The sequence below is a fragment of the Catharus ustulatus genome, chromosome 23 (assembly GCF_009819885.2).
Source record: "Catharus ustulatus isolate bCatUst1 chromosome 23, bCatUst1.pri.v2, whole genome shotgun sequence".
Lineage (NCBI taxonomy): Eukaryota > Metazoa > Chordata > Aves > Passeriformes > Turdidae > Catharus > Catharus ustulatus.
Genome location: NC_046243.1, coordinates 6,045,247 through 6,115,285, shown reverse-complemented (window position 1 = coordinate 6,115,285; position 70,039 = coordinate 6,045,247). Strand labels below are relative to the sequence as shown.

At 48.5% G+C, this 70,039-nt stretch overlaps 3 protein-coding genes across 6 annotated transcripts in view; 1 reads left to right on the top strand and 2 right to left on the bottom strand.

Annotated features, from left to right (window-relative positions):
- The first annotated feature begins 28,944 nt into the window (after positions 1-28,944).
- Positions 28,945-44,157, top strand: GOSR2 (golgi SNAP receptor complex member 2). Of its 3 annotated transcripts, none has more exons than XM_033079105.1 (6): positions 28,945-29,015; positions 30,802-30,866; positions 33,007-33,115; positions 34,389-34,521; positions 37,242-37,382; positions 41,261-44,157. In XM_033079105.1, exons 1-6 carry the CDS (start codon positions 28,987-28,989, stop codon positions 41,420-41,422), a joined length of 639 nt encoding a protein of 212 aa, XP_032934996.1. In that variant the 5' UTR covers positions 28,945-28,986; the 3' UTR covers positions 41,423-44,157. The 3 variants fall into 3 exon arrangements, with proteins under 3 accessions (XP_032934996.1, XP_032934998.1, XP_032934997.1); XM_033079106.1 differs by lacking the exon at positions 28,945-29,015 and adding an exon at positions 29,023-29,064; XM_033079107.1 differs by lacking the exon at positions 37,242-37,382.
- Positions 44,158-47,735: 3,578 nt separating this feature from the next.
- Positions 47,736-58,043, bottom strand: LOC117006587 (gametocyte-specific factor 1-like). 2 transcript variants are annotated; one of them, XM_033079117.1, is made up of 7 exons: positions 57,773-58,043; positions 55,097-55,194; positions 53,850-53,976; positions 53,168-53,254; positions 52,453-52,513; positions 51,592-51,672; positions 47,736-47,769 (listed from the first exon to the last, which is right to left on the bottom strand). In XM_033079117.1, exons 1-7 carry the CDS (start codon positions 57,792-57,794, stop codon positions 47,751-47,753), a joined length of 495 nt encoding a protein of 164 aa, XP_032935008.1. In that variant the 5' UTR covers positions 57,795-58,043; the 3' UTR covers positions 47,736-47,750. The 2 variants fall into 2 exon arrangements, with proteins under 2 accessions (XP_032935008.1, XP_032935009.1); XM_033079118.1 differs by lacking the exon at positions 47,736-47,769 and adding an exon at positions 49,072-50,783 and having other exon boundaries at positions 57,773-57,855.
- Positions 58,044-69,892: 11,849 nt separating this feature from the next.
- LOC117006609 (feather keratin 1-like) overlaps positions 69,893-70,039 on the bottom strand; it is a 951-nt gene continuing 804 nt past the window's right edge. Inside the window, exon 2 of the mRNA XM_033079143.1 lies at positions 69,893-70,039. This exon is cut by the window's right edge and continues 422 nt beyond it. The gene's annotated coding sequence lies outside the window, so the exon portion shown is untranslated.

The window sequence follows — 70,039 nt, the reverse complement described above, 5'->3', positions numbered from 1 at the left end:
TCGTCCATTCCCTGTTAGAATAAACAGATCTTGCAAGTCTCTTTCTTCCAGGTCTGCCATTTATCTCCCTCTTTAATCAATTCAGAAAGATATGCTGCTTTTTTCTAGGTATGAAGGATGCTTTCTGTCATTCATTTGATGAAGTGACAGCGTATATTCTGTTTTAAAAATCTAAAGTAAAGAGTGCCCATTATGAATTAATATAAATGAGGCTGATAAAGGAATTGCAAGAGAATTATTCCCCAGTATGGACATTCATGGCAGAGTTTGTCCCTTCTGGTGATGGAACTGGTGTAAATCATTATCAGCTAAAGTTGCAGAAGATCCAATAATCTTGTGCAATTAAAACCAGAAGCTAGTTTTAAAGAAGACTTTGGATTACATCACAACCAAATGATTGAAATATCATGGTTGAGGACCATCCCTGTCATTCCAGCACCCTGCACACCCTTCAATATAAATTTCTTTTCCAGGTCCCCAGCAAGGACCTCTTGAATACAACTCCCCTAATTCTCCATCACCTGTAACAAGCATTAAGGATTGGGTTTTATCCAAGTGCTTGGGCATGTGGAGTGTGGAGGGTGAGTCCATGTCCAGCTGCAGGGCTGCAGTGTTTATCCCCTTCCCAGCTGTGGGTTCAGCACAGCTCAGACACCTCCTGCATGGATCAGGACCCAGTCAGTGATGGCACAGCTGCACCCAGATCCTAAACCTGCACCCAGGAGGGCACTGAGCACTGTCAGGAAAAGGGCCCTGTGCTGGTAAAAATCCCACTAAGGCATTCTGAAAAGAGTGCCTGCCCCCCTTTTCCTGGATCAAAGTGAGAGCACTCAGCAGGCTCTGAAGGAAAGCAGATGCTGGGACTGGGTGCACTTCAGCCCTGTGTGGTCTCCTATCTCTGTTCTACCATTGCCTTTGGGGACTGCTGAGTGTCCTCTGGGTGAGAGGCTCTGCAGCCCATCCACAGTGCCCAGAACTACCTGTGAGCCCCCTCCCAACAAGATGCCATTTCTTAGATCTCTGAGCAATCTGCTCTGCTCAACCTCTTCTTCCCCAATTAATAACATTGCTGTCAGGTTGGATTACAGCCCTCTGCCTTCTTTGTCTCAGCTTAAAATACTTGTGGTTTCATATTCTGTCAGAAGAGATATATAAGAGAAGAGCTTTTCTCAGAGTGCAGATGATGATGGAAAAGGAATGTGTTGCTGCAAATTCCTGCAGGAGCCTTTATTGGATTCCTCAGGACATATTGGAAAGCATAAATATAGGGGGGAGTGAACAGTACAGGGGGAACAGAGAGCTCATAGGAGCTGCATAGTGTGGTATTGTGGGAGAGATAAGACAAGCCTGTGGCTTGAGCAGAGATAACAGTGAAAGAGTTTCTACAGTTATCTAGGCAATTTCTGTCATTCCAGTTAGAGAAAAGAACCCTCACCCAGCACCTAAAACAGAACTGCATGTCCTGCTAAAGTTGCTTTATGGAAATGCAAGTCCCTTGCCTCTCCCTGTCTTTGTGACAGGAAGAAATTTTCAGTGATGGAGTGACTGGACATGGGCACAGAAATCCTGAGTGACTTCTGCTGGAGGAACACATTGGTTTCTGCCCTGACTTCCGAATATCAGCTGCCACTTCAACTCCTGCAGCTCAGAAACTAATTTCTGAAGGATATAAGACCCCAAACTTGTCTCAACTTGGAGCAGAAGCAATTGTAAATCACATATCTGGAGAAGCACCCATGCCACATTTATCTCACAGGTTTTATACCTTCTGGCTTTCCTGTGGGAGACAACAGAGATGTGGCATTTACTTTTTAAAACCTCATTTCCTGATGATTTAAAATATTATTTCTCATTGTCTCAGACATGTTTTCATGTGAAGTGTTGTCTTTCCATCTGGATCTGTGTTCCTTGTAAAGGAGGGATATTTATTGTAACTCCATTTGTGCTTGCTTTGCTAACTGAGACAACAATTGTTCTACTTCTCAGGCTCAGATTTTGATATTGGAATAGACTGAACACCTGGATTTTACAGAGCAAACCCACTCCTGATTTAAGTTGATATCTCTGCATTAATTCTCTTGCAGTCTATATGCACTGGAGATTAATTTCTAACTGGGAATTTGACAAATCGATAATAATTTAAAGAAGTTTCAAAAAATTTAGGAGTGCTACATCTACCAAGGATGAAGTATGAAATGTGGATTTGAGGCTGATAAAAGCATAATAATGGGGCATAAAAGTATCCATCCTTGTCCTTGGCAATGCTGGGATGGATTGAAGCTCTCCTGCCAAAGCAGGACCTACCCAGAGAGAAATGGAGGCAGTCATCAATAGAATTCCATTTCTGGGGATCAGGATAAACTGTGCCAATAAAATCGAGATCCACAGCTAATATCAGACTTGATGATGTAGAATGATTTTTGATGTTCCACCCTCAGAGTGCATTTATTGCAAACAATTTTGTCCCAGTAGATAAACCAAAGTGCAGGGAATCCTTTTGAGCTAAAGCCCAGGGTGACTCAGACAAATGTCAAACCAAGAGAGAGATGGAAGAGATGGAAGAGAAAGTTGAGAGATTCTTGTGTGAACTGCAGGGTTGGAAGAGACAGATAAAGGAGAATAAAATAATGGACAAGCTGCATCACCTGGACAAGCAGTGGGGAGAAAAAGAGCATTCCTGTGCTGGGAGCAGCCTGGGGCTGTGGGCAATGTGCTCATTGGTATCACTCCTTCAATCTTCTCCCAGCTGTGGCTGAGCCCCTGCCCTGGCTGTTCCTCACGCCTTTGTCTGCATTATCCACATCCTGGAGGGAATTATGGAGCTGTGCTGGTTGTTCTACATCAGGCAGGCTCTGGGTGGTCATATCACACTGCCATTCAGCTCTTACCAAAGTGTCCTGCAAGCCATGAAAAGTCAGTACCTTGGGATAAAAACAGAGAGAAAAAATGTGATGTGAGTGGGTGTAGGATTGGATATTTTATTTCCGTATTTAAGCAAAGGATTTTGATGGAATGTGTCAGTGAAGAAGTGGGATTGGGTTAAAATTGATTTGTTGTTGTGATAGACCAATAAAAGTGTTAGATAGAGAAACTGTTTTCCTACAAACACTCTATTCCAAACTAATTTGAAATTACTTTGACCTCTTGTCTTTTAACATGCAGGAAGAAGATCCCTTGGCTTCCATCACTTACAGGTTCAGAAAGGAATTATTTGTTTGAGGAACCTAATGACCAACTCTTTCAAATTCTCATAATATCAGAACATGAGGGATGTTGCTTGAAGATTCATAATGAAGCTTCATAATGCCTCCCTTGTGATACCTTATCAGAGGTAACCTATGCATTTCTACCCTACTTCAGTCACTCAAGTAAGAACAAGATCCACAAATCCCCTTGCTTCCCTCACAGTCACCAGGTAAGAGAGGTAACAAAACCTTCACCCTGGAGCTGAGCAGTTTTGGTGGCATCTCTTCTTGAAAAAAACCACATCAGCTCTATCTTTATGTAATGTGTACATAGCCCCAGGCTGGGAGGCATTGCCAAGACAGAAGCAGTAGTGACACCCTGGGGCTCTCCATGTCCCTGACATTGTGTAATAGCAAAGAGCTGTAATTGAGGAGTAGAGGATGGGATGATGCACGTTTACAAACTCCTTAAAGCCCTTTCTGCTGCCAGTCTGGAGTCTGTCTCTGGAAGGCATCAGGGGAGAAGAAAAGCTGATGAGTACAGGCAGCTACTGAACAGAGCATGTGCAACCATGAAATGCACAAAGGTGGGAAGAGTAGGGGAGGAGAAAGAAGAGAGGAACCACACAAATGTAGAATGTTTGTTACTGTCAGATCCCTTCATTCTGGTGGTGGCTTGTGGTTATAAAGTTAGGCATCCATATGGTGGGATTGAGAGGGTTAATTTATTGTGTTCTCTGGTACAAGGACAGGGCTATAACCCTGAAGAAAGTTTTCTGAACATACTGCTGATAAATATTTTCAATCCATCATGGCTGACCCTTTGTAATTGCTCTGGGTGTTGCTGAATGACAAACAAGGGCCCAGCCATGACCAACCACCCTTTTCACATGGAGGAGGAACAGAGGAGCAGGTGTGACATTGATCTGAGCAGGACTGGAGAGCCCTGAGATTATGGAGTGAATCAGAGGCTGTGCCCTGCACATCCTCAGGGGCTCAGTCACTGCCCTGGGATGGGCTCTCAGCTCGTAGGACGTGTCCTCTGCTGGGTCTGACACCTGCTGGCATCGTCCCCTCCCCATGCCAGGCCTGTCTGCCCGAGGCTGCTTTGGGCAGGACCATTTCCAGGTGTTCATTTCTGCTTCAGCAGCCAATGAATTGATTTGGGTGTTACTGATCTTGGGGCTGCCCCACATCAGTAAATCTCTCACAACAAAGTCCTTGTTCCTCCAGGCTCCTGCACTGGCATTTGGAATGATATTTTCAGCTGGGGAATTTCTTCCTGCCATGTTAGTCCATTCTCATATCACAACTGACGCATGATCCCTACCCAGAGCAGTACTCCCAGATGGACCCTGGATAGAACCTGCACAAAACACATTCTCAGTATTGCTTAACCAGTTGCTTTCTCTTAGAGAAATAATTTCCCCTAGGGAAATTTGTCTTTAACTTATTTAGGATGTAATTTTAAAGCATAAATTATTAAATATTATAAATAATAATTATTTACTATTATAAAACCATTCTTTTCAATTATCTAAGGATGAATTTAAAAAAGGGGAAGCCTTTGCCCTGTTGGTGTCCAGCCCATGGGACATGATCACAGTGGAGTTCTCCAGTTATCTTTAAGCTCCCTCATCTCTTCATTTTCTTTCTACTTTCTTCTTCTACAGCTGGGTTCTCAACTCCTTCTCAACTCCATTTGTCCTAAATGTTACTTTTATTCAATAGGAAGAGAGAAGTTCCCTTATTTCATAACATTTGTTACTTTTGCTGTTCTCTATTGCGTCCTCTGATCTGAATTCCCTTGTTGTCAACCCCTCCTTTTGTCATCTATAATGATGCTTGACCCTGCAGCTTGGGTTTCTCCAGTTTTGGAGAAGTTCCTCTTTGGTGGGGCCATGCCTCTCCTGTTCCTTTTCCCTCCCTGTGTGTATTTCCATTCCAGCACCAAAGCTGAGTGCAGATAGCAGGGGCTGGGCTGTCTGCAGGAGTGTCTGAGGTGTTGTGTCTGCCAGGGCTGCAGTCCTGCTGTGGACAGGAGAGCTGTGCTGGCTCCTTTCAGCACGGGATGGGCAGCACAGGGAGGGCAGGATGCAGGGAAGCTCCGCAGGGGCTGTGCACAGGACACACTGCTCCATCCCTCCCCCATCCCTTGCTCCACCAGACACCTCAGAACAGCCCAACTGAGAGCCAGGGCAGCAGGAACAGGTAGGACGGGTCTGCTGTGCCTGTGGCTTTTCCGTGTGCCTGCACCCAGCAGAGTGAGAGGCACTGCAGGCCCCTCCATGGGGAGCACTAATGATTCCTCCTGCCCGGGGGACACGGCCGGGATCGATGGAGGGTCAGCAGCATTTCCCAGTGCCCAGCACAGCCCAGGGGTCAGCAGCTAATCATCACTGCTATCTCGCTGTGCTGTCCAGCCCAGGGCGACTGGAGGTGCATTAAAGATTAAACAAGAGCTGGGGGGTCTAGGGAGTGTTGGAGTCATTCCAGGGTGGGTGGGCAGTGGTTGGCCCAAGCAAGTGGATTTCTGCTCAGCGGCCCCGACTTTAGATCTTTCAGCCGAACAAACTGGCGGCATCTCTGTTGAGACAAAAAATGCCTCTAGCTAAAATTCCACTATCTGACCTCAGAAGGGCTCCAGCTGCTTCTGCCACCAACGGAGCAGCTCGAAGAAGAGTTTTGCAGAGGTTGGCCATGCTGAAAGAGAAGCCCATTTCTTCAGAGGGCCTGGAAGGACAAAGCCTTCATCTTCTTCACTCCCCGTTCGGCCTAAGTGCTCACACAGAGTGGCAGAGTGTTGGCTGCTGTCCCACCAGCCTGTGTTGCCTGTCACCTGCCAGCACCAGGCCGTGGAGATTTACTGTAGGACCTGGACACTTCTTCCAAAGTGGGAGGATTAAATGGTCCCCTTGCTTGCCATACTCATTCCTAATGTCTCAGACTCTAAAATCAGTACACTGCAACTCTGGTCCCCACTGGAATACAAATATTTTCACAGGGTTAGGAAAACATTTTTCATTTGAGGTGTGCTCAGTGGGACAGGCTCACCCCATGGCTCTGAACACATTGGAGTCAGTGTTGATGCTGGTTCAGGCAGGCAGCTCCCACACCAGCCTCCTCTGCAGGGCTGTCAGTGCTCTGTGTGTTAATGCCCAGTGTTAATGTGCCTGTTCTGACTCCTGTGACCATGGGATCATGTTCATATCTGGCTTTGGGTGCCCACAAATTGTCCCCACCCTCTGAGCCTTCAGAGCCTGGCTGGAGGGCGGCAGGGACATGGTGTGTCTGGCACTTTGGGCACTGCCTGGAGCTGTATGGGCTGAGGAAGCTGTGCTGGCTGACTGACATGTTGCACATCCAGCCCAGCAATTGCCCACATCCACAGCCTTCCAATGAGCCTCAAGCTCACAGCCATTTTTGGGCACTTAGAGAAGTGCAGAGGACAAGATTCATCCAGAGTATGGCGCTAGATCAGAGTTACAGCCATGAAGTAAAGGTGGCACTCTCCATTCCTTCTGGTAACAACTCCAAGGATAATCCATTTCAAGACTCGCCATTTAGTCAGGAAGCTGGCATGAAGCTGTGTCAGGGAGGATCAGGTTGAAGCTCAGGGAAAGGTTCTTCTCTCAGAAGGTGCTGAGCACTGCCCAGGCTCCCCAGGGAATGGTCCCAGCCCTGAGGCTGCCAGAGCTCCAGGAGTGTTTGGACAGCACTGCCAGGGATGCTCAGGGTGGGATTTTTGAGGTATCAGGACAGGGGTTGGACTGGATGATCCCTGTGGGTTCTGTCCAAGTCAGGACATTCTGAGGTTCTGTGATTGGTGAGGGCTCTTTGTCAGAGCTTCCTCAGCTCGTCCAATGGCCCCAGCTGAGCTCTGGGCTCCCTTTCTGGCTGGTGGAAGAATCAGGCCCACAAAGGACAAACACTCTCTAAAAGCCATCTGAGTTGCCCTGAACCTTTTCCCTTCTCTGAGCAGGAGCAGAGCCCAGGGTCACTGGCTGATCCTTGATTTCCCAGCTCCAGAAAGGAGCTGAATCCCATCCACACAGTGTCAGGCCCTGGACACTCACCTGCACCCTCCCCTTGCTACAGAGGGCCATGTTTTGAACAGCAAAAATGACATTAATTGAAACAATTTTTAGCTTTGCTGATCATCTAGGATTGCTTTGGACCATGACACTTCTTACTTCTCCTCTGCATTGATTGTAAAGCTTCTTTTCAACGGGCTCCCACCCGAATCTGCCAGAAAAGCTGCTCAGAACATGTGCTGCCACTGCTATTTTTATCAACTGAGCATTATGTATTTTGTGTGATACAAGGGAAGTGTTATTCATTTACTGGAATTATCCTTTTATCAAGTCAGTTTCCTATTGCATTTCACCCTTCAGTGCACTGGCAGTTCATTCTTTTAACAAGGCTGTTTCTATTCTTGAAAGTATATTTAAGAGGTTTTGTAATTTCACAGTGAGATACAGAGCATTTCCTTTTCTTTTAAGGAATGTGTTCCAAGCATCCTTAAATCCTGGAGAACTTGGAGCAACAGTGAACAAATGTATCACGAAATTAAAAGATAACAACCTCATGAAAACTTTCCCTAAATTATCTTTGAAATGAATCTGCTATTGTATGTTAATTTTAAGCCGTTTTTACTTGTCAGATTTTTTCTGCTTCCTGTTGTAGTCTTTGTTTCCCCCAGTCCTGACTTGTGCTGGAATCTGCTTGTGGGTCTTTTTGTAAACTTCTGGTGAGATTTGTGAGGGGCTCAAGCAGTGGTGACTGAAGTGTGTAATGTGTGATTTGGGGTTTTCAGTCACTCACAATCCCAAATTCAGTATTTTTGAGGAGCTTCCCACCAAGCAGGACATTGTGGGGTGATGGATCAGGCAACAGGCAATGATAGGGAAAAGCAGTGAGGCTGAATTCTGTCTCTCTGGGGTCATGGGCCATGGGGGCAGCACTGAAACCATGAGCAAAGTTAGGACAGGAACCAGAAAGGGGTTGAAAGCTAAGAGTGAAACCAAAACTGTCTTGGCATTTCCTTGTAGGTCACTGTGAATTAGCAGCAGAAGCGCCCCTGCAGTGGGTGTCCATTAATGAGTGAGGAGAAGGGGATGCAGAAAGGACAGAGCTGTGTTCAGGACAACCCTGAGCCCTCAGAAGCTCCCCTGGCTCTGCTGGGACCCCTGAGAGGGCTCACAGTGAAGGTGTGGATGGAAGGGCCACACTTGTGGAGAGATTCCTCCATCACATCTGCACCCAGCTCTTACAGAGGGGACACTTTTAACTCTGGGCTCATCCTGCTCAATCACAAACTGTCATAATTTTTTTTCTCATGTTCAATTAAAAAGATTCCTCCAAGGCTTGATCACTCAGAGGCCTGGGTGGGGGAGGCAGTCGTGTGGGCCAAGGCTTACCATGGGAGGTTTTAGCAATTCCATTTAGGTATATCTTCATGGAGGAATCAAAGCTAAGAGGGTCTTTTTTAACCTAAGATTTTATGATGGATCAACAAGGTGGAGAGCAGCCTATTGGAGATTTTGGGAAGAGAACTTCAGTTCTGGCAGTAAAACCATAATAAATGCTGTGGATCTCAATCTGTGTATGTTTTGCAGTCCTTCTTGGACCACGTCCCCCAGCCTCCTCAAACTCTGCATCACATAAGCAGAAGAAAAAAGCTTGCTTTAGAACATTTGGACCCACAGGTAAAACTTGCTCTTGAAATAAAACCTGGTTTGCCACACACAGGTATGCAGGTCTGGAAAAATTCAGCTAGAACTCAGCTAAGAATTCAATCTGTGGCATTCTTTAACCCAATTAACCTAAGACAATGATTCTGCACAGGATGATGATATACAGACAAATTTTTCTCCCAAGGTCTAAAAGCAACCTGTACATGTGCTTGTCAGAATATGTTTTGTGAGTTAACCAAGCAGACAAGAACTCAACAGTTATCTTGGACTAAAAGGACACCTACAGATCTCAAGGATGAGTATGTGAGCAGGGCAAGCAGGTAGGAGACTTCCACAGGCTGATCTTCCAGTCTTGAGGGGCTCAAGGAGAAAAACATCTCTGGAGTAACTGCAGCCTTGTAATTTAGGAGTAAAATAGATCACAACAATCAGATATGGGCAGGTGGGGTGAAACCACCTGTGAAAGTTGATGTTTAGGACTATTCACTGTGGTGGTCAGGGTGGCTGTGGAGAAGGGCAGAGTGGACATGGTTTGTAGCAAGTTGTTCTGTGCTTGCAGAAGCAGAGCAGGAGTCAGCCCTGGGTCACTGGGCTGTGTCACCAGCCAGGCTTTGGGTGAGATTGAAGGGTTGGATCAGGGTGGGTGACCAGCTTCATTCTTGAGGTAGCAGCTGCCAGAGCAGCTCCTCATCCTGAACCTCCACCACACTGGGGTACCTCGGCTGAAGTGTCCCAGAACAGAGGGACTGTCCTCCCTGGATACAACCACATGAAAATGGGGAGAGGCTCATGGTATGAGCACAGGGACTTCAACCTCAGTGCAGCCATCCAGCTCTCCCTGCTAACTCAGCCAGGACTGTAACCACTCCCCTGGTGGGACAGGGCTGTGCAGAGGGCACTAGGGTGTACCTCACAACCAGGCACTGTGGGGCATGGCTCCCACCACGGGGATTGACAGTTCTTCTACATGGGTGTTTCTGGAGGGACGAGGTCCTGCCACCAGGGACAGCACACCAGGTCTCTGCTGACAGCTGGGGCCCTGCTCTGCACTGCTCCTTTCCCAATTACACACTCACTGCATTCCTGGAGGCACCAAACTCACAGCTCCTCCTGGTTTCAGCTGGGATGGATTTGATTCTCCTCTTAGTGCTGTATTTGGGATTTAGGGTGAGAGTAATGTTGATCACACACTGATGTTTTAGCTGTTCCTAGGCAGTGTTTACCTCAAATCCAAGTATTTTCTCTTTCCCATGCTCTGCCAGCAAGCAGCTGCTCAAGAAACTGGGAAGGAGCAGAGCTGAACTGGCCAAAGGGATATTCCACACCACAGAATGTCATTTCCAGGATATAAACTGGGGGAGCTGCCCAGGAGCTGATGATTGCTGTGGGTAATGTGCTGGGCAGTGAGGAATGGGGGTTGAGTAACTGTGTTGTGTATCACTGGCTTTTCTTGGGTTTTATTCCTTTGTCCCGTTTTCATTACTATTATTATTATTATTATTATTATCATTATTATTATTGATTACATTTATTTTGTTTCAATCTGTTCTTATCTCAACCCATGAGTTTTTAACCTTTTTTCTATTCTCCTCTGTGCTGGGGGTGTGTGGGGGTAAGTGAGAGGCTCTGGGGTGTTTTCTTGCTGTATTGGGTTAAAGTACAACACAAGTAGCTCGTGCTACATAAAAGCCCTGGCACTCCTTTGACTGGCTTCATTCTCTAACCAACTTGCTCCTATCACCTTCCTTGGGGATTTCACCTGGGCAGAGCCAGGGGCACAGCACTGAGCTGAAAGGATCCTGGGCTCGATTGAGATTTGACAATCCTATGTCCTCATGTCTAAACCAGGAGGGCTCTGTACACCCTGTGCATCTCTCAGCTATATTTAGGTGTAATGTACACACTTTGTGCAATTCTGGGAAAAAACAGACAGCTGTCATGCTGCCCAGGATTGAATGAAATAGCTTTTAAAAACATCTAATTTGGGGTGTAGTTCAGCAAACAAAACCAGTGACCAGATGAAATATATTCCACTGTGTCTAAGTGAGGGTGAATGGCTTGGTTAGTTAGGAGTGAGAGTGAAAGAGAAGAGTCCTTCAATTGAATTGTATAAAAAAAAAAGAGTTAAAGAGAAAGTAGGTTCTTAGCAAGACAAATTGAAGCTCCCACATCTACATTTCAAAGCCTTCATTGTCCCAAGGCAAGACAAACAAAGTGGCATTTGCATATTCACAGACATTGGAGCACTGTCCAAAGGCATCAGCAGAATGGAAGAAACTGGGAGGAGGGAGGTGAAATTACCATACAATGATTTCCCTCAAATTGAAAAATGAGATAGAAGGAGTAGGAGGGGAAGCTCCTAAGAGAATCCTTTGATGCTTGTTTTTTCTGAAAGGAAGGCGTACATGGGAGGTTGTGATTTACAACTGCAGTTCAGTGATAGCTAAATCTGACTTGAGGGCTCTCAGTGATCCAGCCTCCCGACTCAGGGAGCTGAGCTGGAATAAACTTCTTGTGCCAGCTCAGGTTTGCTCAAATAGGCCTGATTGGTTAACTTTGTGCCAGCCTGTTTCATGTCAGATGTGCCATCAGCATGCAAAGAGAAGCAGAGTTTTGTTGGACCTTGCTCAGCCTGTCTGGGGGTCTTTCCATCAGCCTTTGGTGCTCTCCTCCCACCCATGGAACCTTCAAGTCGCTGCCTCCACACATCATCACCCCCCAGATGTAGTTCACAGCCTTCTGTCTTTCTTTCCACTTTGCATATTCAGTGTCACGGACTTTCTCTGTCCTTGTCATTGGCCTTCCCTGTCCTTGTCATGGACCTTCCCTGTCCTTGTCATGGACTTTCCCTGTCCTTGTCATGGACCTTCAGGGGGGCCTTGCCTGGCTCGCTGTGCCTACACCACCTCCACTGTCACAACACCACTGATCTTCCCACACCGTGCCCTCCCCAAGCCACAGTGAGTCCCACTGTGAGAGAAACATCCCTCTTTCATCTCCTGCAGACAGGATTTGCTCCCTGATGGCATCCAGGCAGTCTCATATGTGGGTGCTGCTGTGGGGAGAAGTGTAGGACCAAGGTGAAACCTGTGGGAAAAGCCTATAGGAAAGACAAGGATACTGGTGGCCCCTCGCTCCTGTCTGTGCAATAAGGATCTTGGATGAAATTTGTGATAGGGTGGAGATCTTGCATGGAGAGTGTGTGGGAAGCCTTGCAAGAGTGTTAACAAAACTCCTTCCCCTTCATGAAAGAGTGGCAACCTGGGAAAGAATGCACATCCATGGAAAAGCAAATCTCAAAGAAACTGAGCTAAAGGAATCAAAACAGTGCTGGTGGAAAGGGACCCTTGGAAGTTCTCCAGCCCAACCTTCCCTGGAGCAGGATGAGCCCAGGACCAGATCAGAATAACCAGGGTTTTGTACAACTGAACCCTGTAAATACTGGGGGATAAAGACTCTCTTGGCCATGGGCCCAAGGCTGCACCACCCTTCTGGACAGTGAATGTTTCCTAATGCCTAACCTGAACCTCCTAAGCTTCAGTTTGTGCTTGTTGGCCCTTCCTGTACTGTCTGGCATCAGTGACAAGAGTTTGGTTCTGTCATCCTTGTGTATTGGCCCTTCAAAAGGTCACAGGCTGCTCTAAGACATTCTCAGTCTCCTTTCACCCAGCACAAGATGTGATGCCTTCCCTGCACCTCTCTGCCAAACCTGCCTCTCCCTCCACCTCTCCTGGCAGATCAAATGCCCCAGGCTTTGCCCATCTTGGTTGCCTTGCCTGGTCCCTCTCCAGTTTCTCCCCATTGTTTCTGAACTGGCAGCTCAAAACTGAATGCAGTGTTCCAGGGGCACTGAGCACTGACAGGAACTTCCTCCTGCTTTCAGCTGTTCTCCACACAGACTCCAGCAGGCAGCCTGTCTCGTTTGCAGTGAACGACTGCCAGCTCATTTTCACACTGATATCCTCCATCACCACCAGCCTTTGGCAGCAGGATTACATCTCAGCCAGTCTGCTCCAGGTTCAGCTGAGTTTTCTGCTTTTCCTGCCCAGATTTTCCCAGACTGCCACTGATGCTGTTGGGAATGATGATGCAAAAGCCTCTTTATTTGTTCCCAGACAGATGTGCTCTCCTGTTTCATCATTCTGCATGCACTGTCCAGATCCTTGCTGCTCCTAGGGCCTGTGCCAGGCTTGGAGACTGGGCTTCTGTTCCTGTCCAGGCTTTGGTCAGGGCTGTGCCACATCCCACTGCCTCCCACCACAGTGAGCAATTCCAGACTGAGAGCACTGGGAGCTCTGCTGACAGCTTTACCTGTCATCCTTTTCTCAGAAAAGGTCCTCTTTTCCAAAATGTGCACACTGATGTCTATGCACAAATGCAGGCATGGCTTCACACAGACACACACACACACAGACAGACACACAGACACACACACAGACACAGACACACAGACACACAGACACACAGACACACACGCACACACACAGACACAGACACACAGACACACAGACAGACACACACACACAGACACAGACAGACACACACACACACAGACAGACACACACACACAGACACACAGACAGACACAGACACACACACAGACACACACAGACACACACACACAGACAGACAGACACACACACAGACACACACACACACACACACACACACACAGAGACACACACAGACACACACACACACACAGAGACACACACACACAGACACACACACACACACAGACACACACACAGGCACACACACAGACACACACACACACACACACAGACACACAGACACACACACAGACACACAGACACACACACACACACAGACACACACACACACACACACAGACACACAGACACACACACAGACACACACACACACACAGACACACACACACAGACACAGACACACACACAGACACACACATGTCTGTACATGTATTTCCACACGTGCACACCACACACGTGCACATGTGCAGCCACTCACATGCACAGAGGCACAGGCACGTATCACATCACACAATAGTTTGGGTGGGAAGGGACCTTAAAGTTCATCTCACTCCAAACCCCTGCCATGGGGACACCTTCCACGATCCCAGGGTGCTCCAAGGCCTGTCCAACCTGGCCTTGGACACTGCCAGGGATTCAGGGGCAGCCTCAGCTATTCTGGGCACCCTGTGCCAGCGCCTCCCCACCCTCACAATTCCTTCCTAATATCCCATCTAACCCTGCTCCTGTCAGTGGGAAGTCATTCCCCTTTATCCTGCCCCTGTCCTAAGTCCCTCTCCAGCTTTCTTGGAACCTCTTTAGGCACTGAAAGGGGCTCTAAGGTGTCCCTGGAGCCTTCTCTTCTCTGAAAAAACCCAAACCTGCTGTGAAGTGTACAGAAGCAATGCCCACGGGATTCCTGGGACAGAACATATTGTTATCCTGGTCATCTATTCACCATGCTGTAGTTAGTCTGGACTAGGGCCATGGCATCCAGCCCCTGGGGTTCCCTGAGCAGCAGAGGTGTCAGGGCAGTGGGTGTGGTGACATCTGTGTCCCACCAGGGATCCATCCCAGGACAAGCACAGGTCCAAGCCCATCATCCTGCAAGTACAGACTTCCCCTACCTGACCAAGGTTTACTCATTTCAGGGACATCCCAATAGCACCTGCTACCACCCCAGCTGGAAATGGAGCAAAGAATGTCATGATGAGGGACCTGCTGACTACCTGGAGAAAAGATTAGTTTCCCAAACCATGAAGATTCTGGTGACCACTTTCATTCTCTTGCTAAAGATCTGTGATAGCTGTGGCTGGACTCCTGGGGACAGGGATGCACTGTCCCAGAGTGGATGCACATACTGTGTGGAGAACCTGTGATGATTACTCCGTGGGAAGGTGAACCTATACCCCTTCTGGAAAAGGTGAAGCATTTCAGAACACTTTGAATCTGACTCCTGAGCCTGGCCTCTGATATGGGAGATTTCCACAGGACCATCATTTTCTGTCTTCCCAGTGTCTCATGTGCCTCCTACTGCCAGATCTGGCTTGGGCTCAGAAAACAAAGTCAGACAACACAAAGCTCTGTGCTTTCATTGCAGTAGCTCTTGCTGAGTGACCCTCAGGGTCTTTTCTCCCCTCCAGTAAACTTCTGACCATAGCTTTGGTTCTAGCACTGCCATGACAGTAAATACTTCAATTCCCCTGAGAATTGAGATTATTTCTGTGGCTGGGATTTTAGTCATAAGGATTCAGTTGGCAGAACCTGCAGGGCTGATCCAGGGGCCTGCAAGGGAAAATACCACCTGACAATAAGAAACGTAGCAAAATCACAAGTTTATTGTTTCTGTTCGCTCCATGCAAAATGTCAGGTTATGGTAGCATTCATCAGGGCATCTCTATAAATCAGTCATGATGATTTTCCTTCCTTGTTCTCAAACCAGACACTCAACAACAGCTTGTGTAGTTGCTGGGAGTTTTGGGTGAATTCCCTGACCCTAATCCAACCTCTTCTTCTTGCTCCCATAGTGGCACTCAGAAGACTCACAGAGCCTCTCTCCTATTCCCAAGGCAGCAGCATCATGGAAAACTGGCAGTGGGATCATGAACCCACACAATGATCTGTAACCACAGAGAGAGGACTAACCCAGGGTTTGCTTCAAGGGGCTCTTGAGGAACTGGCCCAAGTCCTGAAGCCTTGTTGCTGCTGTTTCATGTTTATTTTAATCCCATTTCCTCCATACTACATCATCATGTGATGTGGTGCCTTCTTTCCCACTCATTTCTAATGAGCCATTCACAACTCCCTTTCTGTGAATTATTTTTCTCTGAAATTCTTCATGGATGACACTGGGCAGAAAGCCCTGGATCACAACTGGAGCCCTCCTTGCCCTGTGGACAGTGCTCAGCAGTGGGGACAAGGACACTCATTTTGCATCAATAGCTTTGCCCCAGATGATCAGAATTATTTTTGCCAAGCTGAAAGTCTCTTGAAAGAGTTTAAATTTTTAAAGAGGAAAAAACTGGAATGTCTGACATGGAAAAGTAGTGAAGAGAGCACCAAAAGAAAGCTACTGTGACTAATGTCTTACCGAGGGGCCCCAGGAGTTTCCAGTTTGACAAAAAAATGCTTGTGGGAATATCTGCAGGGAATACTGTGAATATTTTCAGGGAATGCTGAACACCCTAAAGTGTGACATTCTCAGAGGAATTTGAGCCCAGTGATGTATGCTGAGGACACAAGAAGCAAAATATCTCCATCCATGACCAAGTCAGGATCCAAGACCTCCATACTCACTGCTTTATCGTTGCCAGAGCAGGTGAAGCTACTGACAATGTCCAGGGCTGAAACAAATTTGGATGCTTGAAAAATCAACTAAAAGGAATTTTTGAAGGCATCTGAAGGTAGTCCTGCACCTTCTCCAACTCAGCACGGTGCTCTGGGCTGGTTTGATGGTTGTACAGAGCAAAAACGACCAAAGCCAGGTCTCACCCCGCCGATACCTGTTCAGGGAGCACCTGAGGGGCGGGAGGGCGCGGGGTTCAACAGGTTTGACACTTATTGTTCACTAAAGTGAGCAGCCCAGCCTAATGCGGGTCATTCACTCCCCACTCCTGCCCGGTCAGCTGCAGTATTAGCGCTGGTCAAAGGTCTCCCCAAACATTTACCATCCATTAAAAGCTAACCTTTCCACGGGATGTTTGAGCTGTGAGTAGCTGCAGGCGATGCGCGGGGCTCGCTGCCTCTCCGGGGGTCTCTGGCTGTCCAGCCCAGCTCCGCCCGTGCAGGGAGAGCAGCATTCCAGGACTGGACACTCCCTCTGCTCCCACCACTCCTGCTGCAGCCCCAGAGCCCTGGGCAGCTTGCTGGCAGCTGGACATTCCTTGTGGGCACTGTCAAGTTTGCTGGTCTTCTCCCTTCAAAAATAAACAGCAAAATGTATTTGAGATCAGAGCTTAGTAGGAAATGGTTTTAAAGGGGTTTTCTTTCCTTTGCAGCACAGGTTTTCAAAGATTAGGAATTTTACCCATCATATATTGTGATCAAAGCAGAAATCATGCAGTGTCAGTTTGATTTTTCAGTGAGGTCTATCAGATTTGTCATTTAAATTTAACTTGGTGGATGGTAAGCACATCAGGACGGTGCTTTATGTCTGGCAGCATGAAGGAAAGAAAAGGAAAATGCTTATGAGAAAGATCCTAAAGGATTTGACAAAGCTGCAGAGAGCTCAGGGGAGAGCTTTGCTGCACTCAAGACTGAACAAGAAGCTCAAGATCTGACTCAGTATCAGAGTTAAATGTTTAAGATTAGGCTTATGGCTCCATTAAAGCCTTTTACTGTATGGGATTGGATATGGCAACAAAGCAGAGGCTTCACTTTAGGCCTGAAGATAGGTATAACAACAACAACAATAATAACAACAATTTGTTGCTATGATTGTTATTAATGTTATTGTGATTGTTGCTGTATTTCAGTCGAAATAGAAACATGGTTTAATTAATATACATGCTAATCTGTAACCTGTAAAAACAAAGAAACCTTGTGGACAGTTAGAATTAAGAATTTAACACTGAGCTGGATCCAGTTCCAACATTTTAACTGGAATGATAAGAACTTCTCAAAACCTGGGGAGATGTTGCTCTAAGGACAGTGATTTTATCACAGCTTGTTCCATCTACACTCTCAGACGTGGCTGTCAGTGCTGGGTTCCTCCTTTTCTCCAGCCCCGAAGTTTACAGTGCAGAAGCAGCAGCCCTGGTTCACTCTCTCATGCTCTCAGCTTTGCTTTGTTTTTTAAATCCCATGTGTAAAGGCACTCTACCCCCTTTTGCTTCATAAAAGGCATTTCTTACATTTTCCCCTTCCTTCCCTTTCTCCCCTGTTTTCCAGTTCTCCCTCCTTTAACCACCTCTGTCCTACCTGAAGGTTTGAGAGATGCTCCTGGCAGATACCTGATGAGCCTACTTTGCTGGCAGCCCTGGCCACCTCTGATTTCATGGGTCCTACTTTGGAGACAGTTTGCATTTGTGATTTTGGCTTGAAGTGTTGCCTTAACAAACCAGCATTTTCCTGAAAATAAAGCATAATATATCCTTGGGAGTGTTTACATGGGAGAAAAGGGATTTTGTTTTTCCTGATGCTTAGGGGTGCTCAGATTCTAGCTGTGCCTCTGGAGGAACCAGGGTGCTGTGCATTCCCACTCTCTGATGTGCAGTGTTTTTTTTATTTAGGTACTCAAGCCCTCAGAGCTGGTGGGTTTGGGTCTGAAACTTTGAGCTGATTATTTTCTGGATTTCAAAACATTTGGATTTGAAATGAAGGATTTCCATCTGTGAATAGGTACAGAAAAATGAATTTGGGTTTTAAGCTGCTGAAGGGCTGCTCCTCACACTGCTGCTGCTTTTACCCTCACAAGGAGAGAATTCCAAAATTCAGAATTCCAAATTCTTTGTTACTATTCCTCTGGAGGAAGTGAGCTCTATGGAGTTTAAAAGAGGATGAACATGGGAAATGGAAACTGAAAGGGGCAGAAAACTTTTTCATGTTGAGGAAGTCTCTTCCAGGGGATGAACACCTCCTGGCTAAGGAGGCATCAGCCAGCATGAGCATCTCTCAGAGCTCTGGCCAGGAGAGATCAGCAGAGCTTGACTGCAGGGACAACTGAGACAGCCCCTACATTAAATCAGCCTCACAAAATAAGTAGAAACTGCCTCAGAATGTCCCCATCAAAGCCTAATTATCTGCTGACTTCTTAGACATGAGAGAATTTTCTTTGTCTATTTAATTTCATGCTTATCATCAAACTAGTCATTAAATAGCTGAGTATTAGGGGAAAAATGCAAAGCTTTCTGGTCTGTCTTGTTTAATCCTTCAGCCCCTCCCTTTCCTCCTCCCCGTCCCACTTTCTCTCTGGCACAGTCAGGAAGAGGGGAGAGCAGGCAGGGTGTCCTGCTGGGCACTGTGGCAGTCCCTGGGTCCTGGTCTCCAGGTGGACAGGACCTGGGAGTCCTGGCAAAGGCTGGGATGGAAAATCACCCAGTTCCATACCCAGCTCTGCTTGTTGGCAATTTGGACTTGGCCTTCCATGGGATGTAGCAGAGGTGCAGAAGCCACTAAGGCTGGGATGAGACCCAGAGGTCTGATCATTACAGTGAAAATGAATTGTCTGTGAGTCAGGTGAATAATTTAAAACAGAACTAAAATAATTGACCAGCAAATGGTGCTGGGCTTTTCTGTCTCATAACATATTAGTGGGGGACATTACATGAAATTGGAAAATAAAAAATTGTCCATAACTGGAAGGCTTTTGTATGTTGGATGAATCAAGGATGTGGAATTGCTGCTTTGGGCTATATTTGAAATCAGGACCATAGAAACATTTAAGCAATGATTGGCTACTTAAAATGATGCCAGCCCTGTCCCACTGGGATGAGTTCCTGCTTTAGGTCTCAGCTGCTCTTCAGCTGGGCTGTGTGGAGGAACAGGGCAGGACTGAGCCTGCAGCAGCTTTCTGCAGCCTGCTTGAAAATCCTTGTTCTGGCCATGGCAGGATTTTGGCTCAGCTAACCCAGGACACACCCAGGGAGGCAATTCCCAGCTTCACAAGGATTTGTGGCAATGTCCTGTCTGCTTCTCCAGGGCAGTATCTCTCCTTCTGAGGGCACATCACTGTCCAGTCAGCCTATACAGCAAGGCAATCCCATCCTTGATGAAGTGTTTTGCCTTGATGCCAATTCCTGCTTTCTGCACTTTGGTTTCTAGCGTCCAGGAGGAACCATTCCCTAGCAGCAGCTCCAAGCTGTAAACTTTTGACCTGAGCTAATTACTGAATTCACTTTATAGAAGTAATGAGGTTCTGAGCCTCTGCAATGCCTTGGAGGCTCTAGAGAGTCCGAGCCAAAACCTGAGCTCCCTAATCAGTTCTGACTCTGTTTTTTTATTCATTTACCGAGTGCCCCGAGGCACTGCCGCTCCTTGAGCTCCCTGGGAGGAGCTGCAGTGCTGCTCTCCCCAGTCTGCAACTGGGCAAAACATCCCAGTCAGGGCTGCAGGTACACTCAGCACCTCCGTGATGAGAGGAGGAGACACCAGTGGGGACCAGTGGTCAGAGCAGCAGGGCCAGGAGAGCTGTGCTCAAGTTTTTCCTCAAATCTATTATTGGGCAGCTGGGATCTCCTCCTTCTTCCTCAAAACCTCTAACAAAGCAGCTTTGCTATCTGTGGGAGAGCACTTGGATAGCTGTGGGCAGTGTAATGATGAGAGGAGGGGAGGTGTGGCTGTACAGGACCATTCATGGACACTGGTGGCAGGAGCACAGCAGGGACAGGCAGTGGGAACACTGCAGAGATGTTCCTGTGCTCTGGGCAGCTGGTGAAATCCAATCTCCCTCACTTTGCTGAGTTCTTCCCACCCGATACAGGCAGGCCTTAAGCAGCAGTCCAAAACTAAGCCCAGAAAAGTTGTGGATGCCCCATCCCTGGATTTGTTCAAGGCCAGGTTGGATGGGGCTTGGAGAAATCTGGATTTTTTCTACTGGAAGGTAGAAAAATGGAATGTGCCCCATGGCAGGGGATTGGAAGTTGATGAGCTCAAAGGTCCCTTCCAACCCAAATAATTCTGTGATTCTATGACTCTGTGATTCTGCCTTTCCCTGGGAACATCCAGGAGCTGAAGAAGAGGTGGAGATCTGAACAAACCCCTCAGCCCCAAGCCCACCACTGGTCTCCAGTTGCTCATGGAGATGATAGTCCCAGCTTTCCCTCCCAAAGGCTTCCCCTTGCCCTTGTGCTTGCTCTGTTTGTCCCTTTCTCTTACATGCTGAGGCACCCCCTGGGCTGACACTGGTGAGGTGACTGTGTCACCCAGGCCAGGACACTGCTGACCAGCTCCACCTCCAGCAACCTCCCACCCTGGGGCTGCATGGTGAGAAGAGCATCCCCACTTCCCAAGATGGGAATGGAGCAGGGAAGGTGTGCTGTCCCTGGCCACCACCATGACCAGTTTGAGGCAAGAATGGTCCTGCAGCCAGATGTGAGCTCTGAATGCCAAGCCAGCTGTGGTGGGCTCCTGCTGAGCCTTGTCCATGGGGACCCCAGGGTGAGCTCTGCCCCACAGGGGCACCCCAAGGTGAGTTCCACTCCACACTGGGCAGGGGGGGACCCCACCCTGAATCACCCCCAGCCACGTCCTGCCTGCTCATGGCAGAGCCCAGAGCTTGCTTTGCCTGCCAAGCCTCTGTGCCCAGCCCTGCAGTGTGGGCAGGAGCAGTGCCAGCTGGGCACAGGGAAGGCAGAGCTGCCAGAATGCAGGAATGGCCCTGCTGCTGCTGCTGCTGCTGCTGCTCTGGATCCCAGGGAGGCAGTGCTGCCAGGAGCAGGGACAGGGATTTACATTGCAAATCCACACAGGCTGAGCTCAAGCACCCGGGGCCAGTGCAATCATTACTGTGGTCTTGGCAAAGCCAGCTCTCCTCACTGAGGGTGATGTGCTTGGTAATTACACAAGATTGGCACATCTCTTCCTGCTCTTCCTCTGTCTTCCTTCAGACAGAGGCTTGGTGATTCAAAGTGGGGACTTTGTGAGCATCCTTCTGTTCTGACAACTCAGATACTGGCATTTATCACACAGGTTTGAGGCATCACCTCACCTGACAGAGGCCACAGCAATTAACCTGCAATGCAGATGATATTATTTTTATTTTTTGTATTAAAAAATCCCAAAAAATACATGTGATAGTTCTAATTTTAGCTCATAGTCATGCAAGTGAAGGCTGTGGCATCTGAAACACTCAAAAAAAATTTCAGTGTTTTAAAATAGTTGTAGCAGAAAAGTAAAATCAGTGAGAGAAGCAAGAGTGGTTCTCCCAACCAGCTTGTGCTATGGACACTGGGAAAAGGGCATTGGCAGGTGGAAATGCACCAAAGTCTTTTGCCATCAGTGGAGATGGGCTGATTTTGCACCACTTGCTGTGAATAAAGCACTTACTTGGTTTGGAGGCTGCAGGGAGGATGCAGAAAAATCTGTGACTGGACAGGAAGGGATAAGCTGTGAGTACCTGTTACCAACACACATTTATTATATTCTACAGTAATATAATTATAGCATATAATTTTATAATATTATAATATTATAAAACCTTATCTTGGAAAATTCAGATCAACAAGAATAATAAGCTATAGCCAATTCACTGGTGGATGTGGCCAACAGAGAGAGTTCTTGCATTTCAGATACCTTTCCAAAAATAAGAAGAAAAAATTATAAGAACTATGTTAAAAAAAAAAAATCGATCTCTTCATGATGCATGGTCACTTTGCTGTCAGTGGAGCTGCCCTGGCTGTGGGAGGTGAGCACTCCTGAGCAGGCTCAGGACACATTGGTTTACCAGGGACTAAAGTGATTAGGGGATAATCCAAAACACTTGGGCAGAACAATAAATCTTGGAGCTTTTGTGCCACCTCTGTCCCCAGCTGCTGCACCATCATGCTTGGGGCAGTTGCACAGTGTTGGCAAACTTGAAGGAGCAATAAAGGAAATCCATTTCATTAAAACAGGGAAGAGTGGTAGATGTAATTTTGCAGATTTCATTTGGTGTTAAACCCACCTGCCTTTTAGTGGGGTAGATAAAACCCTGCTGCCAGAGGAATCAGTAACTGGAGTGGGAAATGCAACTGGACCTGGGAGGAGTCGGAAATGTGAGGTAAGAGGTGCAAGGCTGGCTGCTGGAGGTAGATTTTTTGTGATTAGACCATTTAGTCTGGTCAGAAAAAGCCGATAAGCTTTAGGGAAAACAAGCCCTTCTCTGAATTTGAAATAGAAGCAGCAAATTGACAGATGGCTCAGGATAGCAGGAGCAGTTTGGTGGGGCCAGCTAATCGCTGGAGATAAGATCTGCAACACAGGCAGATCCCAGAGCCCGCTGTGGCACCGTCCCTGTCCCTGCAGACATCCCCGCAGGTGGGGAATGGCACTGCACCGAGGAGTGACCTCACATCCCAGGGGACACGTGCAGCTCCAGCTGTGGCAGCAGTGCCTGGTGCAGCCCTGCTGCCAAACCACTGCCAAGCTCAGCCTCTGATGGGAGCCTCAACCTTAGGGCATATAAAAGCTCATGAGACACAATGTGCCTCTACATCCCTTGGCAGGTGTTTTCCAGCCCCAAGGAAACACAATTCATGTTACCCACAGGTACCAAACCATCTTGTGAGAAGATCACAAAATTAAATTCCTCAGGTGAAGGTTTATAAGAGCATCAGGAGAGTCAGTGCTAGAGCTGCATCTCCTCTTCAGTGGGGTGTGTTGGGTGCTGTGTGCAAGCTTGGTAAAGAGATCCACTCCAAAGGGATCTCTGTCTCCAGCTGCGCTGTGCATCCCTGAGTGTCACTGCAGACCAGGGCTATCACAAACTCCTGGGACCCCTCTCACAGAGCACCTGACCTAACTGGGAAATGGCCTGGAAAGCACCACCCTGCTCTGGTTACACTGAGCAACACCAGGCTGGCTACTGGACTCACAGTAGTTACCCACAGAGCTGCCCCTGGATCCCTGGAAGTGTCCAAGAACAGGTTGGACAGGACTTGGAGCAGCCTGGGACAGTGGAAGATGTCCCTGCCCATGGCAGGGGGTGGCACTGGATGGGCTTTGAGGTTCCCTCCCTCCCAAATTCCATGATTCTGTGACTCTGGCACAGGAGCTGCCAGCAGGACTGAATGGTGAATTCCATCTTTTATGCCTCCATCCTTTCCCCACACTTTCCCCTGGTCTCCATTAACACAAGAGCCTTGGGAAGGTTTTGTTCAGATTACTGGGGAAGGATTTAGGAAAATTCCTCTATGACATTCTTGAGAGAACTCTCCCCCTCACCACTGCAGACAATCCCATTTTCCCTCTTGGGGACTCGGGCTGGATTGACAGGAGCTGACATCCATCCTGTGGGTGCATGCAGCTCCTGGGGCCTCTTTGTGTCAGGCTGCTTTAACAACAAACAGAGCGCAGCCCCTGCAGCATCCCAGCCAGGGAGAGGGAGAAGAGAGGGAAAGGGAGAGGAGAAGAGAGGGAGAGGAAAGGGAGAAGAGAGGGAGAAGGGCCCAGCATGGCCAGGTCCTCGTGCCTGGATTACTCCGTGGATGAAATGCAGATTTAATTTTTTTTTCTTTCTTTTTTTCTTTTTTTTTTCATTTTAAGATCTATCATATTGACAAAATATGAGTATGAGGCAGATTGACATCCAGATTTGACTTGGGAAACAGTTCAGCATTAACCTATTAAGCTAATGAATTCCAATTATCCGGATTGGTTTGCCAAAATTAGACCCAGGAAATGGCTGTTTATTCAGGGGGAGAGAAAACATAAAGATCTGCCCCTAAAATTTCCCAAAGCAGCTGATGATGTTGTCTAATTTCAATGGAATTCTTAACCTGACACATTTCAGAGAGACTGACTGTCAGGGAACTGACCCCTGGAAAAATCAGGATAATGGCACATGGTATTGCTCACAGATTTTAAGATTTTCCTATGTAAGTGTTACATGATACATCCAGCCCAGGGTTAATAGTGCCCAGACACAATCTGCCATCATACATTTATGTCTCAAACAGGGTTTCCCAGTAAATAAACTCAAAATATTTTCAAAGCCAGAGCTTTTAAGGCCAAAACTCAGAGATTTCTGTGGGATTTGAATTGAGGGGGGATGCCATTTCAGTTGAAGGCAGCTGAGGCTCCTAACAGGTTCCTGGTGCTGGGCAAAAGGAAGGAGCAGTGGCAGGATTATTGGAATTTGATTTGTGCCCTGTCTGGGAAAGGCAATGTAATTTCTTGCCCCTTCTGCCCCCTTGGTTCTGTTGGAGAAGACCCTTTGCTCCTGTTTCCTGAATTTAATTGTTAAGGTCAAACAGGCAGGATCAGCAGGGAAAAGGCACGAGGAAGCTCAGTCCTACATGGAGAACTGAGTTGTGTTTAATCATTATTATGATAATATAACATTTATAGTGCAGTGGAGGCATGGGGCTACAAACAGAGCCATGCAGTGCCTGCACCAAAAATCCATCAAGGTCATTATTTCACCTCCAGCAGCCCCGTGTGGCCGCCAGCAGGGAAGGATGAAAGCATGAGGAAAATGCACTCACCCAGGATATTCTCCAAACCTCCAGACATTTGTGCCTCCAAGATCCTTCAGGCTGGGGGATGCTGCAGTGGTCCTCACCACTGGGTATATTTTGTTTTTATTCCTATTCCTATTCCTATTCCTATTCCTATTCCTATTCCTATTCCTATTCCTATTCCTATTCCTATTCCTATTCCTGCCATATTTCCCTGGCCTCATTGGAGAAGGGAGGGAGGGAGTGAAATTGCAGTGATGCTCCTTGACTTCCCTTGGCCTGGCCTTCTCCATCCTTTCCATATCCCTTTCTCTGGATATTTATGCAGAAGGGGATGATGGTCTGAGCATTTGTGACTCTCACAGCCACAGATCAGTCTCAAAACTGACTGTGACAGTCGTGCACAAACATTCTTAATTTGGGAAGATGAGCAGGAAGGTGCAATGTGTCTTTAAAAAGCTCCTTACCCAGGGAGACCTGGGTCCAAAACATCACCCAAGAGCCTTAGAAATTTGATAGATGAGTCTCCAACATTCTTGTCATGTCTCCCCTTCTCGTTTTGCCCCCTTCCCCAGGCTGGAAGTGCTGAGAGGCGTGCTGTGAGGTCTGCCTTGTGTCGGGGAGCCTGTCAGAGCTGGGCCATGCAGCCCATGGCCTGCAGCTGGACTCACAGGAGTCTCCATCAAGCACTCATCCAAACGTCTCTCCCGGGCGGAATGCCCTGGGGTTCGGCACTCCTTTGTTTTGAAAGCCACAGTTATTTGTATCAGCAAAGCATGCTCAGAGTGCCCCAAAACGAGAGGGAGGGGGGAGAGAAAGAGGGAGGGGGGCTGAGACTTTCTGTGCCTGATGGGATAATGCTCAGACAAACAGGGACATTACTGGGGTCTGATATTACACAGAGCATCAGCGTTTTTGGAGAGAACCCCAAGTGCCATGGCTGGGAGGGGAGATGGTGCAGGCAGAGCAAAGGACACCCTGTGAGGATCCAGCTCTCCCGTGGGTGCTGCCAGGCTTCACAAGGCAGAGGAGGGCAGTGGGGAGCAGCAATGGGGTTTGAAAGCTGCTGCTGAATGCACATGGGGTCTGCAGATTGTGTGGTAGAGAAAATCCCCAGTTGGGTTTCTGGGGGAGCAGGGAATATGAAATCCCTTTTCTCCAGTAGATGCTACACAGGAATGACCTGGGGACATGAGAGACAGTGATAAGTGACTCTCTCCATCCCCTTTTATCCTGTTTACAATACAGAGGCTTTCCTTGAACAAAACCCTTTTTTTCCTCTCCATGCTCCTGGCTGTTGTGTCTAAATGAGCCAATTTGCTGAAGGACTCCTCCTGGAAGGACTTGAAGTCTAACAAGAATAGATGCTGGGTTGCAGCACGTTGTTTCTGGCAAAAATCAATTTCTTCACAAAAGAACAGAAATCTGTTCTTGTATTTCAGTGCTTGCCATTTCATCAGGACTCCTGTGATACCTCTCACAGCCTCGGCCAGGAGGGAATCCCAGGCTCTATTTCCAAATTCAACCTATTTCCAGAAGTGTTTGAAAATGGGGTCTAATGGCTCAGGGAAGGGGGAGCAAAGGATGGGGAGTGAATGTGTTTGTTACTGCTGCGGTTAATGGTTTTGTTGATATGCTGTTTATCCTTGGGCTGATGTGATTTCTGGGGCTTGAGCTGCTGTTTGACATCCAGGGGATAATCTCTTGCCAGAGGCCAGGCTGGCTGCACGGCAGGGCAGGGCAGACTAAGTTTGATGCATCATCTGAGACACAAGAGATGGACCCACAGGGACAGATCTCTCATTAATTAAAGATGTGTTGTTGTTTCCCTCTTTTCTCTCTATGTGGTGCTCAGGGATGGGCTCTCCTGTGACAAGGCTGCATTCTTCAGGTGCTCACACTGAACTGCAAATGAGCAACAACAGAAGGAATCCAACGCTTTGGAGACTGTTCCAGCCCCCAGGTTTCCTAATTTGGCCAGTCTCACATCAGGAGGTGTCTGCCTTCAGCTTCCCCACTTCTGAAAATAATTTCTCACTTTTCCTCCAATGTTTGTCATCCTTCACTAGCCTGAATTTTTGCTGTACAGTTATTTTGGTTTTGCCTAGGTCAAGTGCAGGACAAGGCTGAGGCTGCTGAAGGAAGTTTAGAATTTAAATCAGTGTATTTTATTCATTAGTATTAGAGTGTTTTATCTGGATGGAGCCAGTTTAAGACATTTTTCTTGTTGATAAAGCAGATTTCCTTCACACCACGGCTGGGACAGGCAGCACAAACCCAGAAAAGGGCAGAAACAGCTCAACATCAGGGGGAATTTAAAGCCTGAGCAACAAGTATAAAATGATAACATTTAATAGAAGGAAGAAATATTGGAGAAGGAGAGAGCTGAGTGCTTGTCTGGACCATGAGGACAGAGACTTTAAAGTTTTTTAAAATTATTTATCTTGTGGTATAGAGTTAAATGCTTTACAGAATACAAGCCTTTCCCAATTTTTCCCAATCAAGCTCTTATTAGCATGGTTAGATTTGTTGACAAGAATTATTTTCCTTTAAAGCACAGTGATAAGACAGAGTTATGGTCCTAATGTGAGTTTTTTAATCAGTGTTTGTACCTGAGCCTCTGATGTCCTGCTGCCCTGACTAACTGGGCTACACCTCCCCACCACACTGGATTTTTTTATAATTCACCTTCTCCTTGCTTTTCGCATGAAGTAAAAGGTGACAGGAATTCAGGTGGCTCAGCAGACTGTGACCATAAAGATACTGGGTGTTGTAGCCCAGTACATACAAGAAGAGTTGTGATGGATTATCTGATCCAAACAATGAAGAGTAAACGAAAAGCAGTCTCTCATCCAGCCCCAGAGCAAAGCTCAGTGAGATAGGACAGGAACCTGCAGTTCCACCATGAATGGGTGACATCTAGCTGGAGAAAATTAGCCTATCTCTGAGTATGGATTAAAACCAGGATTGTTAAGAAAGGAAAACTATTTGCAGGGTGGACACCCTAAACTGATCATGTGTGAACAAACCTGTGAAGTGCAGCAGTTCCCTGGCAATGAAACACTGCACAGGACAGCAAGGCAGGGTGCAGGACAGGTGTCATGATGATGGAAGAGCAGGAAGAGCTGTTTTAGAAGAGATATCTGCATGTAGGGTTCATCCTAGGAGGAAGGAGGTATCAGCTCAGGATCTGCACCTCTGGGTGTGCTGGTCACCTGGACTCCTAGAGGTGACCTGGCCTCTGGAGCTCCCACCTGCAGGGCTGTGCCCAGCCCCTCCTGGGCATCAGGAGCTGCTCCAAGGCTGGAGCCCTCTGCATGGAGCCATGGCGGGAGACCTCGGGGTGCTCACCTGGAGAAGGGAAAGCTCCAGGGAGAGCTCAGAGCCCCTTCCAGGGCCTGAAGGGGCTCCAGGAGAGCTGGAGAGGGACTGGGGACAAGGCATGGAGGGACAGGACACAGGCAATGGATTCCCACAGCCAGAGGGCAGGGCTGGATGGAATATTGGGAAGGAATTGTTCCCTGGGAGGGTGAAAGGCCCTGGGACAGGGTGCCCAGAGCAGCTGTGGCTGTCCCTGGATCTCTGGAAGTGCCCAAAGCCAGGCTGGACAGGGCTGGGAACAGCCGGGGACAGTGGAAAGTGTCCCTGCCATGGCAGGGTGCAGTGACACTGTACCATGAATCCACTCCATACTCCCGTACTGGGGATGCAGTTCCGCGACCCCAGGCGGCTGTCCCAGCTGATACCCTTTCCGCTGTCCGTGCCAGGAGGCAGCAGCCGCTGTTTCCGAACCTGCGGACAGAGGCAGCCACCAATGATCCGTGAGGGAAGCGCCGCCGAGCCCGGCCCCTCACGGCCCCGCCCCGCGCGCGCCACGCCGGTCCTGCAGCGCCCCCTGGCGGCCGCGCGGGGAGCAGGGGCGGGACCGCGACCCGGGGGAGGCGGAAGCGGAAGCAGCGGGAGGAGGCGGGGCCGGAAGTGGCGGGAGGCGACGTGTGCGGAGCGGAGCCGGTGCGGGATGGAGGGGCTGTACCAGCAAACCAACAAGTGCGTGAGGGCTGGGGGGCTGTGAGGGGCTGTACCAGCAAACCAACAAGTGCGTGAGGGATCTAGGGGTGTGTGAGGGGCTGTACCAGCAAACCAGCAAGTGCGTGAGGGATCTGGGGGTGTGTGAGGGGCTGTACCAGCAAACCAGCAAGTGCGTGAGGGATCTGGGGGTGTATGAGGGGCTGTCCCAACAAACCAGCAAGTGCGTGAGGGCGCGGGGGGTGTGAGGGGCTGTATCGGCAAACCAACAAGTGCGTGAGGGCTGACGGGGTGTGTGAGGGGCTGTCCCAGCACCCGACAAGTGTGTGAGGGATTCGGGGGGTGTGTGAGGGGCTGTCCCAGCAAACCAATAAGTGCGTGAGAGATTAAGGGGTGTGAAGGGCTGTCCCGGCAAACCAACAAGTGTGTGAGGGGCTGAGGGGTGTGAGGGATTCGGGGGGTGTGTGAGGGGCTGTACCAGCACCCCTACAAGTGTGAGGGATTCGGGGGTACCCTCAAGCCCGCAGTTGCTGAAGGATCCACAGTCCCAGCGTGCGAGCCCGGCCGTGTGAGGAGCGCGGGCCGGGCCGGGTGTGCGGGAGCCCAGGGCCGACACCCACAGATCTCAGCGCCCTTTAAAAGCGTTTCTCCATAAAACCCCATCCCCAGCGGGGCCCCGGGGGAAGCAGAACCCCGGGCCGCTTGTGCCACGTCAGCCTCGAGCCATGGCTCGGCCGGCCCGGGGCACCGGGCTCGGTGGTTCCCGTTGATTGATGTCGGTTTGTTTAAAGCACGCCTCTTTATAAGGATTTTTGCAGCAGGGTTTGAGGGGTCTGGCTGCCGCAGTTTAAATAACCTCTGGAGGCGTGTGGGTCCTTGAGGATAAATTCTGTATTTCACAAATAATGCCAGTCTGGAGAGGGAGGAGTGGTGTGGGAGTTGCAAAATAAGGCAGAAATTCTCGCAGTTCTGTTGCTAATCCACATGGAATAACTCACGGGAAAGGGGCCAAAGGACACAGTTCAGCCAATATTCCAAATTTCCGTGGTAATTTGTATCTTTATGGGGCTCTGTTAAGGGAGGTGGGGTGGTAAGAGACTTGAATTGAATCTGGTATTAAATCATCATTTCTGTGTCACTGCATAATGATACAGGGTGACCCTGGACATCCTGCTGGAGATCTGGAAATGCAGGAATGTAGCAGCAGCTGTTATGGATGTGGGGAGTGATGTTGTGCTGTTCCCATTTCTGTAGTGCCTTATTTTGTGATCATTAAATGGTTCAGGTGGGAAGGGGTCTTAAAGACCATCTACTTCCAGAATAATTTAACAACCATCAATATTTTTTCTTTTGTTTTCCTCTGCCACTGCTTGTCCAGCCACAGTAGTTTTTTCTTATAATTGCAATCTTTCAATTACTCTTGATGCCTGTGAATTCACATGTAGTGAGACAGTTAAAATCACTCCTTAGTCACCTTCTCTTGGGTGTCTCCCCTCTGTCATCTCCAGACCAAGCTGAACAACTGTTTATTGCAGAAAAGCTGTTCTGTGTTTTTCCTTATCTTCACCTCGATTTCTGTTTTTAAATAAAGTTACTTTGTAGGTGCATATGAGTTGAGAGCACAGGTTGCTTCCTGCTGAGAACCTGGGGTGGTGGTCAGTGATGAGCTGTCTGCTCTGACACTGTATTGCTGATTCCTGTGCTGTTCTAAAAAGTGCATGAAAAGAAGCTGAAAAGTGAGGTGCTGGAAGTGATTTTATGGCTGTTAACTGACTTCTCTGTTCATTTTCTCTTTTTCTCCTGACAGGCAGGTCCATGAGGTCCAGTCTTACATGGGACACCTGGAGACTTCAGACAAAGAATCAGTGCACTGTAAGTAATGAGGGAGGGAGGTTTATTTAGTTTGCATCTTTAACCTTGTATGCCTTCTCATTACATTTGCAGTCATTATTGGAACAAATTTAGCTCCAGAGTTGTTGTGATCAGCTGGTGAGGCACATCACCAATTCAGAATGCATTGAAATTGTATTGCTGTTTAACTTCAGTATGGTGAAGTTTGTTGGAGTGTGTAAAACAGGGAGAGAGATCAGAATGCAGAAATCAAATTAAAACCTTTAGATAAATTAAAGTATGTTAAGCCACTCCCATGGCAATCTCGACAGATGCTTTGTATGAGGGCAGAGCAGAAAAGACTGGACAAGGATTTGCTTCATCTTCCTTTTGCAATTCTCTGTCTGGCAGAGAGTGCTTGCTGTGGATGCTGCTTTAATGTCATGGTAGAATGCCAGATTTTTGGTGCTGTTAAACTTTGGAACTCATGGTCAGGGTGTCTGTGCAGGCCTTTAGCACAAACAGATCGAAACCCCACACTGATGCACTCATGGAGGTTTTTGAACACCTTGAATTAATGAATATTGATGTGGATAGAACTGCAGGTTGGGAGTATCCCTGGGCTGGTTTGTTAGAGGCTCAGAAAGCTGAGATGTGACTGTGCCTGCCCTGCTGTGTGGTTATTCCCTCAGCATCCACCAGCTGGCAGCTTTCCCCTGAAGATGCTCAGTGCAGTTTTGGGGAACATGCTGGGATTTTGTGTGCAGGATCTTAAGCAGGATGCTCCTGCCATTCCTGCTGCATCAGAGCCAGAACCTGTCATTCCACCTACTGTGGGAAGTGTGTAGAACCATTAGGTCTGAAATTGCCTCAGTCAGTTTGGACTATAACCTGGGCTCATAAATGACTGTAGTAATGAGATGCTCTGATATGTGTGGCAGGACTTTTTACCCCAGTGCAGAATTGGCACATGTATTTTGGACCTGTGTTTCCTGCATGAGTCACTCATAATGGGTTTCATCAGGAACTTCTGAGGTGAAAGGACACTGCATTGACTGGATGCATTTCTGCACATGTTCACTGACTTCTCTTACTTAAACACACTTGTGAAGCATGACTGGCCTCTAGGAAGGGCTGTGATAAATTTCAAAATATCAAAAAATAACAACTTACTAATAATTCTGGTTGTGGTTTTTGTGGTGGTTATACTACTCCTTCTACAATGCCAGACTTCCCAGGCTGCTGTTCACTGGGGATGATTTTGAAAGTCCTGACAATTAGTAGAATTTACCATTTTGCTTCTATTGCTTGAGACCATTTCAAGAGATAGGGTTGTGTAGTTTACATAGGTTACAGTCAGTTCATCAGTTTACATAGTTAATAAATGAATAAATATGTGTATAGATTTCTCTCTTTATAAAGGTACTAGTGTGTATTTCAGAATTTATGGAAAACAGGATTATCCATGGTTGAAGAGCAGGAATAGGGCTAGGAAATCAAACTTGCAGTTGCCTTTTCCAACTTTGAGCAAATAGTCCCTTCTTGCTCAGAAGAATGTGTGGTGATGTAGTTTGGTTTGACAGAAGTTGCTGTTACTGACTGTCAGCTCTCCTGTGTTGAGATCAGCTGCAGTAAATGATGGAGAGATGGATTAGGACAATTTGATTGATTTGTCTCTGGATGTGAGTCAGTCACTCTTTGGCTCTGTGACATCCAGGGCAAAGATGAGGTTGCGTGTGCTCTTTGCTTCTCTGGGTGCTGCTGAGTGTGGTTTTCTGGGAAATCCTGATATGTGGAGTAGTGAGCAGGTGGTTGATGATGCTTCTCTGTTCTTGTGACAGCAAATCCTGCTGAGGGAGCAGGAAGGGGCTGCAGGGGAAATGTGGGGGCTTGAAATCCTAATTCATGGAGCTGATGGGGAAAGAGGCTCAGATGTGTGGAATGAGCAGGGGATTTCCTAGGTGCCTTTCAGAGCAGGAGGGAAGGGTGAGAGTGTCAAATTACAGAGCTAAAGAAGTGACATTTCATTATATTTATAGTTCTCAGTTACCTGATTATTTTCATCCAGTAAGGATTTGCATCTATCATGTTTTACATACTGCTTTGAATGCTTTTGAGCATTTACCTTCATCAGATTGCAGTTGTCTAATTCAAGTCAAATCCTGTTTTTATTTCCTTGCAGTGGTAGAAAATGAGATTCAGGCAAGAATAGACAACATATTCAGCAACTTGGAACGTCTGGAAATCCTGTCCAGCAAAGAACCTCCCAACAAGAGGCAGAGTGCCAAACTGTGAGTTCACTGCTCTGCTGTGATTGTGCAGGCTAGTCTTTGTAATTATTTTAATTAAATTTATTTAAGCCCTTTGCCTTTTGATTTGTGTGAAATCTTTATACTTTGCATAACTGATCTCTGTGTTCTGCAGTAGTAAATTGAGGCACAGAGACAAAATCACTTTCCTGCATTTAACCCCAGGATCCTGAGGATCATTAAAGTTGAAAAAGGCCTCAAAGATCATCGAACCCAGGCTGGTGGTGGAGCTGGATTCATGGCTCTGCTCTCAGATGAGCAGAACATCACTTGGGTTCTCTCTCTGTCACTTGCTTTTAATGGCATTTGTGGAGGTAGAGAGTAAAATGCCTTCATTTGGTGCCATTTTCTCTAGGCCATTTTCCAAGCTGTTGGTAACTGAAATAAAGAGGTTTTTCTAAAGTGAGCAATAGTTTGAGTAGGATGTTTGACCACAGACATCAGGACTTGCTTTTCTGAATTAATTCTGTGACTCAGTTATTAATGTTTGGTCCAAAATGCCCTTGTAGATGGTAGGAGTGGATTTCATGTCACCTGTGTTAAACAAAGAGGTCAGTACCTGATGTAGTCATTGATTTCTTTGTAGAATCCTGGAATGGTTTGGGTTGGAAGGGGCCTTAAAGATCAGTTCCAACCCTTGCCATGGGCAGGACACCTTCCACTAGACCAGGATAGTCTTGTGATCAAACATTGAATTTTATCAATCATTGAATCAGGGCCAGTGGAGATCTGGACGTGATTTGTTTCAACCCAGTGGAGATGTCTGAGATGTCTCTGTATTGCCCACTGACTTTTGAGCTGCTTTTAATAAAACCTCAAAGTTCAGAACATGATGCTAATTAAAGAAACTGGAAAGTATCATCTTTTATGTGGAGGGGAAGGGTCATAAACTAGAACCTGTACAAATCCTACCATCTTTCCAAATCTGTGCTCAATGAGGAATGGATCAGTTACATACCTGAGGAGAAAATCCATGTCTCTGGGATAGGATGTCCAAGACAGCTCAGGAGTTCTACTTCACATTCTGTCATTAGCCTGGAGACTAAATAATTGATTAAAATGAATGATCACCTGTGAAATAATCACCTGTGAAGTAGAAAAACGAGACAGGGAAGATGTAGGTGTGGAATTTCAGCCTGCATCTCGTTGAGAAGCAGAACCCATCATTCCTTGTTCATTGCTGTTAATTTATGATGCTCCTTTGTACAAAGGCCCCACAAAAACAGACTGTTTTTGTGTTGCTGGCCCTTTGCAGGCGAGTGGACCAGCTGAAATACGATGTGCAGCACCTGCAGACAGCCCTGAGGAACTTCCAGCACCGGCGCTACCTGCGGGAGCAGCAGGAGCGGCAGCGCGAGGAGCTGCTGGCCCGCACCTTCACCACCAACGTAAATATCCCTGCTGGGGCTCTCTAGGCTCCAGCAGCTCCAATCCAGCAGGGGGGAAGCAGGCAGCATGGCAGCAGGAAGCTGCTGTGAGTGACAGTAAAGGTAGAGAAGAATCAACACACGGGGGGATGAAGTGGAGCTCTCGTAAGGAAAAGCTGGGCTCTTACGGCAGCAGGAAAAACTGCTGCTCCTGTTTTAGCCAGTGCTGTCCCACCTGGATTTACACAGCAGTTGTAAAAGGGTCAGTGAGGTAGGTACCAAAGTGTACATTTCACTTGGATTTGTGTCAGATGTCTGCCAAATCCTGTGTGTGAAAAGCCTGACTTTAATACCCCCCACGGGCAGCAGGTGTCAGCAAAGTTCAGTGAAGCCAGACACAAATCACACAGCTGGGACAAAGCCCTCACTTTTTGCCTAGAAATGAGTCAAAAATTTGTAAGAATATGAGTGTGTTCCACCTCTTCTTGTTAGTTCCTTCATTGGGAAGTCCCCCCAGAGTAAGTTCTTGGAGGAATTTTGCTCTGAATAATGTAGGCTTGCTTTCAGATTTCACTTTTCTGCAACTGGGGTTTTTTTGGTGGGGGGGTTTTTTTGGTTGTTACTGTTGGGGTTTTTTTTTGTTGTTGTTTCTGTTTTTTGGGGTTTTTTCTTTTTTTGGGGGGGGTTTGGTTATGTTTTTTGTTTTGGTTTTTTGTTTGGTTTGGTTTTTTTAATACTATTTGTAAATTTTTGTTTGATTTCCTTCTTTGTTCCCTCCTTCTTTGTTAAAAGCATCTCACCTAACATTCATTATCTGTGTTTTCAGTCATTGTCAGGGCAAGAAGGAAAGAATGTGAGCAATCCTAATTAACTGAGATTTTGTCAGTTCAGTGCATTTCTCAAAGCCTGCTGTAAAGATAATGTCTGGTATTTTGTTGGCTGTTTCAAGATTATAAACAAGGCTTGAAAGAAACACTGCACTTTGTTATTTTTAAACACTCTGGTGTTTCCCTGCAACTAGGGACAAGTTTTCCTACAGGAAAATTTGCTGTTCAGAAGCAAAAAGTGTGTGAGTGGAACAGTTTTAAAGAGCAGTAACAGGTTTACAGATGCAAAATATAGAGCAAATGAGTTATATTCTCCTTCACATGTTGAAAGGCATTGTAGATGAAAAAAAATACACAATTACTCTGTATTTCTTTTCAGCTTACTACAAAAATGTGGCTTTAAAATGATCTTTAATAGGGAAATGATAATTTATTTATCAGTTGTCAGCCTCTCTTGGTTACAGTTTCCCAGAGTTCCTATTCATATACTCCCCTCTTCTATCAGAGATGTCAGCTGAGTGTGTGAGTAAATCACTGGAACATCCAGAACAGCTTTTGGAAGCTGTAGCAGTGTTCTGAACAGTTTTCTTAATTCAGAGTTAAGAATGGTCTTTATCTTTAGATCCTTTCCTTGTACTTGGAGAAAATCACATGCAGCAAAATTGAACTTGGTGCCATCTCATCTCCTTGGGAGGGGGGGGGTCACAAATCTGCTCTGTTTTTATTGCTGCCTTACAGTTGGATTTAAAAACAACCTGTTAGAGAAATGACTAGTTTGAAGGTTGTTAAATATCTGGAATAAGAGCCATTCACATGGAAATCCAAGTGCTTCTGCTCAGGCACTTGTGTGAGCCTTAGTGCTGCATGCCCAGGGGCCCAGGTTTGTGTGTTCTGTCACAGCCCCCTTCAACCAGGGCCCCTGAGAGCTCTGTCCCTCATTCTTCCTTCTCCACAGTGAGCAGATCCCCTCCCCAGGCAGGGCAGCACCACACCTTGGGTCCTGCATGGCATTTTCAGATGAACATTTGGGGTTTTTACCATTCTGCTGTAGCTGTGTGTCCCCTGCAGCTGCTGGCACGTGGAGTGCCATTCATTCACTGTGAATTCTGCCTTGGGGTGCTTCTTGTTCTGAGTAGCAGGAGCAGTGATCGGTGTTCCCAGTTCCTGCTCTAAACCGTGTGGGAGCCATTTCCTTTGCCTCTCTGGATGGAGAGGTGTCCAGAGGACAGTGACCTGGAGGCCTTTGGCAGACAGGGGTGATCCATCCCTGTGCAGTCCAGATTAAAATTTTACCTTGTTATTTCCATTTCAAGATTCCCAGTTTCTAGTTGAGGGAATGCATCTTTTCTGAAAAAACATGAAAAATATTAATTAATATTTTTTTAATAGGGCCCTGTGTGAGTGAGCCAGAGCTCAGGGAAGCAGACCCATGTCTGTTTGCCCTCACTGCCAGAAATTTGCACTATTTTGTAAATGTTTAGAATGTCATCTCCAAACATTTTTTCAGGCCTTTTGTCGCTCAGAAATGCGGTGTGAAATCTTGCACCGGTCTTTCACTTGCAGTGATCAATGACTAAGCACTTCTTGGTGTTTAACACCTTGTTAAACACCTTCTGTTAGCTTTGATGTTTTCTCCTGCAGTACCCTTTCCTACTGAGATTATAAAAATTCCCTGCTTTTGCTCTTTTCATCCTTGAGATCTCATTGCAGTTGAGCAGCTGCTCAGCTTTGCCTTTTGTTTTCCTCCCTATCTTCTTTAAATGACTCTTTTCACTCAAATATCAATGTTGCATTTAAAATCGTTATTAAAAAGAAGTGTAAGCACAGTCCTCCCAGTCCTGTTGGGTTTTGGCCATGTGTGCTGGTGCATGCTGTGTTTCTGAGCAGGTAACTGAGCCCCTGCTTTCCCCACAGGACGCTGACACCACCATCCCGATCGACGAAACCTTGCAGTTTAATGAATCCCTGCAGAGTGCCCACCGAGGCATGGATGAGCTTATTGGCAGTGGCACCAGCATCCTGGCGGGGCTGAGGGACCAGAGAGTCACATTAAAGGTGGGGGCATCATTTTTTACCAGAAAGTCCCCACATTTTTCTGTGTTCATGCTGATCAGGCTGAGTAAAATCAATATATGTGTTGTTTCAGTACATTGCTCTGAGGTGAGGATGCTGGGAAGGCCCAAACTTCATTTAAACAACTTGAAATCTTTCCATTTGTCATCCTGTTAGTAACACCTTTGTGATCTCTTGGGGCTGACTGGTCTTCACCTGGGGCAGCATCTGGAGTGCTGAATGTTGTGTTTGTTTTTCTTTGGTTGTTTTTCTGTTCAGGTTCAGGAGGGGCAGTAACTGGCTGGCAGGGAGATGTTGGTTCAGATGAGCATCACTCAGAGCAGCCACAAAGCTGGTGATTAGGATTAGTAATAAAGATAGTGCACCTCAACAGTCCCTCCTTTCCTGCTGATAACAGCTGCATTTCTGCATGTCTCTTCATAGTAAATAGTCGTCTTTTATTTTACAGACTGCTAAAGTGATGGTCAATTCTGACTGAAAAGCTCAAGGATACAAAAAACTTTTTAATGAGAAGTCTGTGGAGAGAAACTGGACTTGTGAAAAATGTAGGGAAATGCCTGTCTGTTGTATTCATCTTCTCATGGGGATAACTGCTGTTCTCAGTTTTGTGACACTGCTTTGTTTTGGGATGTGTTTGCCAGATTTAGGTATTTATAATGACCTCAATCCCAGATTTGGTCAGGTCTGTCACACCTGCAGCCCCATGGTGTGGCAGGCAGTGCAAGCCTGTCTGCACTCCAGCTGGCCCTTGGGAGCTGAGCTGGGTGTGCACAGGCACTTTGCTGTCCTGACCCCAGGGTTCCAGGCTACCTGGTGTTCCCTGAGCCTGCACAGGACCAGCACAGGCTCCAGAGCAGGGCTGCAGCTGCTTCTCTGCTCCCTGGTCTGGTGACCAGGCCCTGCACCCACACATCTTATGTGGAGTCATTAAAGCAGAGTTTGAAGCTGAGTTCTTTCCAAGATGAGGTTTAGCTTCTGGTTCAGGTCACTTGCTCATGACCTGGTGAGTATGGATTTGTTCTAAGACAAGGTTCATTACTAGAAAAACGTTGAAGAAAACTCAGTGTGTGGTTCAGTGCAGTGTTCATTGCAGAGGAATGGTGTTGCTGAGCAGTCTGGCCACAGGAGTGCTGGGGAGAGGGAGGAGTTCTGCTGCCAGCTCATGAGGAAAAGGCTGGAAGGACTCATTGCTGGTGCTGGGAGAAGATTGGGGTTGTGAATGCTTTTTGGAAAGAGCACCTTCCTTGAGTTCCTGCATCCCTGAGGGGATTGTGGACATTTGTCCACCGTGTTGAGCACCAAGTTGCTTTGGTGGCTGATCACATTTGCCTGGACCTCCTGATCATCAGTGTCCCTGTGCTGCACACAGGGAATTGGGAGTTGATTCTCCAAGCTGGGAAATCACTGATCCAAGGAAATGTCTCATGAGAGACTGGATGGAACACATGGATTCTGGAGGGTTCCTGAGAAGAAGGGGCATCCCACCACAGGAGAGCTCAGCAGTGCCATGGAGGAGCCCTGGCAGGACCTGGTGCCCTGCAGGGAGGAGGAAATGCTGTTCCTTGCAGGAGCACCAGTCCTCATGGCTGCTTTTGCTGGCTGGCTGGCAGTGACTGCCTGTTTCCTGCTGGGTTTCCCTGGGCCTCCTGGCTCTTCTCCAGCCTTTGCCAGGCCCAAGAGTTCTGGGCCAGCCCTGCAGCAGGGAATTGCTGTGTGTCTGTCACACAGTCTGTGCTTTTGGGGCATCATGTTCCTGGGTGTTCAGGGGGATGTTGCTTTTCCCTGGCAGGTGAGGAAATGTCTGTTCGTGTTCCTTTTCCCCTGAACTCAGTTTTTCTTACACTGACACAGACTTTGATGCCTGAGAACATCTGGCAGAAGCAACTGGTGTAAAGACAGCTTACAAAGAGAAATGGGTTAATGTGGAATCATGGAACATCTCATGCTGGAAGGGCCTCCCAAGGATCATTGAGTCCAGCTCCTGGCCCTGCCCAGACACCCCAACAGCCCCACCCTGGGCATCCCTGGGAGTGCTGTCCAAACACTCCTGGAGCTCTGGCAGCCTCCAGGAGTGACCACTGCCTGGGAGCCCAGGCAGTGCCCAGCAACCACTGCAGGAAGAGTCTTTTCCTGATATCCAACCTAACCCTCCCTGGCCCAGCTCCAGCTGTTCCCTGAGTGCTGTCTCTGTCACAGAGCAGAGATCAGAGCTGCAGCCCCCAGGGAGCTCTAAGTCCCCTCCTCCAGCTGAACAAGTGACTTCAGTTGCTCCTCCTACAGCCCCTCCAGACCCTTCCCCACCCTCATGTCCCTACTCTGGACACTAATGGCTTTATTCTCTGTAACTTTGTGTACACTGGGTATAAATAGGTATGGAATGAGTATTCCTAGATTGTCACTTTAACTGATCCAGTTCTACAATTCCACTGTTCCATGACTGCAAGAATTGAAGAGTTTTTGCTTTCTGTTGTTTGCTTTAATTTTAAAGCTTCATATTTGGTTTCTGTTATCCCAGCAAGTTTTGCTTTTGCTCTGAAGCACTGTGAAAGGATTCTGCAGAGACAGGGAGGTGCTGAGCCTGAGAGCAGCCTGCAGGGTGTTAATAGGAGATGTGGGAACTGGAGAAAATGGATTATGTGGGACTAGCAGAGACACAACCCAGCTTCTGTGAAGGGCCTGAACTGCCTTGAACACAAGATACTGATGATGCAGTTAGGCATTGCAAATCTTTGTTTTATGGACTGAGAAACTTCTGCATGTGGGTCTAATATAGTTGGTCTAAATTCTATCCCTGGAGAGTCAGGTTTATACTCTAAACAATTCCCCATTTTCACTCTTTTGAGACCAAAAATAATGTGGACTAAAAAAGAGAGGCTGAAGTTTTTGTTTCAAAGTCACCACATGGAATTCAGCACTGTGATGGGGATCTGTGCTGCTGACCTCAGAGGTGAAAGCAGTGTTGGAGCATCCTGCAGTGGGGTGTTCTGTCAGGGACAGCCCAGATGTCACTGTGAGGGACTGTCCAGTGGCCCTGCTGTGGGTGTGAGGAGGGTCCTGGCCAGTGTCTGCTGTGGCTCAGTGCTCTGTCTGCCCACAGTGGGGTCACTGTGTCCAGCTTTCCTGGAAGGCTCCTCCTCACCTCCTGTGCCCCTGGGACTCTGCAGCCCTGAGTCCTCTCCCTTGTCCCCACTCAGGGCAGTATCCCACCCTGACTGTGCCTGGGGCACATCTCTGTGCCTGGATTTCATATTGTTTCCTCCAAGCACTGCCCTGAAATAAAGCAGGAAGATTCCTGTTGTGTCCTTGCTGCTGATGTAATGGTGGGATCCACGTTGTTAATAATACCAGGTGTCCTGCCTGCAGCACCCTATGCTTTTCTGTGGAAGGATTTCAGGAAATGGCATTAATGGCACGTTTATCTGCCTTTTTTCTGCTATTTGCCTTGCAAGTGGCTGGAACTTCTCAGTCTCTGTTGGTATGAGCTGTTCTTCAGCAGGGGGAGCTCTGCACAAAACCTTGGCTGGTCAGAGCTCTTTTTAGACGGTGACTGGAGAGCCCAGGAGAACTCTTACTCCTCCCTAAGGAATGCATTTTTATGAAACACTTTTTATCTTGTCTCTGTCCAGTCAGATTATTTTGTGTCTTTAACCATATACCTGTTCATGTGTAAGGATTAATTAGTCCAAACTTGCAGCTGTTTCCAGGGTGCTGTGGCCACCTCCTGTAGGGATGGTTGGCTGAGAGAAGTTCCATGGATTAAATCCATCACTCACCACCCATGATGAAATACTCTTATCCTGTGGAATGAGAAGGCTCAGAGCATGAGGGTGATTGTGTCTTTGCTGTGTTGTTGTCCTCAGGGCACTCACAAGAAGATCCTGGACGTTGCCAACATGCTGGGGCTGTCCAACACGGTGATGCGGCTGATCGAGAAGCGCGCCTTCCAGGACAAGTTCCTCATGCTGGGGGGCATGGCCCTGACCTGCCTCATCATGTTCCTTGTCGTGCAGTACCTCACATGAGCTGCTGACCTGCAAGAGGGCTGGCTCCAGGACTGACTTTCCTCTGTGTGCAGCTGTGGATGAGCCCTTCCCGTGGACTTCAGAGTTTACAAATCCCACTCGGACAGTGTCACATGGAAAGCACGTCAGGAAATGGATCTGTGTGGGGACACTGTGCCTGAGAATGGCCCTGTGAAAATAACCCCTGGCCTTCACTGCTCTCCCCTCAAGCCTGCAGGTTTAATGGTCTGGTTAATAGGAAGCAGAAGTGAACTTTGTGCCCATCTGTAGCAAAGCAGGAATGTCCCTTTGGGCACACAGGGATGGGAGCATGCAAAGGCACAGCCTAGGATGCAGTGAGCCTTTCCTGTGCAGGTCAGCACCAACCTGACCCCTGCATTTTGCAGTGCAAGAATGGCACAGACAATTTCACAGTGTTCATTGGCCTGAGTTCAGCCTGTGGGACAAAGTGTGCAAAAAGAGTTGGCAAGTGCAGGGCTCCCATCTGCAGTTCATTTGTTTGGAGGAGGAGGATTTGTGGGGAAGAGTCTTAGAACACGGTTATAACCTCAGTTAACTTCACACACAGTATTAACCAGCACAGATCTCTGGTTTAGGCTGAAATGCTGCTCTGCTCATCTGAGGGATGTTCTGGTACCTCTCTCTGCCCTGCTGTTTCCCAGGGGATGCTAAGTGCCACGCTCCCTCCTGCTTCCACTGGGATGCACGTCAGGCCTCCTACCAAATCCAGCCTCCAAGACTGACATTTCTAATGCTGGAGCACAGAGGTTTGGGGAGGTGTGTTCATTTCCTGAGGTGCTGGTTGGGTTTGGGGCTCTGGAGCTGGAACTTGTGAGTGGATGAAGCAGTGAGTCCCCCTGTGCTCCCTGGAGGTGTGGGATTGTTCACAGAGCTGGAACAGATTCTTCACATCAGAGGATCAGCACAACAGGCCTGGCACTGAAAATCAGCTTGTCAGGAGAATTTCCTCAAGTTTGTGCCTTGGGATGGTGATGTCCCCATCCTTGGGAAGGGCATTCCCTGTGGTGCCCTGTGCACTGGGGAGTTACTGTGAAGGACACTCAGGTGTCACCTCCTGGGGGTGCTTCTGGCTCTCACTCATCTCCTTGGGGTTGTTTCCTGTCCCAGTGAAACACTGGAGCTGTGAGATCCTCACCTCAGTCCAGCACTGCTTCCCCTGCAGCCTGGGGGTGATAGAGGGGCCATCCTGGGAATTTGGGCATCATCCATTTCAATCACCCTGCAGATCCATTCCCATCCCCACGTGTGACCAGTCTGGAGCATTTCCTGATGTCTGACAGTGGCACAGATGTGTCATATCCAGCTGATGTGGCCTTGTGCTGGCAATTCCTTCCCTCTTCCCTCTCTGCAGTGGTTGTGGGTCTCTGGATTTGTAACTAATCACAACTTCTACATTCTGTCCTCACTGCACTGAGCTTTGCTTTCATTATCTGGCCTGTTGCAAACTGGGAGAAAGGTTTTTAATAACTGAAAAAAAAAATGTAGAAGGAATTTTAGGGAATATGGGCTGTGAAACATTGCCATGCTGGTGATCAGAGCTGGGGTGGGGCCCAGCCAGACATCCAGAGTGACCAGTGACCCCTGTTCATGGGCTTCACCATGTGCTTGATACTTCTGAAGTGTTCCCTGCTCTTGGAGTTCCCCATTTGTCCAGGTTTTCCAAGGAAATACTGTAGCACAGTAAGCATGGAACTGGTTTTCATTTGAGCCCAAGGGAGTAAGGAATTAAAAGGAAAAGAGGGAATCTGCAGTGATGGAGCATCTGTCTTGTTGTGTAGTAGAAATCATAAATACAAATTTGCCTGAAATTTATTGTGGATGGGAAATCTGATGGATTCAGCCCTTGAGAGGGCAGCCAAGCACTTGCAAGGGGTCCTGACAAATCTCAGTTCTGATGAACTGATCCAATTCCACTGGATTTTATACTGTTGGGGTTTAGTGTTTAAGGCTGGTGTTGTTTAAAGTTTCTGCAGTTGTGACCTGGTGTAGCAGGGTTTGTCTTACACCAGGGTGGGGCTCTGGCCAATCTTTTTTCTTTTGGACTGTGGTAGGAGCCATAATACTTGGAACTGGATTCTGTTTCTGTTTCTGAGCCTAGCTGGGCATTTTAATAGATGTTTTCCTGTTGATTTCTTTTGCTTTGTGCAGTTTTCTTGTCCCTGCACAGGCTGATCTCCTGTTGGTGAGCCAAGTGTCCTTGCTACCCATGGCATCCAAAGGTGACACCTGGGGCTTGAAGGAACCACCTGGGGAACTGGATTTGGGGACATGTGGCATCAGACATGTTTGTAGTGCCTGTAAAATCCAGAGAGATTTCCAGGGGCATCTCAGGTGGTTTGTGTGAACCCAAAAACCTCCATTGCAGTGGGAAATGGCAGGGACAGGGGTGGTTCCTTCAAGCCCCACATCTCCCCTTGGGATGCAGTGGGAAATGAGCTGGAGGCCTGGTGGGATGTCCCTGCTAAAGGAAATGAGCTGGAGCCCTGGAGGCTTTGCTGCTGTAGCTTGGTGGTGTTTCCTTCCTCATTGAACACCTCACTTCTGCTTCCAAACTGTGGCACGAGTTCCAGCTCTGGGGTGAACTGCTCTCTCAGGAGGGGACTGTGTGGGAATTCAGTTGCCTCTGGAATAAAACTTTTTACCAGTATTTTATACATAAAGGAGCAAGGGTGGGATGTGATTCATGTGATGTTCTGTGAATAAAGATTTTTTTTCAACCAAAATGAAGTTTTTTTTTTACCTTAGCCAACATGTTGGGGCCAAGATAAAGGAGCAGGACCAGTTCCAGGACTGATCCTGGTTCACTGTGGGTGGAGGAGGGGTCTGCAGGGGAGGGGGCCACAGGAGCCTGGGCTGGCTGTGCTGGACCTCACTGGTCAGACTGGATGTCCTAGTTTGGAGGACAGGTGTCTGCTGAGAAAGGCAGGAGCTTCTCTTTGAAATGGAGAATGTAAACCCCCCCCCCTCCAAATTATTATAATTTTGAAATCAAGGGGCTTTCAGGCAAAAATATGGGAATTAGGAATAACAGTTATTTTACTAGGGACATTAAAATAGAAATGAAGCACTACAAAGAAACAAACCCCAAACCCTGACACAGTCAGAGTACAACCTGACACCCGTCAGGCAGGGTGTTGGCAGCAGTCCCATCCCATGGTGGCTGCATCCTCCTGCAGTGACAGATGTGGCTCAGTTGGAGCAGTGCTCCTGTACAAGGTGCAGTTTCCCTCCGGAGCTCCAGTGGTGATGTGGAGAAATCCGGTTTTCCTCTGGAGTCCAGTGGAGAAAGGGGCTCCCTTAGTGTCCCAAAACCTCTGTTTTTATCTTGGTAAGAAATGTTGGGCTCTTCCCCCTGGCTGGAGCAACTCCCAATGGGATGCAGTAAGTTTATCAGTCCCACAGTGGGACTCAATGGCCATGAGCAGAAAATGACTCGCTGGAGGAAGGATGGGGTGTGAAAAGATAAAGAACAATGCCCCCCCTGATTTCAATGGATGGCCCATTAGCAGAACATCTGCCGTTGAGATCAGGATCACTGCCCCCACCTTCAACAGATGGCGACAGAATAGACCTTTTATCACACTCTGTATTGTAACCCAAGACACTGGGGGGATGTGCCAGGCTGGGACAGCCCCAGAGCTGGTGCTGAAAGGAGCTGTGCATGGGTGGGTGGGGGGCAGCTTGGGGCACATCCAGGCCCTTGCTGTGCTCTGCCCCTCGGGTCCTGAGAGGGGCCACACCTTCCTCTCCCTCTCTACCTGCCAGTGCTGCAGGTGAGGGGGGAAATGAAGGAAGAGCTTGGAGGGCAAAATGTGGCTGTTGATAAAGAGATAGTGGGTTTAAAATGTGAAACCAAGGGCTTGGATTATCTTCCTCTTGCTCTTAAGTTCTGTTTTGAAGTAATTCCAATCCCCACAGCTACAAAACACTTCTCAAATCAGAAAACACCCAGCAAAGAATGCAGAAAGTTGTCAGTGCTGTAAGTATGGACTTGCTGCAGAGGTGGGACCAGCCCGTGGCAGTGCTGGGCTGGGGCTGCACTGGTCCTGTCCAGGGTGGGCCCTGAGGGGCTTTGATATTGTGAGCAGCAGCTGGAAATGAGACTGATGCTTCAGGAGGGTGTTTGAGTGTGCCTGAGCATGTGGAAGAAATCCAGGAAAGGTTTTATGTTTTATGTCCCCGTATCATCTAGGATTGAGTAAATTTTCTCCCCTGCAGCTGTTCCCAGGGCTGTGTTTGGGATTTAGTATGGGAATAATGTTAATTAACACAGCAGTGGTTTGTGTTTACTCTAAATCAAGGACTTTTCAGTTTCCCAGGCTCTGCCAGTGAGCAGAGGCTCAAGAAGCTGGGAGGGAGCAGGACCAGGACAGGTGACCAGAACTGGCCAAAGGGAAATTCCACAGAGTCATTCCAAGTACATCAACTGGGAATGGTGGGCTGGGAGGGGTCAGAGGGTGGTGAACAACTGTAGTGGCCAGCACTTGTCTGTCTTGGGTTTTATCTCTCCCACTCTCTCATTGTCTTTTTTATTATTGTTAATTATATCTTTGTTTCAATTATTAAACTTCTTAACCTGCAAGTTTTACTTCCCCCCCCTCCGATTCCTCCTTCTGCCTGCGTGGGGAGCAGTGAGCTGTGATGTTTAGTTGCTGGCTGGGGTTAAATCTGACAAGGGAAACATTTTTAAACAAAGACTAAACCAGTCCGTATTTGATCACCTAAAACCAGTGAAATGGGAGTAAGGTATGTGCAGAATAGAGGGGGAGATAATGAGTGATAAGAGATAAAGATTGGGTGGGACTTAATTAATTCAGAAGGAAGAGTGTAGATCAGTACCAGAGGATGTTTGTACTTCGCCCAAAGCCTGCTCTGTGTCTGCCTCTCCCTGCTCACTCTGCCTCAGGTTAACCCTGTGTGATATGTTCTCAAGTAATTCGTGTTTTGTGAAAGATAAATCATGTTTGTAGAAATAAAGAATTTAATAAAGGAACTTTAGGAACACTGAGCCACAGCGAGGAGAAAAGATTGCTTCACAGGATTCCAGCGCTGCAGATGCTAACAAAGCCACAATTAGCAAGTTAATAGAACCAGCCCCAATAGAGGTGACTCGTTATGGGACAGGCCAGGAAACTCCCTGGCCATGAGGACTTGATAATCACCACCAATCAAGATAACCAAGGTCCTCAGGAAAACCTACATTTCAATACCCAGTTCCAGTAAACCAAAATCTGCACACATCAAAATTCATCGCTGCACCAAACTGTTTTTGTCCAGTCCACGCTGGAGAAAGGAAACTACATGAATATGGGAATCCACGGCAGAAACAAAGGGACTTTTGCCCCAGGCCAGAAAAACTGTATAAAAACGGACTGCCCAGGACCGCATGTGTGAGCACAGAGGGATCTGATACAAGAGATCAATCAGTGTGTGTGTTCACCCAGCACCGAACCCGGGCTCGGTGCTGTCCCTTTTGATTGTGGCTGTTGAGGACCGTGTTTCAGTCGCAAAAATAAAAATTGCTTCTTAAATAGTTTTAATTCGGCTTGATTTGTTTATTATCTATAAACCTGCAACGTCTGAGCACAAGGGGATGTGTGAAAAATCGACCTCCTCTAGTGCAGCACGCAGCCCGTGCAGCACTGCCATGGTAGACTGCCAAGTCTCAGCTGGAGGAGGAAAATTCTCTTGTTGTAGCAGGTGGAGGTGCTGTGGTTCCCCAGCCCCGTGTGAAGGAAAAGCTCTGCCAGCTCCCTGCTCTGCCCCAGTCTCCCCAAGGCCTGTGGGTGATGGAGCCCTTCCCTCCCCAGCCCCCTGAGGCTCCCTGCTCCAGTCCCAGGGGATTCCTGGCATCGTGGAGTTTCCCTTGTCTTCCCAGGCCTCCTTGGGCTCCTGTTCCACCACTCTTGGGTATCTTTGTGCCTTGGCTTAGGGAGGGGCAGGGCCAAGAGAAAGGAAGGGGGGCAGGGGAATAAAGGATCCAAGTCCTATCAATGTTCTGGAAAGGCACTGTAGAAATTAAAGTCCAGCAGGACTGGAAGTTATCCAGAGTTGCAAAATACAGGGCAGGAATATTGTCAGGGCCCTTGGCTGTGGTGGACAGTGCAAAAGGGAGCTGCTGCCTTGGGCCATTATGGGATGTCTGCATGGGGTGGGGTCAGGAAAGCCACTTGGCAAGTGATACAGGTCAGAACAGAAAGGGCAAGGAGGTAAGGAGAGTGAACCCTCCTGAGGGAACAAAGGGAGAAATGTTGACAAGGGACAGTGGGCTGGGGATATCCAGCCTGGAGAAGGTTCCCAGGAGATCTCAGAGTCCCTTCCAGTGCCTAAAAGTTAATAAAAAAAGAGGGAGAGGGTCTTCTTACACAGTGATAGGACAAGGGGAACAATTTTTAAATAAAAGAGGGAAGATTTAGATTGGATGTTAGGAAAAAATTCTTCCCTGTGAGGATGGTGAGACCCTGGCACAGGTTGCCCAGGGCACCTGGGGCTGTCCCTGGATCCCTGGAAGTGTCCAAGGCCAGGCTGGCCACAGTTTGGAGCAGCCTGGGACAGTGGAAGGTGTCCCTGCCCATGGCAGAGGTGGCACTGGGTGAGCTTTAAGGTCCCTTCCAACCAAGTCTGTGATTTTGTCTCTACATCCCATCTGCTCCCGGCAAGGACATCCAGCCTCCAGGGAATGGCACTGCACAACCCACCCAGCACAAGAGGCTGAGGATTCAACACAGCAGTCTGTGACAGCAAAGTCCTTACTCTGTCACCAGGATGGAGGTGCCCTGTGACACACCTGAAAAAATATTCTGAAAAAACAAGCAGAGAGAAATGAGAGCCCAGTGATGGCCAATACTGAGATTGGAAACATTCCCAGTGCTGGGGGAGGCTCAGCCAACATTCCCAAAGCACTGCAGGAGCAGCCTCCCTCTGCCCTTTGGCCTCCCTGCCCTTCACAGGAGGTGGCAGGGGCAGGACATGCTCAGAGACATTGCCCCAGTTATGGGATTTCAGGATGTGACATCACCCAGGATAAGGGACTGCAGGATGTGCTCAGGGACCTTGCCCAGGATATGGGATTTCAGGATGTGCTCCAGAACATTGCCCAGGATAAGGGATTTCAGGATGTGCTCCAGAACATTGCCCAGGATAAGGGATTGCAGGATGTGCTCCAGGATAGTTCCCAGGATATGGGGTTTCAGGTGTCTGGGCTGTGAGAGCTCAGATGTCTGGCACAGGTGGGCTGCACTCACCCTACAAGACAAACCCTCTTCTCATGGACCCTACCCCCACACTTCTTATGGTCTGGGGGTGTTAGAAGTCACAACCACAACCTTCCAGTCTGGTCCTTTCCAGAAGGGCTGGGCTACTGGATTCACTCCACACTGGGGGAAGAGGAGCAGTTCTCATTCACTGCCAACTAAAGGAGCTCAGGCTTAAGGTGCCCAATTATGGCATTTACCTGTAGAATTGCAGTGCTCTGGCCCACAAATGCTACAAAAGAGCTACAGCTGTCAAACCAGAAATGATCACAGCTGGTGTTTGTCACCACTTTCATTCCAAGTGACAACAAATAAATGAAGGTGGAAAGGAGAGCTTCGATGTCAGCACTTACTGACTCCAAAGAAAAGCAGTCACAGGGCATTTGAAACATTTTTATTCGAAACTGCTAATAAAAACATTGACATAAATTGACAGAAATTTAAAAGAATCCTAATTTTGCACATTCCAGTCAACATGTACTATTTTTTAGTGGTCGTATACAGATGGTGAAAATCCAGTCTTTAGAGGAAAATATGAAGGCATTTATCTCTTTCTAGACAAACGCTATGTCTGGCTTCTTAATTCTTTATAGTTGCATTTTTAGATCCCATTTTGTACTTCACATGTTTAGAAATATAGTGCTTGATCAGAACATTTTTTGTCCTAAACATGCATTTTTACTGATTTAAACTATTCCTACTCCCTCCCCCCCGCTCCCCCAATGCAGAACAGGTACCTGAGAGCTCTCAAACATGTTTTAAGCATTAGAAAACTGCAAAACTCTAATAGAAACTGGAAAAGCACCTCAGGGTCCTCCTGAAACTTCCCCTGTTTGGAGTTGGTTGTGATGCAAGGAACTTGCAGAGGATTCTCTGTTAAGGTCTGCCTGAGAAAGCCCCTCACACACAAAGATGACAAAGGCTGAAAGTGTGAAGGTGCAAAAGTTAAGGTCAGGATGCTCTCAAAGCAGTCTCTGCAAATGACAACACGGTTTAAAATCCAACCTGAACACTTGCCATGCACTGAGTGGACAAACTCAGACTCCAACAAGATAACAAAAACTGCATGGACAGAAAAAATACTTCTAAGTTTGGCTGCTCCTGATGATTTTAATCTCAGGCCCTAAAAAGGAAGATAGTTTTTGCTTTGTAAGGACACAACTCCTGGAGCCTCAGTTGCAGGGAGTTTGCTGCAGCTCCCCAGCAAAATCTTCTCCCAAATGTCAGGAGAATCCTGACAGAATCCTGTCAGGATTTCCCATATTAAAATGTCCAGCAGAAGTTCCACATAATCCCTCCAGGCTTCCTGAGAACAGCAAGATGCTTAAGGCACAGGGTAGAAATTGCTGGAAGTTCCTGTTGGGTCCTGACTTCCACTGAAATGGGACTGTAACAGCTGCTGCTGTGCCAGGCCTGAATTCTCTCAAATCTGCCATTCCTGCAGGACATTCCCCCTCCCATTGCTGCACCCCTCTGTTTGCAGTTAGCACTGACCACCAGCATCCAGCTCCAAGTGCACACAGTGTCAAGCCAAGGGACAACACTCTGGGGGGTATTTTCAGCCTGCCAAACTGTTCTGTTCCCACTATCACTTCTCTACTTAGGAACCTAATCAGATCCTGCCTCCCCTGTTTAAAACCACTCCCTCAGTCTCCACTCCTTAAAACCCTTCTGTTTCCCAATCTTCAGAGCACACAGAGCAGTCTCACAGATCTCACAGACCAAACAGAGACTGCCAACTGATGCTTTTCCTGTTCACAGGGAGCTACCATGACCCAGGGAAGGCTTTCTGAGTCTGTGTACATTTATCAGTCTATTTTTTCAGAACAGTAACAGTACTCATCAAGTAAAGCTGAGGGTAACTTTAAAAACAGATACTTGGGGGAAACACCTGGCAAACAAGGACAGTTCCACATATTCAAATGTTGCACAAAAACACATTATGCAACAAAAGCCCAGTGTAGAGAGTCCTGCCATCAGGGCCAGAGCATGTCTGTCATCTGCAGGAGCTCTCCTGTCCAAATCAGGGAGACACTTACTGCTGGGGCAAAACTAAGTTCCAGGGGGAGGAGCTGATACTTCGAATTCTGGAAAGGACAACATACAATTTTTGCATGAGATGGACAATGATACAAGTTCCCCCACACCCCCAAGGAACAGTGGCCTCTGCAGAGGCAGCACTTGTCCCCCTGGCAACAAGGCTTGTCTACAACCCACATTTCAGTTTGGTTTGCCACACTGAGCCCAGCACTGGCAATTGCACAGTCCCTGGCTGTGCAGGAGCTGTGTCTGCAGCGCCCTGAGAGAACCAGGTGTAGTTGCTCCCAGTGGGATCAGGGCAATCATTCCTCAAAGCATTTTTAAAGCATCTTTAAGCTGTTGCTTTGCTGCTAAAGGCAAATAGAAGTTTTAGATTTCAGCATTAGACACTTCCCCATGGGAAGCTCCTTCTCTCCCTCCCCCAGATGGAACTTGATAACTTTTTCCCCCAGTAGTGCTGGTTTAAGGACTCCCTGTTCCACCCCAGCTGACTTAGCTAGGACTGACAGTGACAGAGCACAAAGCAAAAGAACAATTTGGTTTAAGTCAGGGCAGGGTAGGGGGTGCAAGGGGATAATGAGGATGCTGTGGAAAGGTGTGTTTAGAGAGAGCACATGTGGTCAGGAAGCAGCTCTGCCTAACCTGGGCCACAGGAATGGAGCAAGGAAAGAACAGAGAGAATGCTTCAAAGGAAGGACACAGAGGATGATCCGAGCAGCAGATTCCCTTCAGAAGCTGCTGTTCAATAGAACCTCTCCTGTCCATGCAGTGGGAGCCAGCAGTTGCTGCTACAGGCAGAGATTTGAGGAGCTGTGCCAGCCCTGCCTGGGTGCCAAACCCGTGCTCAGTACTCACAGCCCTGCAGACACAGTGTACGGGAGGGTCTCAGGGGGCCGCATCCGTGGGGGCAACGAGTTGTTCTGGTCACTGATGGGGCTGGAATTAAGGGACTTTGGTTACTTCTGGCAAATGCACTGGCTCACATTTATGCATTTTACTGCAGCAAGGCCCTGGGGGATGGGGCTGTGGAGAGCTGGACGTGGTCTGAACACTCAAAGGTCCTTAAAAGAGTCTGACAGGTGGAAGCAGGCAGTGCTGCTGTCAGCCCCTATGGAAGAGCTCACACAGAACTCGGAGCTGCCAGGGGCAGGATTATTGCTGAACCATAAATGAACCTGTTCAATAAACCTTCCAACACTTTGGGCAGCTCTGGTGGTGCCACCACATCCCACAGCCAGCCAAGGCAGGCCCCTCCTGTTCAGAGCTGGGCACTAAGCTCCTCACTCCCCCTGCCCAAACCCTGCCCACGCTTTGGAAAGGGCAGGAGGGAGGATTCTGCTGACACAAGGCCGAACTCCAGCACATCTGCCAGGCCCCAGGGGACAGAAGCTCACAAGGGATCTCCCAAGGACTCAGAGGGACCACAAGGTGTGACCACCCTTCTCCCTGCACAATGCCCAGACATCCATCAGGCCCTGAACACAGGCCATGGGCAGGAAGAGCAGCCAGCCACAGCACACAGGAGCAGTACCTGTGCTCCTGAGGGTTCCCTTCTCTAGCCCAGGCCATATGAGGGAGCAGGTCACACTGAACCAGCAGCATCTCTCCCCCCAGGGTTGTACAGCAGCAAAGGCATCTCCTCCAGCCATTGAGGTGAGGCTGGGAGATGGCTGCAGTATCTGTTTAAACAAACACTGCTGTGCTTGCATTCCTTACCTGTTTATAGCAGAGTTGATCACACCCCACACAAAAGTAGACTCAGATCCCTCCAGCAACTCTGTGAAAGCAAGCAAATGTTGTGGCTCAGAACTAAGAAACCCCAGAAACCACCATCTGATCAGTGGCTTAAATGGCTTCCCACTGCCAGAGGGCAGGGCTGGATGGGAGATTGGGAAGGAATTGTTCTCTGGGAGGGTGGGCACACCCTGGCACAGGGTGCCCAGAGAAGTCCCTGGCAGTGTCCAAGGCCAGGCTGGACAGGTCTTGGAGCAGTCTGGGAGAATGGAAGGTCTCCCTGCTCATGGAATGAGATGAACTTTAAGGTACCATACAAGCCAAACCATTCAGGGATTCTGTGATTCTATGATCAGGAATATCTTTGTCATATTTTTACATGTTCAAGAGGGAGGAAAAGCTGACCTATGAGGAATGTGTCTGCTTCACTGAGGAAATGTTTCCACTGCTATCACTGCACAGAAGGTACAAAAGCTCTTATGGGAGGAAGGGATGATTTGAAATCTCTTTCCATGCTCATTCTGGCAGGCATTTTAGATTGTTCTCTATACCAAGCCAAGCCTGATGGGTAGAGATCCACATTCACATGAATGAGCATAAGCACAGTGTCCTACAAGGCAGCCCTGGCCTCACACTGTGGCCAGAGGAGCTGGAGGACATGGCCAGGAAGAAAGCAGCAGATGGGGAAGTTCCTCACCTGTTTCCCAGTCTTCAGCACATGGAGGTGCCTGCCATGTGCTCCCATTATTCAGCTGCTCCTCAGGGGGTTCACAGGACCGGCTCACTTCAGGAAGAGAGAAAATGCAGTGACCAACACTCCTTAAACCCATTAAACACTTTGGCTCAAACTGTAAAACATCTCTAGGCCTTAGAGGAAGCCCCACCCAATGCAGACAGTTGAAATCCTTCACAGGTAACTTCAAATTTGCCTTTTTCAATGAAAAAGAGAAGACTCTGCTCCCTGGAACTTTGAGCAGGAATGCTGGAGTGAAGAGGAAACCTGCTGACATGCATGCAGGCATCACTGCCTGTGCACCTCTACAGAAGCTGGAAAACTGTGTACCCTGTGGTGTGCAAGAGTTAAAGGGAGATCAGCTCTACAAGAGGAGCAGCCCATCCATGTGGCCATTAATGCATCCCACTCCTCCTTCCAGAAGCAGTTTTGAGTAAAACCTTTCTATTCAACAAACCTGATAACAAAATACATGCAAGGCCAGAGAGCATCTGCCACATTCTCAAGAAACTACTCAATAAAACCAAGCAAATAAGTTTCCCCAAAGCTGCTGTGTCACACAAAATACAGACAACCATTTGGCTCCCACTTTTGGGTTATTCCATGAGGAGGCCTCAGTCCCCAGGGTGCAAAGGGGGTCCCTTACCCACATCCTGCTCCACAAAGGCTTTGTCACTGCACTTCATGATGTGGTCACTGAGGTTGGAATGAGGAACCAGGTGACGAGCATTGAAGGGACATGTGGCCAATTTCTTTGCGATTTCAGGGTTGCTCTGGACAAGGGAAAACCAAAATTCTGTGCCACATCTCTCAAATTCATTTACCTCTTGTTGATACATAGGAAAAAAAAAGACTGGGATATTTGTAGTGTTGCTTTAAAAAATACAATAAGCAAGAAATTGCAGTGTATTACTTGATAACATTGTTCACCCAGCACACTCCTGCCAAAACGTGCAGGGGCTCAACACACAGCCCTCTACGAATGTTTGGTACTTGTCACTTAACTCTACCCCACACTTTCACTAGCTAATTAATATTTTTAAGGCTCTAGTTCCACCAAAATAAATTTATTTTACTGATACCAGGACATGCTGCCTACAACTACAACTTAAGTGGAAGGCACAGCAGTGCTGGACTGTTTTAAAAACACACTGGTAAACTTAAAAAGGGGACAATCAGGTTTTCAAAAGTCTCAGGAAAAAAACTCTGAAGTTCAGAAGGTTTAGAGAAACCAAATATGAGGACAACAGAGGAAAAGAGAGGAAGAAGTGTGTTGTATGAAATGATTTGTAATCAAATTCCTGATTAAAGATGGAGGGGGAATAAACCTCTCTCAAAGGTGCCGAAGCCAGGATGTGCAGTTTCTGCCAGATGCTCATGAAACAGCTGTTGGCAAAACCAAACTGCCCAGCCCTGCAGTGAAAGAATGAGCTGCAACATCACAGCATTTGTGCTCTGAGGGGCCCAGAGGGGTGCATGGAACTCCACGAGTCCTCTCTTCAGCTCAAAGTGGAAAAATGAATATGGCCCCCCTGTGAGCTGCTGGAAGAGACCAAAGTCTCCTCCCTGAACTAACTATGAAGGATCTCTGTCTCCTTCCAACAGAGCCAGACTGTGAATGGGTGGATTCCAGTGTGCCTGGAGCTATCACTAAACAAATCCTGAAGTTATATGAAATAGAAGTTAAACAGGGCTACTTGCCAGGAAATGCAGGAACACAGGGTGTGTATGCGTGCAGAGTCACTCAGACACTGCTGACCAGCTCTGTTGGGTTTTGTTCTTTTCTGATTCAGAGATGGGGCAACTGAGAGTTTTTAAAAACTTTTATTCCATTTTCAGGCCTTCTATCAAGCCCTAACAACTCTCTACAAACCCATTTCCCACAGAGCTCACCTCCTTACACTTCACCAGGTGATAGGGAAAGCGCCGTGCTCTGATCAGGTGGTGTTTAACCAACGGACACTGGATTAACCTCTCTGGATCCAGCATATCTGATGGAACATGAGAACAGGGAAGAGCAGCTGCTTAGGAAGAGGAGAATCAGTCACACAGTGCACTGGGGAAAACCCCACACCACCACATCAGGGCTGTGGCCTGAGGGAGTTAAACCAGTTGCTTTTAGTTTGAAAACATTCATTAAGGCAGGCACCTGCTTTGCATAACCAAATTAATTAAATTTGAAGTTCTCATAACTGGGACATTAGTTAAAACAGAGGAGAGTCAGCATCACTGTGTGTAATAACTCTTTAGGTTACCTCATTAGGGAGGCAACCACCCTTACTCCAAGGGAAAGTCAGCAGCAATTTCCAGCTCTCCTGGAGGAGGATCAGTGGGACCATGTCACACCCACCAGCACCTTCAGCAGCTGAACCAAATCTTTTTTCCATCAACAGCTCGTTTTGCTGGAGGCAGAATGTGAGGGAGTTGAGCTACATTCTGGAGGTAGCAGTGTGCCTAACATGGTACATGAGACTCTGAATGAAGCTTTTAATCATGTAATTATTTAGGAGCTGAGGTGTTACTAAAGCAGCAAAACCACTGAAGAACAAACAAACTGAACATGAAGCAGTGTGAATCTATGCATAATTTCTATAAAATATATTAAAATAGAAATATTAATAAATATGCATATTCTCAGTGAGGATGAGAGGCAGCCAGGAGGAGACACAAGGCCCCACTTCTGCCTGTGGGTCTGTCAGTGGGGTACACACCAGGGAGCCTGGCTGCTCCCATCCTTTCTGCTCTGCCACTCTTGTTGCCTGGGCTTTCAGCACATTTAGGATTTGATTCTGCAGGAGCTAACCCAGCTCCAGGCACTGGCTGCTGCTGCCTCTGCTCTCCTCTCTCACACACATGGCTCCATCAGGCCCCAGGCTGGCAGTTGTTAAATGCTGCTCCAGAAGTCCCAACGAGCAGAATTCATGCTGAAAGCCACTTGGAAAGAGAGGGGACAGACAGGATTCCCATTTCCATCTGGGCTGGGCTGTGCTGCTGCCTCTGAGCACCTCTACCTCAACAGTGCACTCAGGGGCATTAGAGCAGCTGAAAACCCACCTGGCTTTGCATTGGCCCAGCTGCCCCTGGAAGAACAATCACAAGTGGCTTTGTCACCGAAAACATTATGAAAAATAAAACACTCTAAGACTGTAATTTCACTATTAGACAGCAACATTCTCTATTTTGGCACCAGCTGCATGGGGGATGCTCTTCCAAACATCCCCTTCTTCCTTCTGAGGAGGGTTTCTTCTCCTTGAATGCTTTCCAACTACGGGCTCTGGCCAAGATACAACCTTTATCAGGCACAGTCTTCATTCTCAAGGCTAAGATACCCACTTGTGCACGTTAATCACTCATATATGTAAATACAGGATTAAGCACTGTCTGTTTAAGGAATTCACAAGACTAAACACTATTTGTTAGAGATTTTTCCAGTAGCTTCTCTCCCTGAACTGGCTCCACACAAGACCAAGTGCGTTGCCAGTGAAGGAAAAGGGGACAGAGATGAGCACCAGGGAAGAGCAGAACTCTCAGTGCTGCACTTCCAGCACCATAGGAGCAGCTCAGCAACCAAGCAGATGTAATTTATACATGGCTGTAATTTATACTGAGCTGGGAGACACGGGTGAAAGCCACGCTCAAACCAAAGTAATTTTGAGAGGAATGATGGATTTCTCTTTACAAACAAGCTGCTGGTAGATGAGACCAGCACTGAGAGATAAAAGAAACAATGGGATGGATTCCACTGATTGATGAATGGAAACAGATATCTGCCTTTACAAACTGTAGGTTTGCTGGTAAATGAAATTGGATATTGAAAGATGAAAGAAGCAATGAGGAAAAACCATTAATGCTATTAGAACTAAAAATTAAAAGGGAGGGTTACACATTAGAGGGCAATCTCGGGTATCAGGCATTCTGGGAAGTCTGTGCCTCTCAAGTACCTCAGCCAATGGAGAAACAGAGAGGGAAATGCGGCAGGGAAACTGGGATAGAAAGGAGGCTGCGTTCTCCAAAAATTGCAGAGATCCCGGGCAATGCCCCATGGCCTCTCCCTTTATTGGAATAAAGTAAAAGGACTCCTCTGTCTCCATTTTGGACATAAACCTCTGGTGTTTGTGGATTAATTCTCCTGACAGCTTTATTCAGTCAAATCCTGCAGGCCGGACCCTCAGCAGCTGCACCAGGATGTGGCGACCTGGGCTGGAATCACCGAGAGAGGGCCCGGGGGGCCCGCCCGGCTCGGGGGACAGACCCGGCCTGAGAGGGGACAGAGAAAAACCCGGGCCGAGAGGGGACGGACAAAAAACCGGGGCGAGAGGGGACAGAGAAAAACCCGGGCCGAGAGGGGACAGAGAAAAACCCGGGCCGAGAGGGGACGGAGAAAAACCTGGCCCTAGAGGGGACGGAGAAAAACCCGGGCCGAGAGGGGACAGAGAAAAACCCGGGCCGAGAGGGGACGGACAAACCGGGCCCGAGAGCGGCCAGGCCCCTGAGCTGCAATGTGCTCCCGGCCCTGCCCGCAGCCCACGAGCGCTCTCCCGTCCCCCCAGACCCAGCCCCAAGCCTCACCCAAGTCCTCCTCGAGCTCCATCGCGAGGCCGGGCGGGTCCGCTCCGGGGCGGGGTGTGCGGTCGGTGTGGTCCGATTCGGAGCGGGGCGTGGGGTCGGTGTGGGTCCGGGTCCGGTCCGCGGCGGGCTGTGGGGTCGGTGTGGGTCTGATCCGGGACGGGGTGTGGGGTCGGTGTGGGTCTGATCCGAGACGGGGTGTGGGGTCGGTGTAGGTTCGGGTCCGGGTTCGAGTCCGCCTCGGGTCCGATCCGCGGCGGAATGCGAGGTCGATGTGAGTCCGAGCCCGCCTCGGGGGCCGGCTGCAGGGATGAGTGTGGGCGTCGCTGTGGGGCGGGGCCGGCTGCGGGGATGGCTGCGGGCTGGCTGGGTGGTCGCTGTGGGGCAGGGATGGCTGCGGGGATGGCTGCGGGCTCGCTGGAGGGTCGCTGGGGGGTCGCTGTGGGGCAGGGATGGCTGCGGGGTCACTGTGAGTCGGGGATGGCTGCGGGGATGGCTGCGGGCTCGCTGGGGGGTCGCTGTGGGGCGGCGATGGCTGCGGGGATGGCTGCGGGGTCACTGTGGGGCGGGGATGGCTGCGGAGATGGATGCGGGGATGGCTGCGGGGATGGCTGCGGGCATGGCTGCGGTCCCGCCCTTAGCCCAGCACCCCCGGCTGCCGCGGTAACGCCATCGAGGGCGGCCGGCCGGGCCCGGAGCCACTGCTGGGCCCCGACCGCGACTCGGGACCCCGAAACGCCCTGAGGTGGTGGGGAATGTTCAGCCGAAATAACCCCGTTTAGATAGAGCCAGGCTTAGCCTCAGTGTGATGTTTTTGACTGGGACTGCTGCAGCCTTAGGCGCTGGTTATGAACTGACCCCGGACAGTGAATCAGAATTGTCGAGGTTGGAAGAGACCTTGATATCATCGAGGTTATCCCGTCCTCCCACTGTGACCCCTAAACCTCACCACCCAGCACCAAATCCTGACACCTCCTGAATTCCCAAGGTTTGGCTCCTCTACCTCCCTGGGCAGCCCTTCAAGGCCGGACCACCCTGATCTAAGCTGAATCTGCCCTGTCTCATTCCCTGCTCCTCTCACTGCAGCACAGCACAGGAGACCGACCCCACCTCACCACAGCCTTCCAGGGAGCTGCAGAATGACAAAGCTCCCCCCGAGCCTCCTCTCCTGGCTAAACAGGCCCATCTCCCTCAGCCCTTCCACTAAGTGTTATAGATGGGTGGTGTGGTGATTGGCTTTCACAAATGAGGAATGGATATTATGTGCTGGCTTTGTTAAGGTTTAAAGTTCTTGTGGTGTGTGTATCTATTGTAGTAGGTTGTTTTTGGACCCCTTTTTGTCCTCCCTTTTGTCAGGAAAATTAATCCACAAACACCAGAGGTTTATGTCCAAAAAGAAGACAGAGGAGTCCTTTTACTTTATTCCAATAAGGGGAGAGGCCATGGGGCATTCCCCTGGGATCTCTGCAATTTTTGGAGGATGCAGCCTCCTTTTTATCCCAATTTCCCGGCTGCATTTCCCTCTCTGTTTCCCCATTGCTGAGGTACTTGAGAGGCAGAGACTTCCCTGAACGATACCTGAGATTGCCCTCTAAGATATAACCCTCCCTTTTAATTTTTGATTCTTAGAGAATTCATGGTTTTCCCCCATTGCTTCTTTCATCTCTCAATATCCAGTTTCATTTACCAGCAAGACCAATATCTGTTTCCATTCATCAGTCAGTGGAATCCATCCCCTTCTTTCTTTTATCTCTCAGTACTAGTCTTATCTACCAGCAGACCCACAGCTTGTTTGTAAAGATAAATCCAACATTCCTCTCACTTTAATCCTCTCTCCTCCCCTCTGTATTGTGGCTACACTGGTGGCCAGTGCTGTCACAGACATGCAGGGGGGAAGCTGTCCCTGGAGAACTTTGTGTGACACCACCTCACCTCCAGCCAGGCTGCAAGGAGGTGTCCATGGATGGACCACAAAGAAGAGTCAACGGGCAGACTGTGGGAGGGACCCGGGATATATGAGGAGGATGTTTGGATCTGAATGCTTATTGGTTATGAATATTAATTTGGCTAATGCAACATCAGGGGTATAAAAGGCACAACTGCCGTTTTGTGGATGAACCTCTGGTGGTCAGCCACACTCCCTGTGCTGTCCTTTTTGCTTTGGGGCCCCAGAAATTGTTATAAATGACTCAGACCCCCAGCCAAACAACCCATCTATAACATAAGATGATTTATTTTGGCTGGAGTTGATTCCCTCAATAATTTCACAGTAGCTGGCACAGTGCTGTGCTTTGGCTTTCATATGGAAATAACACTGATAAGTGTTGCCCACAAAAATTGCAATCATTACCTGGTGTTTAACAAGGCAATAATTACACACTCAAGGGAGACATCCATTATTTATGTCAGAGTTGCACAAGCCTGGGTGGAATTCCACAAATCAAGCATACCAAATATTAAAACTTTTTTCTATTTATAAATTTTAGCAAACAAAGGAATTAGTGTTTATTGGCTACATGTAACATAGCTCTTTTATTAATTAGTATTATATCTTATGTTAGTTAATAATTCTCTCAATTCTCATGGTAATTAGTGCACATACTCAGTCTTTATCTTCTTCTAGGTCAGGGGGTTTCTTGGGTCCGTGGTGTGTGTGTTGGTGGCCACGATCTGCCCCTGATGGAATTATCTTTTACCCACTTGGAGCTGATTTCAGCACAATTGCTGGGTTGGCTTTGTTAGTTTTTTCCTGATCTTGGGAGTTCTGCCAGATGTCCTTGAAGGCTGTAAATTCTACATTCCTTGTGCCCACTATAGTGGTTTGTTCTCCTTCACAAGCTTTGTTAATCTCTCCCTAGCTCTGAGATCAATGAAACATGTCCAGTTCTAAACCTAAACAAGGCAGTTGTAGGAACAAGTTGTCTTTCTAACACCTGGATGTGACTTGCAGTTTGCTGGCTGCTCTCTATTTCACAGATTAAATCTCTCTTCTTGTCGATTAGTCTTGAAAGTATACAAAGATCACACATCAAAGAACATAATTTCTTAAGAAAATTTTGCATGCTCCACATTTTGCAGCAATAACACACTGCTGGTTTGGGTGCTTAGTTGTGTTTATTCTGTGTCTGGGGCTGTTTGAGTCCCCTGGGGCACCAGAAGCCAGAGCAGGAGATCGGGAAGCCTCAGCAGAGGCTGCAACTCTGTCAGCTCAGAATGTCCCCCTGCACTGACTTGGAGAAAGAACTCAGCAAGGGGGCAGAAGACCCCAGACCAAAACTTGAACCAAGAGGTGTGTGTGAGGGGGGCGGGTACCCAGGTAACAGGGATATATTGCCTAGGGATTTCTTTGCGCCAGCTTGAGCTCACCTGTGCACTGCTCTATTAAATTGTTTGCTTTTATAAATCTGATGCCTGAGACTCTGCTTTGGGAAACCAAGGCTTGGGCCCATCATTCTGCCTCTGCTCCATAGAATCACAGTAGGTTGGAAAATCCCTCTGAGATCATCAGGTCCAATTATTCCCCCAGCAGTGTCAAGGCCACTCCTGTCCCCAAGTACCACATCTGCATGTTCTGTGAACACTTCCAGGGGTAGTGATTCCAGCACTGCCATGGGCTGCCAGTTCCCATGTCTTACCACCCTTTCAGTGAGGAAGTTTTCCCTGATAGCCAACCTCAATCCCTCTTGGCACAACTTCAGGCTGTTTGCACTCACTTTGTCCTTTGCTCCCTTGGAGCAGAGCCTGAGCCCCACCTGGCTGCACCCTCCTGTTGGAGTTGTGCAGAGTTAGAAGGTCCCCCTAAGCCTCCTTTTCTCCAGGCTGAGTCCTCCCAGCTCCCTTAGCTTCTTCTCATCAGCCTTGTGCTCCAGTTGTTTCTTCTCGTCCCTGGACAATCCACACTCACAGCCCCCCTCTCCTCGGAGCAATCACCCTCTTTTGGAACTGACTTCATGTGAGGAGTCTCATACACATGTGAGCCAAAGGCACTGACACTCAATCCCCTGATTTCCTTTAGGGAAAGAAGATACTCTAGAAGGCTTCCTGCTGTTCTAGTTAGGAGTTACAGGACAAGGTTTTTTCTGGTAGTAGCCAAAAATTTGCCTAATTTAATTCCAGCAGGTGAGTGAAGGGTTACCAGTGCACTCTGGTAGCAGCAAGAGCAGAATCATCTTAAGGTACAAGAGAGAGTGTGTTTACAGAATCCTAACTGTACATGATGAGAAAAGTGTAGGCTTCTCTTGAGTGGAAATACTAGCAAAAGACATTTTCAAGCACAGCAAAGCTTACCTCTTCCAGTCCTATCTGCAAAAATATGTAAAAAATTGTTTCCAGAAGCCTAAGATAGACTAAATCTGTCAAAGTACTGTGTCTCCCTGCACACGTGATCTGCAGTGGTGTTTTACTCATTTGCAAAGGCTAAAAAGGGCTCAGAACACTGTTCATCCTTCCTACTGGGAATAATGAAGGCTCTCCATATGGCACAGGAACCCCTAACCTTCCCAGAGAAACACCCTTCCTCCGGACTCTGTGTGTCTGGAGTGTCCACAGAGGCAGGGACCCTGCACAGAGACTTAACAATTATTGTGTGAACAATCACTGCACAAACATCCCTAAATACCATTCCAGAACCACCCCCGGTCAACACTGCTCTGCTTGGACATCTTGGGATCACGCCTGTACGGGAAAGGATGACACAGAGAAATGGACTGGGATGCAACAGAATTTTAATGTGTCAGAAGAGATAAACCGGTCAATCCAAAAGAGGAATCCAGTGCAGGAAGCACCAGGGGCAGGTGAGAGTTTGTGTCCCATGGCTGTGGCAGAGATGCCAGCAGGTGTCCCTGTGCCTGACCCAGAGGGAGCAGGGCCAGCAGGTTCTCCCCAGGATGGCTGTGTGGGGTCACAGCCCAGGGTGCACAAGGGAACAGGGACACAGGAGGGAAAGGAGAGAGGGGCAGAGGGCAGAGGCAGGGATGGGCTGTGCTTGCCAAGAGCCCAGGCTGGCCCCATCCTTCTGCAGGAGCTGCTGGGGTTGCTCAGCCCCTGGGGAAGCCAAGAGCCGATGCTGCGTCCCCAGGGCGGTTCCATCCTGGCAGTCCCTGGCTTCCTTGCCCAGGGCCATGGGCAGCAGCTTCAGCAGGGGAGGCACCTCGTGCCACAGAGGCCACTGCCCAAGCCTGAGAGGCCAAAGCCCCCAGAGCTGATGGGCACTCCCTGAGAGCTGAGGATGCTGCCAACAGCAGCAGAGGTGGAGGATCCCACCACGGTGTTCTGGGGGAAGGAGCTGAGGATGGGGCCAGGCAGGGTCACCACCACAGGCGAGGGTTCGATGATGACGGTGGAGTCCTGGCACTGCCTGACACAGGGCTCATTGCAGCTGTTGGCCAGCGGGGTGGGGCCACAGGGCTGGCAGGGCCGGCACGGGCTGTAGCAGGACATGGCTTGGGGCTGCAGGTGCACCTGAGAGACAGGGAAGGGGGAAGTAAATCACAAGGAGTGCGTGAGGATCCAGCTGTCACCCCACAGTGAAAGACCAAAGCCATGAACTGGAGACAAGCCTTGTTGGCTCTATAGAGACCCACAGACTTTTCCTTTCCTCAGAAAAGCCTTACCAAGAGCTATCCAAGGAAGATCCCTGTCTGGTCCATAGCTCTGGAAACACCTCACATAAGCCCCAGCCTTTCTCCATGTTACACCTTCTGCCCCCTTCCTATTCCCATGGCAAGAATCCATGTGGGACAAAAAAAGCATGTATAGACTGAGAAATCCTATGGGAGGAGGAGAAGGATGAGAAAAAGCTTCAGACTCACCTTGTTCTTGAGGAGATGGAGGTGAGAGGAGTGAATGAGAGAGGGAGGAGAAGGGCCCATTTTTATACTTCTCCTGCAATGCCCGAGGCCCACAGTCACTGCACAAGGACTGTAATTTTCCTACAGACTCACCTCAAAGCAAAACATTCTACCCAATGGCACAGATTGTGGTTTGGTTTCCATCTATGTTGCCATTTCATTTCCTCATTTCTGACATTCCCACTAAGTCATGGAGGCTCCTATCATGTAGTTGGATGAGAAGTGCAAGGATTTCTAATGCAGGAACACATTAGTATGGGCAGGAATAAAGCCTCAAGTTGACCCATGTGGAATTCTGTACTTCCTTCCTGCCTGAGAGATGTGTTGACTCTTGGGACAGCACCTTCTCTTCCCCCTCTCCTCACTCCATGCTGCACTTTGGCTGCACCCTTTGCACCCTGACTTGGGGGACACACAAAGTCCTGCTACACATTGTCAATTCTGAGAACACCCTGAGCTGTGGCAGTGCTGCCAAGCACGTCAGGCTGAGGGCCAAGGCCTTTAGGCTGCCTGGAGCTGTGGTTTGGGCACAGCCCAGTGCTTGAGGATGGTTTTCCAGGATTATGGATGGAGCTACCCTTGCTGGAAGGGAATTCAGCCCTGCCTGGGACAAAGCCTGTGGACATCACGCACTCCTGGCTTGGCCTCACACCAAAATTAGAGAGTGACTCGCCATGGGTCAGGAGAGTCTCACTTTGGAGATTTGCCTACTGAAGGCATTCCCTTGCCCTCCTGGGTCGCGTCCCAGCTGCCTCAATGACTGCAGGGCAGGGAAGTGCAGCACTCCTTAATGTGGTTTGAGAGCTGGGTTTGCATCTAGGGCCTTTCTGAGCACACCTCCTCCCTGAGCACTGCATGTTGGATTTTGTAGGGATTCTCTCTGTCACCTTTCCAGATATTGAGACAAGTCTGACTGGCCTGTTATTCCCTGACTCCTCTTTCCTGCCTCTCTTAAAAACAAAACATTCACTGGCTTTCTTCCAGTTCTTAGATACATTCTATGGTCACTGTGACTTTCAAAGGGAGTTGAGAAAGGCTTTGTACTGACACCAGTGAACACATAGCATCAATTCACACATACTCATTTCAGACCAGTGTGTTTGATTGTTTCCCCATCAGATTCTGTTCTACTTGGGGAAGTCTTTTCTGTTCCAGTTGTTCCAAGGAGTACCAGGAACTTCAATACCTGACAGCAATTCCTGATGGTAAAGACCAAGGACAGGAACCTTTGAGGATGTCAACCTTTCCAGTACCTCCTGCCCCCAGGGAAGCTGCCTTGTTGAATACTGGGGCTGTCTGTGTCCAAGGCTCCCTTTACTGATCACCTCCCCGGAGAAGACCTTCTTATGGTCCCTTCATGTGCTTTGCCTGATTCAACTCCAACTGGGTTTTGGCAAACATCTCCTCCAGAGCAAAGGGCATCAAGAGGAAGAGAGATGAAGCATTGGCATGCCTGGCTACCTGGACATGCTGCAGCTCATGACCCTTGCACAGAGTAGAGAGAGAGAGAAAAGAGAGAAGCAAGTGAAATGTCCATAAAAAGCAGATTATTTGGATGCTCTCTGACATGTGTAGCACAAGACAAGGCCTCTTCCTGCAAGGGAAGTATTGCAAGGAGTTGCTTTTCACTGCCCTAAACCAACACTCCCTGCCTTCATCCAGCACTTGGGTAATGTGCCCTCACTGACATGCCTCTCCTAGGAATATCCTTTGGCATCTCATCACAGAACATGAAAGGATCCTGCAATGCAGGGCAGGAATGTCAGAAATGAGGAAATGAAATGGCAGTGTAGTGGAAACAAAATGTGAATCAGTGCCACTATGGGGGATATTTTCCTTTGAAGATGAGTCTGATGAAAAATTACTGCCCTTGTGCAGAACTGTGGGCCTGGGGCAATAAGAGAGCTGTATAAAAGCAGGCTCTTCTCCTCACTCTCACATTCACTCTGCTCACCTCCATCTCCTTGGAACAAGGTGAGTTTGAAGTGCATTCTCCATTTTCTCCTTCTCCTCTGGGATTTCTCAGCACATACCTGTGACTTGATCCCATGTGAGATCTTGCAGATGCTTTTTGTGTGAGGTGGAAAGAAGTGGGAGATGTGTGACTGCTGGGTCTTGGCAGAAGCATTGCCCCAGTTTTGGGCTGTTTGGGGCTTGAGCTCTTGGTGGAGTTTGTGTGAGGGGAAGAGCCCAAGTGCCTCCACAAACACCCATCAGCTCTCATTGCCAGCTCACACCTTGGGTACCTCATGGTGAGGTCACAGTTGGATCCTCACCTGCTCCTTGTGATTTACTTCCCTCGTCCCTGTCTCTCAGGTGCACCTGCAGCCCCAAGCCATGTCCTGCTACAGCCCGTGCCGGCCCTGCCAGCCCTGTGGCCCCACCCCGCTGGCCAACAGCTGCAATGAGCCCTGTGTCAGGCAGTGCCAGGACTCCACCGTGGCCATCCAGCCCTCACCTGTGGTGGTGACCCTGCCTGGCCCCATCCTCAGCTCCTTCCCCCAGAACACCGTGGTGGGATCCTCCACCTCTGCTGCTGTTGGCAGCATCCTCAGCTCTCAGGGAGTGCCCATCAGCTCTGGGGGCTTTGGCCTCTCAGGCTTGGGCAGTGGCCTCTGTGGCACGAGGTGCTTTCCCTGCTGAAGCTGCTCCCTGCACTGTGGCCTCCCCCTGGATCCCCCTCATTTCCCTCTTTTGACTCAATAAATTCTGCTGCATGCCAGCCCCTGCCTTTGTGTCATCCTTTGCCCTGCAGACACTCTCCCAGGGCCGAGATGTTGTCCCAGGGCTGTTTGTGGGAGGGGGTTGTTGGGGCTGGTTTTGCACTGGCTGTCAGCACAGGCTGGCACTGGGTGTGCTCAGTGTGCCCTGAGTGACCCTCTGGGAGCTGAGTTTCTCTGCCTCTTTGGGTCAGCATAGAATTTCCCTACATTGTCCAGGAACAAACATCCACTCTGTTTGCACTTCTTTTCCTTTCCCTTACCTCAACACTATGACACCAGTACTGAGCAGTGAATGTGTTGCTGACCAGACAGAGGCACTGCATTCCCATCAGACTCCAGCAGATCCCATGGATCTGAAAGGTTTCTGAAAAGGAGGGACAGAGTGAATTGTGCAGCCTTCTCACAGACCCCTGGCATCATGGAACCCAGAATGGGTTTTGTTGGAAGAGGTTGCTAAAAATAATTTAGTCCAGCCCTCCTGCCATGGACAGTATCCCAGCTCCAGCTGGCCTATTCCCGTTTAAAACTCCTGCCCCTTGTCCAATCACTTGATAAAATGCCTCTCTCCAAATTCCTTACACCACCCCTTGATGTACTGAAAGGCTGCAGTGAGGCCCCTGAGATCCTGCTCTTCTCCTGACTCAAAGACCTCAGCTGCATCAGCTGCCCTTCAGAGCAGGGGGTGCACCCAGGTGTGCAGCTGTGACCATTTTTGCTGCCCTTCTCTGCAGGGCAAGCTCTCCTTCCATCCAGCCCACAGTCCCTGTTGGTTTCTGACATTGCCCCAAAGCAGTGTCAGGACCTTGCCCTGGGCTTAGTTGAAGGTCCTGAGTTCCATGTGGGACCATTCCTCAGTTCTGTCCAGACCCCTGTGGATTTAAACCCTCCCATCTAGCAGAGCCATTGCTCTCCTCAGCTTCATGTCATTGCTGAGAGTCACAAATCATTAAGTTTGGGAAAGACCTCTGAGATCATCCCCTTAACAAAATAGCCCTATGGCCACTAAAGCACACCACCAAGTGCTCTGAGGGTGCCCCCAACACCACTGTCCATGTCCCTGATGCTCACAGACACCGAGGGCTGGCACCAGCAGCCTGGGCTGTGAGCAGCAGTGGAACCAGGAGAGGGGTGGGAGCCACGGTGCTGCTCTGCTCAGCACTCGCCTGCTGCCATCCCCGTGCTGGGCACAGGCTGAAATGCAAGAGCTGCCAGGAGCAAGAGCAGTGAGTTCAGTGCAGCCAGCATGGTGAGGGGATCAGAGCACTTAATTTCGACCCAGGGATTGCTGAGTGTGGAGACAAGAATGGTTTGGTCAGAGAGATAAAATCACTCTCAGAGTAGTCAGGGCCAGTGAAGAGGTTTGGTTCATTCTATCCATCTGCAGCCTGGGAGACACTGAAGTCTTAAGGGATAATGACTCACAACATTCCCCCATTTGTGGAGACCAGGGTGCTTTGGTGAACTGGGGGAGGGGAGCTCTGGGTGTGCCATGGCCAACCTCTGACCTAGTAAGAGAGAGGGGGAATGATGGGGTTTGAATGAGGTAGGAGGTGGATGCTGGTGCCTCTGGTCACTCGAAGCTATTGTGATATATGTTATAATTCGTGTTTACATAAAAGGATTGTATGAAATAAAATAAAGTAAAAAGAACCTTAAAACACCAAGCACCCGGGGCCATAGACAACGGCCGTAATTAGCATATCAACAGACCTAGCTCAGCGATCTCCACAATGGACTGGAAAAGGATCTGTTAAGTACCACATATCAGACAGCTGATCACCTCTGCTGGTTCCCGTAAGCACTCCCAAGGAAAATTACACATCAATGCAGAGCAAACACAGCCTTCATCAACACGCAGGAAAGATCTTTGTCCAGGGCAGCACCAGAAAAAGGTTTAATCTAAATATGAGAATCTGCAGCAGAAACAAAGGAAATTCTCGCCTCAGGCCAGGAAAAACTGTATAAAGCTGGACTCTGAGATGGCAGATTGTGAACACAGGGGGGTCTGATGTAATAGAGGTCAGATCAGCGTGTGTGTCCACCCAGTGCCGACCCCGGGCTCGGCGCTGTCGTGTTTTCGCTTGTGGCTTCCCAGGACCGTATTTTCGGTCGCAAAAATAAAAATTGCTGTTTTGCTATTTAATTCGACTTGATTCGGTTATTATCTATAACACTATCGACCCTTGACAGAGAGATGGGCATTACTGACTTGTGATCAGAATCCAGATTTTACTGTGAGCTACATATGCTTCTGTTCCATTATCAGGAAGGCTAGGAATTATTTACTACATTCATTTAGTTAAACATCACACGGACAAACTTTATATTTCTACTTAGTTCAGTCTTCTTTCCTGTCACCAGTCTTGATCCAATCTTCTTGTAATCTTCAAAGCTCTGCTTGCTCTTGCCAAGGCATCTTGGCTATCCAACTGCATATGCCAATTAAATCTTGGCTGCCCTCCCTTGCACAGACCGTGGGCTTGTGGGACTCCCTCTCTTCCCCAGGGGAAGCAGCAGGACATTCATGTGTGCCCTGACAATGTTCATCTCTGCTGATGGGCCAGACTGGGCCAAAGCCAAAGCACCTGGGCTGGGTGTGCTGGGCAGCTGTGTTCTCCTAGAAGGTGCCAAGGGTTCCTGAAGTGTCCCATGAGCCACAACATTACACGATCCAGTGTGAAGCTCCAACGTCCAGGGGAGGAACCTGAGCATCCCCACCTGAAGCTGAGTGAATATAAGCCAAGTAGATTTTATGTTCTGTGGATTTTCCCAGGGATTTTCCCCCATCATTTCTCTGAGACTTACCCTACCACCTGACAGGCCCAGTCTGTGAAAACGTTGACCAAGACTGCCCAGCAGCCAAATCTCATCCCAGGGCTCATGGCTGCAGAGATCTTCACAATCTTGCCCTTTAGCTCTCTTCCTTTCTTTTGCCTTGTGCATGTCCCTGGGCGATGTGGTTGCATTTTCATCTTGCACTGCTTTCATGTTGTTCTATTGCTTTAGAGAATAATACCCAAAAAGGCCACAGATGTGTTTTCCTGTGCAATCACATTGTTCTACAATAACCCTCTGTGTGCACTTACAAACAGCCAACAGTGTTGGTTCTCTCCAATAAATCCCAAGGGATGTATTAACAAGAACCTGGGCTACCCCTCACCTTCTGCAGTGGGCCGTAACACAGACACGTGGAGGAGGACAGAAAGCAGCAATATCATAAAAAAGCACAGTCAAATCTCTCCTCTTAAAAGGCACTCAAACACCTTTTCCTAAATCTGTCACACAGAACCATCCCTGAGCAACACCTCCCTCCCTGGGAATCTTGGGAGACCGACAACAGGGAAAGGATGACACAGAGGCGTGGGCTGGGATGCAAGAGAAATTTAATGAGTCAAAAGATGAGAGCAAGGACACTCTGAGTAGAGGCCTCAGTGCAGAGAGCTCCAGGGTCAGCTTAGAATCTGCATCACACGGCTGTGGCAGAGATGCCAGCAGGTGTCCCTGTGCCTGACCCAGAGGGAGCAGAGCCAGCAGGTTCTCCCCAGGATGGCTGTGTGGGGTCACAGCCCAGGGTGCACAAGGGAACAGGGACACAGGAGGGAAAGGAGAGAGGGGCAGAGGGCAGAGGCAGGGATGGGCTGTGCTTGCCAAGAGCCCAGGCTGGCCCCATCCTTCTGCAGGAGCTGCTGGGGTTGCTC

What these genes read in the sequence shown, in the direction of transcription:
- GOSR2 (XM_033079105.1), top strand. Translation starts at nt 28,987, where the DNA reads ATGGAGGGGCTGTACCAGCAAACCAACAA. An exon ending in CTGTACCAGCAAACCAACAA is followed by an intron (nt 29,016 to 30,801) that starts GTGCGTGAGGGC and finishes TTCTCCTGACAG; the next exon opens with GCAGGTCCATGAGGTCCAGT. An exon ending in CCCGCACCTTCACCACCAAC is followed by an intron (nt 34,522 to 37,241) that starts GTAAATATCCCT and finishes CTTTCCCCACAG; the next exon opens with GACGCTGACACCACCATCCC.
- LOC117006587 (XM_033079118.1), bottom strand. Translation starts at nt 57,794, where the DNA reads ATGGAGCTCGAGGAGGACTTGG. An exon ending in GGAGCTCGAGGAGGACTTGG is followed by an intron (nt 55,195 to 57,772) that starts GTGAGGCTTGGG and finishes ATGTTCCATCAG; the next exon opens with ATATGCTGGATCCAGAGAGG. An exon ending in TGCTGAAGACTGGGAAACAG is followed by an intron (nt 52,514 to 53,167) that starts GTGAGGAACTTC and finishes TTGCTTTCACAG; the next exon opens with AGTTGCTGGAGGGATCTGAG.